This window comes from Pinus tabuliformis, chromosome 9 (assembly GCF_031772625.1).
Source record: "Pinus tabuliformis cultivar Carrire ecotype Pingquan chromosome 9, CPIR1, whole genome shotgun sequence".
NCBI classification, from domain to species: domain Eukaryota; kingdom Viridiplantae; phylum Streptophyta; class Pinopsida; order Pinales; family Pinaceae; genus Pinus; species Pinus tabuliformis.
The window spans coordinates 1,954,185,400-1,954,257,488 of record NC_142307.1 but is presented as its reverse complement, the minus strand read 5'-3'; the positions used below and the strand labels follow the sequence as shown (position 1 = coordinate 1,954,257,488).

The following is a 72,089-nucleotide window of genomic DNA, read 5'->3' as shown; positions in this document are numbered from 1 at the left end:
CGATTACAGCAGATCAATGAGCTGGACGAAATCAGGCTCTCTGCACTTCAAAACACTGCCCTGATCCAACAGCAGCGAGCTAAATGGCATGATGCTCTCATTAAAAATAAAGTCTTCCACGAGGGAGACTGGGCTCTTTTGTATGACTCCAGGGTTCAGGACTTCCCCGGGAAACTCCAGACTTGTTGGTTGGGACCATACGAAATCCAGAAGGTACATGACAATGGGACCCTTACTCTAATCACTATTGACGGTTCTGGATATGCCTTCAAGGCAAATGGCCGCCGAGTTCGTCTCTATCGCAAACCACTCACTCGGGAGTCCTTGTGCCAGCAGCTATGCCGAGACTCGGATATGGAGATTTTGGGGGAGGAAGAGAAGTCTTCCTCACCTGTAATTCATTAAGGAATTCATTTCTTTTTACAGTTTGTACATAAATTCTTTTCTTGAATCATTTTTGTATATATTTTTGAAATAATGTTTTGCTGTCATTTTTTGTTGTTCCTTTTTCAAAAGAACAACATTTTCTTCTAGTTGTTCCCTTTTCAAAAGAGCAAATCCCTTTGGATCAGCCGTCACCTCGTTGTAATTTGGATCTTTTTCTTTATTTTTGCGTGTTTTGCTGTTCCTTTTCCAAAGGAACAACATTTTCGATTTTCGCCGTTCCTTTTCCAAAGGAATGGCATTTGTGTGTTTTTGTTGTTCATTTTCCAAAGGAACAACATTCTTGAGTTTTGCTGTTCATTTTCCAAAGGAACGACATTTGCTTGTTTTGTTGTTCCTTTTCTAAAGGAACAACATTTCTATTTCTATTGTTCCCTTTTCAAAGGAACGACATATCTGCGTGCTTTGCTGTTCCTTTGGAAAAGGAACAACATTTTCGATTTCTGTTGTTCCTTTTCCAAAGGAACGACATTTTTGCATGTTTTTTTGTTCCTTTTCCAAAGGAACACCATTTTTTTATTTCTGTTGTTCCTTTTCCAAAGGAACGACATTTCCGTGTGTTTGCTATTCGTTTTCCAAAGGAACAACATTTTTTTATTTTTGTTGTTCCTTTTTCAAAGAAACAGCATTGGAATGTTTTGCAGTTCATTTTCCAAAGGAACAACATCTGTGTGTTATGCTATCCCTTTTCAAAGGAATGGCATTTGCATTTTCTGCTATTTGAGGTCTCTCATTGGCCCTTTTTCCAAAAGAAACACTTCTTGCATGCTTTTGCTCTCCCTGCGAAACAGCTTGTTCCTTTTGGTGATCTAAATTGAGGATGCTTATTGCTCCTGTTCTTTCAAGTCTTTTAGAATACAGCTATGCACTTATGCAATGGATACAAAATCACAACATACTGAAATCAGCCAATCATAAAGCACTATCTTTATAAGGCTCTACATTGGTAAGAGGAAAAAAGGAAGGACACACTTATTTATCATATTTTGTTGTCATTGTTCTACTAATTCTGCTATGATTGTTCATCTTTATCATGACGACCCCTTTTTAATCCTCTTTGATTATTATTTAGGAATAGGAGCAAAGGGTTTATATCTTCCTATTGAGATGTTAAGACTTCTTCCACCATTCCTACTCTTAAGGAGTGTTGAACCACCCCTTGTGTATAAATAAGGGAAAGTAGTTTATGAAAAAGAAAGAAAAAAGTAAACATGACTTATAAGTTGTCAAATGCAGGATAGGGGGTCTCATCAAGAGCCAGCCTACCATGATCATGAAGATGAAAGCAAAGTGGCATTCCCACTATGGCCACCACACCAGGGATATGGTCCAAAAGGTATATCAAATAAACAACCTTTGGAACAGGAGGTCTCATCACGAGTCGGCCTGCCCACTTTTCGCTCCTTCCTCATGAATGGCATTATGGTCAATTGGTCACCAAGCCAGCATAATGGCCTACATTTTGACATCACACAACATTCCCTAAGTATACACAAAGGATCATGGTTCCATGGGTGAAATAAACAACTATGCCAAGGTTATGGACACCTATCAGCAGCAGAGCACTGTTAATGGTATTGAAGTCACATTATTTACACCAATAGGTAAGCTACTAATACCCTTCTGTTTCTTATACCTTAGTAATTAATCATATATCATTTCCCGAATTATATAGCGCATGTAAATTTATTATCACCAATCATGGCAGAGTAATTGAAAATGACCGCATGAGATTTGGAAAGTACGACAGATGTCCTATCCTCCCAGCCTCGCAACATATCACATTAGCCTCTTACGTAATAAGCGATCTAACTCTACGCCTCAATTTCAGTAATTCATTGTTTTTGTAAACATGGCATATTTCCATACGATGTTCCTTTATGACTCTGTTTCTGAGTGGGCGTTGCTCCTTTATTTGACGGCTGGGACAGCCTATCACATTGTGGGGGGGAGGTTAACCTCATTATTCTGTGGATTACATGTCAGCTCACTATTCAGGAAAGTTGTGTACTAGGGTATGGCACGGCTCAACGGCATACTATTTTAATTTTTATTTTTTGCACGAATTACTGTTCATAAACTATTTCTATTGTATATTCTGTTTTTCGAACAAGTTTTGCGTCTATTAGCCTCTTTGTGTTTCAACAACACGAACAACTACTGTTCCATTGAGATCTTACAGTGAAACCATGGGAGGAAGATCGATTCAGAGGGAACCGCAGGCGTTGACAGTCGTCGCTGCTGCCCAGGAAATCCTGGCAAGAGCAGGGTGACTGACTTATCTCAACCTCTTGCAGGAGTCTAACGAGACGGTGGCAATTGAATTCCTGCAGAATTTGCAAGAGGATTACTCCACAGTGAGGGGGAGACATATAACAGTCACTGATGACATAATTGCAGAAGTCTCGGGACTACCAGCCACCGGACCTGTATGGACGTTAAAAAATGAGAGATTGCAGAAGATTATAGAAATCTTCCGGGACGAAGGCTAGAGCCTGGCAATTAGAGGAAAGGGAGTTGTGACAGCAACGCTAAGAGAGCCCTGGGCAGAATTGGCAAGGACCGTTCAAAGCTACATCACCTGTGAAGGCAGAAAAGACGTGGTAAGACCATGACATCTTAAACTCTTAGCTATACTAAGGCAGAAATGCTCTGTAAGTTTACCTGTATTTTTGAATTCGTTACTTCATGACGTTGCACGGAGCATAAAAAAGGCACGGCATGTAGAATCAGTTTTTAGTCATCATGGGTTGATTCGGTTAATTGTTATTCATAGCCTCACCCAGCAGCAGAGCAGCTGGGAAGAGCTAATTTCCATGATAAATGGGGGGTTGACAGCACCATCCCCAAAACGTAAGCATGCCACCAGTACAACAGAGCGTCCAGAAAAACACAGGGAATTATCAAAACAGAAACATGCCACCAGTACATCCGAGCGTCCAAAAAAACGCAAGGAATTGGCAAAGCGTAAACATACCACCGATACACCCGAATGGCCAGAAAAACGCAGGAAATCGGTCCAGCTAGAACGGATACGAGGGAGGCTGGAGAAGATATAGGAAAACACCAGTCGGCCGGTAGAAATTGAAGATGAGCAACCCTCACGGCCAGAAGGGGAGTCCGAGCAATTTGAAGAAGAAGAAAAAGAAGAGGCCAAGCAATCTGAAGAAGAAGAAGAAGAAGAGGCTAAGCAATCTGAAGAAGAAGAAGAAGAAGAGGCTGAGCAATCTGAAGAAGAAAAAGAAAATGAAGAAGGAGTCGAGCATTCTAAAGAAGAAGCCGAGCAATCTCAGCAGGAGGAGGAAATGGAACAGCAGGAATGTAGCCCATTGCAGGACCCAGTGGGAGAAGATGAATTGGCCGAAGTCTTGGCCAATATGGGCGAATATGGCCAACCTTCCAGTCCATCAGACCTCCATGACGAAAAGAAACCCCAGGAGGAAAATGCACCTGAAGAATCACATGCAAAGGAGGCAGAAGAAGAGAATATGCCCGTTCATGATAAAGAGACGATAGGAGATACTGAACAGGAACAATCCATTCCTAACCAGAAGACGCCAGAAGAAATTTCGGATGAAGCAGGGGCAGAAAGAGAAGTCGCCCAAGAAATGACAGAACCAGTTAGAGTTCCTTCCCCAGAACAACCAGAGTAGAACAATGACGAAACACCCTAGAAGGAAGATCAGGGAACTAGTCAGAGTTCAGGCCGCAGTGAACAAACTGTTGTTCCTTCTAAGGAAATTTTGGAGGTTAAAGAATTGTGAAAGGAACAACAGAGATTATTGAATATAATAGTCCAGCTCCACCAGCAGATTAGGATCTTGAAAGAAAGGCAAAGGGTAAAAAGGACTTCAGGAGGGAAAAAGGTGACCACTCCAGAAAAACCCGCAAGGCAAAGGGGCAGAGGACCAGAATTCATCCTGCTATTCAAAACCCTGTTGAGAACCAGGCTGCTATTCCAAATGATGCTGAGGAACAGATTGTTGTTCCAATTGAAAAGGAACAGCAACAGACTGATATTCACGTTAAAATAGAAATGGATGAAATGATGACCTGTGATAAGGAAATTCAGACAGAGGCACCACTTTCAGGAGTGATAAGGGTTCTGAACTCAAAGCAACGCAATAGGAAAGTTCAGGTAAAACTCCCGGCCTCCACCGCTGCATGGAGAAGAGATCCAAAAACAATAACCCTGCGAAAGGGGTTGAAGCAAGCTCAACAAGAAGCAGAAAAGCTTAGAGAGAAAACAGTCCCTTGCGAAAAGTATGAAGAGCTACAACAGCAGCTTAGGAATGTCAATCAATCCGAAAGCCAGGCTTTTGAAGGTTGGCGGAAGGAACAAGAGAAAGTCGCAAAGGTAACTCGTAGGCTAGATATCGTTATCAAGCAGATGGATACCTTGTGTTCTTTATACAGTGACATCTTAGCATGTAGAGCCCCTGCCAAGAATTATGCCCTGTTTCTACTAGAACGATATTTGCAATTAAAAATAAAAGCTGTTAAAGCAGGTGCTCCCATACAAATTAGCACTGTCAATGATTTTATAGACTACTGTAAGCACTACGGAATAAAAGTCCATAGACTGCTGTGTGAGTTCTATTTACATAACCTTGTATTAGACCAGGAGACCGAGCTGAACCCTAGCCCTTTTGTTGGACATCCAATTGCAGGCGTTCATCTCATTTGGGGTTAATCAAATTAAATGGCTTAAAGCCTATAATACTTTACAGAGGTAAGAAAACGGCTTAGATTTGTGGGTAAGGGCTGAGCCTAGGAACCCAGTACAGTTGTGGAAAGCACATAGAAACCTCATGAAGACTCCGGGTGTAATTGAAACATTAGGACTCATGCATGAGGCACTCATTCGACAGGGATTAGAATACTTTCTTTCTATCAAAGAGCTTGCCATTGATGTAGCTAAATTTCGGTATCAAATCTCTAATCTGAATATCCAGCTCAGGGAACCATTTAAGTATGAGAATTTTAAATTAGCTACCAACCGCTTGCACCTCTATGGAGAAATCGTTTTGAGGGCAGGGCCATCCTGGTTAGGATATAGGTTCCGGAGTCCAATTATTTGGCACCCTGCACCCGGATACCAAGCCATGTATGTGATGCACGAGGGTCAGATAGGCCATTTCTTTGACTACCTAGTTACTCATCATGGTTGTAGGCCTCCACACGAGATTCCATCTCCAGCCTATTCTCTCACTGCCTTGCATGTCAACTACAATGTTTTCATGAGGGCATGAAACAGGGTAAGCAGGGGGGTGTGTGGAGTACTAAAAAAGGTATGTTTTTGATGATTATTTTAGTATCTTTCATTAGAACTTGCAAACATTTTTGCATCATGAACTCGGAAAATAATAAAGAATTATAATAAAACATGTGAGATTAATATGCAAGACTAAAACGCTAACAATTGTCACTTCCTTATGCAGGGAGGAGTGAAAACGAGAAGTTGTCGTTCCAAAGGAAAGGACAAGGACATGTTAACCGTTGTCCCTTTGACAGGAGACCGAATGCAAACAAGGCAAATCAAATCAAAGTGAATCAGCCCAGAAAAGGAGGTGGAGATATCAGCTCGGCGTAGGAGAGAAAAGAAATGACTGAGGACTAACGGTTTGGTGAATCCCTCAGGATCCTTGATCCTGAGGGATCGTTGTTTTATCTATTTTTGCACTTAGACATCTCCGCCGTCACCCTTATAAAAGGGACAACACTGTTAGCTCGGAAGGGAGTTAGACATGGTTATGCTTTTATGTAATTTCTTTTAAGATCAAAACTTTGATCGTCGAGTCTCGCTAAGAACTGGTTTATTGTAATTTTGCTTTATGCATTAATACAAACTTGGTGATTACTTCATCTCGGAGTCTAGATTAACTTCAAGCGGTGTACCCCTGGAGGCTAAGGGCCCGGCCCTGGAGGACACTTGCTCCTGTATCATTACGTTGGTTTATGCATGGTTTGCCTGTCGTTGTTATTTGGTAATCTGATGTGTTTTATAAGTTTACATCACATGCTCTGTTATGTTTAATTCATTAAGGTTTCCACAGACAGAACTATTGTATTGACTCTGCATCATATTACTGTTCTTTTAAGAGTTAATCTAATATTGATAAGTTTTAACAGAATTTTGTTACTCTTCCATTACAGAGCTTTTGTGCGGTGCACCTGTTCATTCACATCTTTGGAGTTATGTTCTTTACGATTGTTGGATTTATGAACAATGCCATTCTATTTTGAAACACAATCGTATTCCTTTTAACTGAGATTGATACATGGATCAGATTACTATTTAAGTGTGTTGTGTGTGTATATGGTTTTCAAACGTTGTTCCATAGTTTATCAGTAATTGGTGCTGTTCCATTGGTGTGTGTTGTTCGATTCACCCTTAAGAGTGAAAGGTTGTCGTTTGATTACGATTAATGCATTTGATTTGATAGATTAATATTGTTACTGCTTGTCAGAGTTAGCTGCTGTTCCATTTCGAATTTGCGGTTCCATTACAGACTTGTTGTTCGATTTCTTAATTGTTGTTCCATTTCTTATATGTCGTTCCATTTCCTGTCATTTTTTATTTTTGCGTGAGGAACGATCTAAGGCTGTAGTGAGCATTGGCATTTACTGTCTGGCTCCCAGATCCATGATCTGTTCTCTGATTTCCTTTTCCATCAGTTTCCAAAGGGATAGGTTATTGCTACTGAACCCTTGACTGATAAGTTGCTTAGTCTTTGTGTGATTTACTCTTTTGAAGAAGTTAAGTTGTAGACAAGCATCCATTTACTCTTGCATTTCTGAACACTGTACTACTAGCATTACTCTGGAAAATGATAGCCCTAGACTGAGACACTCTTTGAAATAACAAAACGCTCCCGGATTGACATATTAATGTGAGGTAATTAGAGGTGAAAGATACCCTTTTTATAGCTCTACACTTGGATGATGATTGTAGAATGTGGAGGCTTCCCCAGGTGCTTCAAATGTAAAGTCCTTCTTCGAATGGAGGTAGGGTTTTTGAGTTTTTCTTCTTCCAATAGTTTCTTCCTTCAAGATGATGTGTAGAATATATCATCTCCTTGAGCTTGGTCCTTGTGTATCCTTCTTGAATTGGATGATCTTCAAGCTGCCTTTTCTTGTTGTTGTTGTCACCTTAGCTCTAATTCCATGTTGAGAAATCTAGGGTCAGTTAGATTAGGTGATTTCTACTACTTTGATAAATGCTTGTGATGTATTTTTACTTAAACTTGATTAGCTTCTTTTCTATCATCAAACAACTACCAAAAAATGAAGATAAATGTGACAAGGAGACACAAAATGTAGGTTATCAGCCAAGGCCAAAACCTGTCCTCTTGAGAGGAAAACCCACAAGAACTATTCTATTCCTATGGAACTTCAAATGATGAATTCCAAGACCTAAAACCCTTGTCAAAGACCCCTCCAAGACCAAATCAAACCTTCCTTTGATGAGCTTCTCTTTCCATCAATTTCGACCCCAACAAATTCTCTAGCAACTTCTCCAACAACTTCGACTTGGCCAACAACTTTCTAGAATCTTCCACTTGCCCAACAACTTTATAGCAACTTCGACTTGCTCAACAAATTTCTAGGAACTTCAACCTTCCAACAATTTTGACTTTCCATCAACAAAACTTGCCCAACAACATTCTAGAAACTTGACTTTGTTGTAGTAAGGTTTTCCTAATATTTGCACATGAGGAGAAGATATCCCAAAAACAACATTCAAAGATTTCGTTCCTTTAGTCCTCCTCTTCTTTGCTCTCTTCTTCCTTGATCGAATTTTGTGTGTGGAGTAAGTTCTCTTCAAGTGAGTTCAATGTCTCTTATATATAGACTTCTTTTAAGGTCAAATTGTTTTTGATGAGGCCAACTTGATCCTTCTTGTAGGCCGACTTGTTTAACAAGGCCTTCGAGGGTCTTTATGACATTTTTGACTTTACAAAAAAATTCTTTACAAGATACAATATGCCCAAAGGGGTCTTACTTGTATGATCATGACTCTCTTGACTTCATAATTCTATGACAAACCTAGAAGCACTCAATGGGTGCTTGACCTACAAATAAATTTACCTTGAGCATGAAACCCATGCATCAAGAATGAGAATAATAAATTTATTTTTCTTATTTACATCTAATACATAAAATCATGATTACATATGTCATTACGCAAACCAAACCTAGTTACATATTTCAACACCTTTGATCAGGAATATATATTCCAAATGCTTTAGAATTTTCACAATATCCAACAAACATACCTTTTCTTCTCGTGGCTTCTAGCTTGTTTCTTTTCTCTAGAACACGGAAATATACAGGGCAACCAAAGATATGAATATGGCCAACATCGGGCTTGACAGTCGTGAACACTTCTTCGGGGGTCTTGTTGTCCAATGCTTGATGAGACACCCTGTTTTGAACATATACGACAACATTCATTGCTTCTTCCCAAACGAACTTCAACAACTTTTGATAATAGAGCATGGCACGAGCTCCTTCTACAATAGACATGTTCTTTTTTTAGCTACTCTATTTTGTTCGGGATTATAAGGCGCAATTGTCTCTTTCTTGATACCTTCCTTCTTGCAAAAATCAATGATCTCATTCAAAATGTATTATCCACCATTGTTGGACCTGAACATTTTAATTTTCTTCCGTGTAATATTTTCAACCAAAGCTTTGAACTCCTTGAACATTTCAAAGGCTTCATCCTTGTGCTTCAAGTAATATATCCATGTATTCCTTGAGAAATCTTTAATGAAGGTGATGTAGTAGAGATGGCCACCAATAGATGTACATGCATTAGACCACATATATCAGAACGAATGAGATGGAGAATGTCATTTGAGTTATTCTCACTAGAGGGGATAGTCCCCTTGTCTTCTTTCATCTGGCACAACCTGGACATACTCCCTCATGTTGGGCTTAAACATCGAGAATACCAGAGACCAATTTCTTCAATTTGGAAGAGCATCATAATGTATATGAGCCAATCTTCGATAGCATAGTTCACTTATATGATTAGTATGATCAACCAATGCTAGAAGAGGTCTTCTACTGACTCTATAGAGTCCTTCAAATATTGATCCCAATGTAAATGCATCTCTCAGAAGTTCCAACAGGCCAAGTAAGAACCTTTCCCTTGATGAAGGAAACCCTCATCCCTTTGTCTTCCAAAGCTAATATTGATACCAAATTATTTTTCAATCCCGACACATACATCACATCGTGGAGCAAAACAAATTCCATGAAGTCCAAATGAAATTTGATGGACCCAAAGCCTTTAACAGGATGAGTGGAGTTGCCTCCAAGAATAACTTTCAAATTTGACTCCTTCTCTACCAAATTAGAGAGAACTTCCTTATACCTAGAGAAATGATTAGTGGCCCAACTATAAACCAGCAAACTATCCCACGAATCCAGAGAGGAACTAGTGAGAGCAAATAAAAGAATATATTTAGATTGATTGGCAACATTACTTTCATACCTGGAGTATCTTGACTTCTTTTGAGGACGATGATCTCTTCATGATCACTTTGAGCATCTCTTCTTCTTCTTTCATCTCTTTCATTACGATCATTCCTTTGGTAACCTTTTCTTCTTTGATCATTAAACCTGGTATTGTTGCTTCTAGTGTTGTAGTGTGGACCATTGTTCTTCTCAGTGAAATCTCGGGCATAATAACCTTTCTTGTGACAATTGTAACATTCAATGTGTGATGATTCTCTATTATTCGTTTTCTTTGGATTTGGAGGAGGAGGCTTCCTTGCATTTGATGGACCTACATTTCCTTTCTTCTTCTTGTTTTGAGTGATGAATGTAGTGGGTTCTCCTTCTTCATGCTTTTGAATCATACCCCTTGAAATCATCCTCGATTCTTGTTGAGTGAGATTTCCAACAATCTCATGAAATGACAAAAAAATGTTGTTATTAATTATAGTAGTTATGAAGGTTTCGCCAATGGGAGGGAGGCCCCTAAGAGTTACAATCACCAATTCCATGTCAGACATAGTTTCCCCAACTCTTTGCAATTTATCTTTAAGACGAGATATCCTCATAATGAAGGATTGCACAAAATCCTTTTTGAGTGAGCTTTCCAATAATCTCATCAAATGACATAAATTGTTGTGATTAATTATAGTAGGTATGAAGGTTTCCCCAATGGGAGGGAGGCCCCTAAGAGTTACAATCACCAATTCCTGTCAGACATAGTTTCCCTAGCTCCATGCAATTTATCTTTAAGACGAGATATCCTCATAATGTAGGATTGCATAGATTCTCCTTTATTCATCTTCATATCTTTGAGTTGGTCTTTCAAGGAGAGGATTTCATTCAAATTTTTGACTTCATACATGCCAACTATCTTATCATACATGTCCTTAGACTTCTTCAAATTTCCAACATATGCAAGTAAATTATCTTGTAAACCATCTACTCTAATTTTCTTAGCCTTCAAATCATATTTCTTGTGCTTGTTCTTGGAAGTAGTGGAAGCGTTCTAAGGAGGCTCAAGTACCTTTCCTTGAATGAATTCCAAAACATCATTGTTACAAGCTATTATCTCCAACCTAATCTTCCAAGCGGAAAAATTAGATGAGTCACACAACTTCTCATGATCCTTGAAGAATGACTTGATTAGATAGGCTCCTTCAACTTTCCAAACATGATTGCAATTCTTGTCTCCTTTTGGGCTTGTCCTTCACCTTAGCTCTAATACCATGTTAAATTTCACACTGCTCTTTGTTGTTTCAATTACTTTATCCCAATTCAATTCTTCAATTAGAAATATTTTAATAAAAATAAAAAATAATTCAAGATAGAACAATAAATGCAATGACAAAAGAGACAATCAAAACATCAACAAGAAACCAAATTTTCAGTCAATGACCAAGGAAAAACCCACTATGGGGAAAACCCTTTGAAATTCTTCTTTTATTAGATTGTCATAAAATCTTCAACAAAGAGTGTAGAAATTTTGAATAATTTAACACATATTCAACATAGATTATCCTGATCATGTACTATTGCAAAATACATACACAATACATAAGCTCCTCTACGTTGATAATCAATATAGCAGCATCAATAACAATAAAACATCAAGAGCATTCACACATTAACACAGTATGTAACCCGGGGAAAGCATCTCGCTAAAAACCCCACACTATCTGTATATTAATGATTGAGACCATGTAACATTACAAAGTACAATGCTTATCACAAGCAATCCAGTACCAGCTCCACCTGTTACACACAATACAACTAAGATCTGATCTCCAAATCTATTCCATTGCTTGCCTGCCTCCACTGCTCAATACCTGCTCAAGAATGAATGAGAATGGTCTACCAAACTCGTATTTCACCTCCAAAGAATCACTCACAATGTGTAAAATGTGATCAGAAGCTACAAACTGGGAAAATACATGATCAAACTCATTGGCATACTCAATCCCTTGATTGTGCAAGATCTGATGCACAACTATAGTCACAACTGATAGCAATCTGATTCTCTAACGCGTGTCCCTGCTGAACTGAACATGCACTGACATGCAACTGAGTTAACTGATGTATTCTATAGTTGTATTATGAGTTAATAATTAGTTTAACAACTCATCATTAGTCTATTTGCAGTTAGACTAACTACAACTAGTTTAACCAAGTCAAACTGAACACAACTCCATCAACTCCACAATCAACTCCACCAAACTCAACTGATTGAGTTCTAACTTAAGTCATGCATGCAACAACTCAACTGACTCATAAGAAAAGCGTACTTCCTTCTGACAGCTGCATGGGCCACATCTGTAGCTCAAACTGAAGTGCCCCAAGAGAATAAGATCAAGTTTATAGTCCAAATATTATTATGAGACAATAATATTTGACTTTTCTATTTTTTTACAACTAGTCTAAAAATAGACTTTGATCACCCACACTGTGATCACTCACACTGTGGTCACCCACACTGTGGTCACCCACACTGTGATCACTCACACTGTGATCACCCACACTGTGATCAAAAATAGAACTTGTGCCATAATTTGCCTGCGGGCCCACTTAGTGAAGGCGACTCTTTTCACTAAGCTCCATCATATTATTGCAATCTCAACACTCCCTCTCGACAAGATATGGATTATCAGCAACCCCTATCCTGCCTCGGTGGTACTCGAATTTTCTCCTGGTGAGAGCCTTCGTCAGAATATCAGCATCCTGATCCTCTGTTGGAATGTATGAAAGAAACATGATCCTCCGCTGCACACAATCTCTGATATAATGGTACCTGATGTCAATATGCTTAGATCTATCATGAAATACAGGATTAGCCGAGAGTTTAATGCAACTCTGGTTATCACAGTAAATCATAGTAGGATCCAAATCAGAACCGAACAAACCAACCAGGATCTTCCTCATCCATATAGCCTCGCATGCAGCCAAACTTGCTGCCATATACTCGGACTCCGCTAAACTGAGTGCCACGGATCTCTGCTTCCTGTTGTACCAAGAAACTGTTGTCGATCCAATACTGAAGACCCCTCCTGATGTGCTCTTTCTGTCCGTTGGTCTCCCTGCCCAATCTGCATCCGTGAAGCCACATAGCTTCACCTCATCCTCCTGTCTGTACCACAAACCATATCCCGATGTGCCTCTCAAGTAGCGCAATACATGCTTGCCCGCCTTCCAAAAGAGCTTGGTAGGCTTAACCATAGCTTGTGAAAGCTGGTTAACTGCATAGCATATATCAGGTCGTGTATTGACCAAATACATCAGCAACCCCACCAACTGTCCATAAACAGTGGCATCCACTTCTTCTCCCGAAGTGGCATCCTCCTTCCTCCAACCTCCAGGAAGAGGAGTATCAATAGGCTTGCAGCCATGCATGTTGAACTTCTCCAGTATCTCCCGAGCATACTTGCCCTAAGAAACAAACAGTCCACCACTGCGCTGCCATATTTCCAATCCTAGGAAATAGTGGAGGCCCAAGTCCTTCATCTCAAACTCTGTAGCAAGATCCTTCTTGCATGACAGTATCAACAGCTCATCACCCGTTAGAATCAAATCATCAACATACAGTACAATGATAAGCAACTTACCCTCCACCACAATCTGGTATAGGTTAGGATCCGCCTCGCTCTTGGAGAATCCAAGTCCTGTGAAATAACTGTCTATCCGTGTGTACCAAGCACATGGTGCTTGCTTCAACCCATACAGCGCTCTCTTGAGCCTGCACACATGCGACTCGCTGCTGAAGATCTCAAAGCCTTCGGGCTGCTCAATGTACACCTACTCCTCAATGACTCCGTTGAGGAACGCAGTCTTCACATCCATCTGATGAATGTGCCATCCCATCTGCACTGAGAGAGCAAGAATCGTCTGTATGGAAGAATACCTTGCGACAGGTGCAAAGGTCTCCTCATAATCGATCCCCTCTATCTGTGAAAAGCCTCGGGCAACAAATCTTGCCTTGTACTTCTCCACACTACCGTCAGTTGCCTTATTGACCTTGTAGATCCATCTCGAACCCACCACTGATTTCCCTTCCAGTCTAGGAACAATCTCCCATGCACTATTTCTGACAATAGAATCATACTCTTCCACCATGGCGTCTACCCATGCGGGATCCTCCACAGCTTCCTCGAAAGTGGATGGCTCAGTCACAACACACTTGCTCATCAGAGCCATGTATCTAGTGTACCAATCAGGTGACTGTCTCTGCCTGCGTTGGGCTGTAGGTGGTCCTACAACTTTCTCTGCATCTTGAGCCAGTCGCTCAGCTTCTGTCAAGCGCTTTCACCCTCTGATGGTTGGTGCTGCATGAGTGGTCTCTTCCACTCCATGAACCTCGTCCTGTGGCCGATCCACGTCCTGAAGCTCATCCTTAGGAACTAATAGCTCCTCATCTGCATGCAAGTGTATCTCCCTCTCAAGAAAACACTTCATGGCTTTCTCCTCCTGAAATTTTATATCCCGTCGCACAACAGTTTTACCACTGTCTGGCAAATACACACGATAGTTGTGGGGCGTATCAGTGTACCCCACAAATATCCCAACCTCTGCAGTCGGCTCCAACTTATTCCTGGCATCCTTCGTCACATGCATGTAAACGTTAGCACCAAAAATCCTCAAATGAGAAAGATCAGGCTTCTTACTAGAATAAGTCTCCTCAGGTGTACTCATGCCAAGTATCCTATGAGGACAACGGTTCTGCACATAAACTGATGTATTGCATGCTTCCACCCACAAGTGAAGGGGTAGGCCCTGATCATGCAACATTGCCCATGTAGCACCCACAATCGTTCTGTTCTTCCGCTCAGCTACCCCGTTCTGTTGTGGGTTATGGGGAGCTATGAGCTCTCTACGAATCCCTTCTGCCTTGCAGAAATCCTTGAACTCGTCCGAGATGTATTCACCACCATTATCGCTCCTAAGAGCCTTCACCTTCTTCCCTGACTCCTTCTCGACCAGTGCTTTGAATTCACAGAACTTTGAATATGTCTCGCTCTTCTTCTGCATGAAGAAGATCCAGCACTTACGAGAGAAATCATCAACAAAAATCACATAATACCTATGTTTTGCTGTCGAAGCAGCTGAGAAAAGTCCACACACGTCTGTGTGAATTCTCTCAAGGATAGTCGTGGCGCGACTATCCTTCTCGTGAAAGGTGGCTTTCACAAACTTCCCCAAAGTACACCCCTTGCACTGATCTGACTGCGCAAGTGTGCCTTTAGGAAGCCCTGTAGTGATCTGATGCAGTATCTTCAAGGCTCCATGGTGAAGGTGACCCAATCTCCTGTGCCACAACTCGCCATCATCCCGGCTCACCAATCCTTCTGCCTTGCCCGCCATTGCTGCGCATCCATCTACATGCAATTGATAAAGGTTCACTCTATCTTCCGGGTCTCACCAGTTGTCTTGCTGCGCAGGAAAGCCTTTCCCTCGCTGAAAACAACATCATACCCCTTGTCTTCTAACATTGCCACTGAGATGAGATTCTTCGTCAATCCTGGAACATGCATGACTTCCTTCAATACGAAGGGTTTACCAGACTCCCTCTCAAAGGAAATGGTACCGATACCGGTCGCACTGTATCTACCATCATCGCCCATCTCGATGTGCACTCCAAGATCTTTGTCCTCCAGGTCAGAGAACAAATCTCTATCTCCCGTCATGTGAAAAGACGCACCATTGTCCAAGAACCACACTGATCCCATCACACTTGAAACCAAGCATGCGATCAATGAAAAATCAAGCTCAAACTGTGAGGCTAGAGCCTCTCCTGCTGAAGATCCAGCAGCCTGCTTGTTCTTCTTCTTCTGCGGACAATTAGTGGCATAGTGTCCGTGCTGGTGACAGTGAAAACACTTCACCTTGGACATATCCTGCTTCTTTCCTTTCGCACCAGACTGAGAAGCTTTCTTGCTCTTCCCTTTCTTTGCTTTGGTAGCCAAAGCACAATTCTCGTCATCAGCTCCCTTTGATGAAGATCTGTCCCTGGTACTCCGCCTGATCTCCTCCTGCACAAGATCTGACCATAGTCTTTCCCATCCTGGCAATTTCTCCCGACCATTGACAGAGTCCTGATAGGAATGCCAACTCTTCAGAAGACCAAGGAGAGCCAAGCTCACCAAGTCCTCATCATCGACAGTAACCCCCACACTTCCCAGCTCATCTCGACACTGAGTGAACTTCGTGAGATACTTGGGAATACTGTCACCCTTCTCGCATTTGATGTTTCTGAGTTTATCTTTGAGCACCAGCTTCCTCTGATCGCTCTTGCTTTGGAATAATTCTGTTAATGATTTCCACATCAAATATGGAGTAGCCTTTCCATGGAGGCTGGACACAATGTGATCCTTCACGCCCTCCAACAGAATCCTTCGACATTTTGCGGTCTTCTTTTGCCAAACTTTCGCCTCAGCAGCATCAGTAGGCTTTGGGATATCTATATCTATGAACTCCTTCAGCCCGTTATCATCCAATACTGCCTCCATCTTGTCCTTCCATGCAATATAGTTTGAGCTGCCCTCAAGAGCATACTCCAATCGCAATCCGTTGAAAGACATTGCTGCATTGTCACCAAGAAAACACTGCTGCAAATTCGAATTCCACCAGCAACCAACTCAACCGCCTCGGATCTAAGATTCGTGAGAACACAATATTTCTTGTACAAAGATTGATTGTATGGGAATTCACCGGATATCTCACCTTCCAAAGGAAGGATGAATCCAGAGGCTACCTGGCCCGATTATAGACTCTGCCTGAAGAAATAGAATGTAAACACTTTCTGAATAGTAGATCTGATGATCAACACCTCTGATACCATGTAGAATTTTGAATAATTTAACACATATTCAACATAGATTATCCTGATCATGTACTATTGCGGAATACATACACAATACATAAGCTCCTCTACATTGATCATCAATATAGCAGCATCAATAACAATAAAACATCAAGAGCATTCACACATTAACACAGTATGTAACCCGGGGAAAACATCTCGCTAAAAACCCCACACTATCTGTATATTAATGATTGAAACCATGTAACATTACAAAGTACAATGCTTATCACAAGCAATCTAGTACCAGCTCCACCTGTTACACACAATACAGCTAAGATCTGATCTCCAAATCTATTCCACTGCTTGCCTGCCTCCACTGCTCAATACCTGCTCAAGAATGAATGAGAATGGTCTACCAAACTCGTATTTCACCTCCAAAGAATCACTCACAATGTGTAAGACGTGACCAGAAGCTACAAACTGGGAAAATACATGAGTAAACTCATTGGCATACTCAATCCCTTGATTGTGCAAGATTTGATGCACAACTATAGTCACAACTGATAGCAATCTGATTCTCTAACACCTGTCCCTGCTGAACTGAACATGCACTGACATGGAACTGAGTTAACTGATGTATTCTATAGTTTTATTATGAGTTAATAATTAGTTTAACAACTCATCATTAGTATATTTGCAGTTAGACTAACTACAACTAGTTTAACCAAGTCAAACTGAACACAACTCCATCAACTCCACAATCAACTCCACCAAACTCAACTGATTGAGTTCTAACTGAAGTCATGCATGCAACAACTCAACTGACTCATAAGGAAAGCGTACTTCCTTCTGACAACTGCATGGGCCACATCTGTAGCTCAAACTGAAGTGCTCCAAGAGAATAAGATCAAGTTTATAGTCCAAATATTATTATGAGACAATAATATTTGACTTTTCTATTTTTGACAACCAGTCTAAAAATAGACTTTGATCACCCACACTGTGATCACTCACACTATGGTCACCCACACTGTGGTCACCCACACTGTGGTCACCCACACTGTGATCACTCACACTGTGATCGCCCACACTGTGATAAAAAATAGAACTTGCGCCATAATTTGCCTACGGGCCCACTTAGTGAAGGCGACTCTTTTCACTAAGCTCCATCATCTTGTTGTAATCTCAACAAAGAGTACAATGAGCCAATACAAAACAATACAACAAAATTAACCCAACAACATTCACAAATATGTTCCCAGCATCAATATTGATCAGAGTCAACTTGTCTTGTATGCGGTCAATTGCGATCAAATGTCAAATTGCAACCCTAGAGCCCAACCGCATGGAGGTAGAGGTATACGTGCATTTGAGAGCTTCCAACTACACTAATGAGCCTGCATGCCTGCAGTTATAGCCGAAAATTTCCTGTGTCAAGCCTGTGGTTGGAAACGAAAACCCTAACACATGTGAGCTTCGGACACTGCAATCTCAAACCAATACAAACCAATCTTCATGACCCAACCTCAGACATTTGCAAACCAATCAATGAAGAAGAGAAGAAGAAGATTCTTGGTGATATCCAAATGAGCTTGAAGTCACTTGAATTTATAGGCTTCCAAGGGTGTCCAATTTTCTTTAGGGTTGACCTAATCAAATGTGCATATGTGGATTTTTCTTCATAAATACACTTTCCCTTCTCCAAATTGAGTGCTTCAATAGTCAAAATTGGTCCTCTAGAAAGGAGAAATCTTGTCCCATGGTTGGAATTTGTCACTTAGTTTCCAAATTAACATGGAAAAAAGAGAAAATGTCCTACCCACCTTTAGGAAAAGGCCTAATCAATCAATTTAAGTGGAAACTGTAGGAACCCCAATTAAAAAACCAATTAGGGTGAGTAGAGATGGACAATCGATTATTGGTCAACACTTCACATTTTGGAAAAGAGAAAATTCCCTACCTAACGATAGGAAAAGGTGCAATCAATCAATTCAAGAAGATCATGTAGGAAGCCTAGTTAAAGAACCAATAAGGTCGGATAACCTCAAGAAATATTTCACATGAATTAATCCAAAGCTACGGAACTTTGATGACGATACAGTCCTTATTACAATCAACTATTTGACATAACACTTGCCGAAAGTATTTTCAAGATATGAAGAAAAAAAGCAAAGAACCAAAAACCCCAAGGACTAACCTAGAGCTTACAAGTTAGAAGCAATTTCCACCATGGGAGAAAGGGAAAAGGAAGTTTAAGAGGAATGGGACATTAGCCTCAAACAAAATACAAGGCAATCAAGAAGGAAGATCTAAAGGACATCAAGTGCCTGGCAAGAGAAGATGGGAAAAGAGGTTTGCAATCATGAGGCATCAAGAGTCTAAATGTTAATGCCTCCAAGACTCATACCCAAATCTTATGACTCCCAGCAAGAAGCATTGAAGGGAGAAGGTGAGTAGGATTCAAACCCAACTAAGCAAAGACCCTCATTGAATAAGGGGAATGAACCCATGGTGTGATTAGGCTCTCATGCAACAATATTAATTCCAAAAATCATGGAAAGTATAATGAATAAGGTGGAGCAACTTAAAAATGACCGTTAATCATTGAAACCTTATTAACTGAAAATGGTGGTCAACTCCCTAGCATATAGAACATCTCAAGAAGCTTCATCTAATGCCTTCATACGAAACTGTACCTTTGGAACTTACATCCTCAAGTCCTGGGAAAGGCACACTAACAAACAAAGGAAGACACCCCAGGAAAAGATTTACAAAAGGAATACACAGGTGGACCTGACTTCCCCTAAACAATGCTCTGAGCCCTCCTCTAACAAACGCACAAACCAATCATAGCTCCCTCACTAGATCAAAGAGCAATAGAGGAAGGTAAACCCTTTGAATCATTGAAAGAGGAATAGGAGCAACCCTAGACTAGAAAGAAAGAAAGAAACCACTTGCAAGGAATTCTTATACAATAGTGGTGATAGCAAATATAGACAAGGAAGTAGAGGAAATGAGACATATGAGCACTGACATGGTTCTTATATCAAATCTAAACCCATGCATACTCCCCAATGATCCTACACAAAATTAATAATAGGAGTTTGGGCATCACCTAAAAGCTACATTTCCTCAAAAGTCTATTGACCATTCACAAGTCTTCAATTATTTTTATGCAAGAAACCTTTACTGAGGCATCTTTACACTAAGGAAGCACTTCCTCGACTAGTAATCTGAGGTCTCATGCTCAAGGACACTCGAGAAATTGGTTAAATGGTTGGAAGCAAGATTTTCATAAGGTATGTGTTCTAAAATATGACCATGTACTATTAGTTTCAATGTTCTTTAGGGAACCAAACTAGGACCTAGATCTGTTAAATATATATGGATCTTTAAAGCAGAGGGATTTTTGGAGAATATAAGGGAGAGGCGTCTGCAATCTGCTTGATTATAGGGGTAGACCTCATTATAACCTTGAGTAATAAAGAGAGACGGGAGACCAAGGCCAAAAGTAACCTCCTATCAAAATTATTTCATGATTGAATGGAAGATCCAAGGTTTAATAATAGTTAACAAACAAAATGTCAAGAAAAGTATTTTCTTTGAAACCATATTGCACACAAAACCAATTGATAACTAAATAAGAGAAAACTTTCCAAATGATCTTGTGAAGATCAAAACCACTTTCTAAATGATTACTAAACTAGATCAAACACGATCCAACATGATTTCTTCCTTCATCCAATTCTCTTTGTTTGTCAAAACCATCATAAAGAAACATGGGCCATTCTCTCAATTCTTAAAATGCCAAGGTGTTTGCAAGCATGTATAATGCATTGTTGATGACATCATGAAAACAATCCCCCTCTTAATGGGAAAAAATAAAAAGTGCACTCTTGCCAAACAAGTTCCTCCATGTAGCTGATCTTGGAAGTAAGAGCACAATAACTCACAAAATAAGCACCGTCAAACCATACCACATTTTTTGTGCCACCATATTTTGCTTTTTTGTTTACTTGAGAACTCACATCTTGAACACAGTATGAGAAATCAGTGATCAAGTCACCAAATCACAATAGTCTCAAGCTCATCCCCTAAGACTTTGCAATAATTAGAGTTCTTTTGGCATCCTCTTTCACTTTCTTTTCATAGTTCTAGTCGACCTCTCTACTTAAACTTCCATTTCATTGTAATAACATCAAAGTTCCAGAGATTTGTGCCATGGTATTTGAACCATTTGGAATGTAAAATAAGTAAGATTTTGACTTGAGATCCTTATGTAATTAGTTGAATGGTATAGTTATTTAAGTTCCTAACAATTTTGCACCAAGTTTTGGGGACTATTGTCGAAGAGATGCACAAACAAGGTTGGTAGAAGCACACACATGGATGTGTTTGGTAGAAACACACACTCATATCTTTGTGAGAGATATATAGAAGTGGAGATCTTTAAATAACATGTCTAAAATACATTACCACTAATGCAATGAAATCACGCTCCTAAAAAAATCGTGGATATAAAGTAGATGAACTTGCCAAATATAGGAGTCAAAACCAATGTTACTAATATTGAGCCAGTGACCAAACCTAAGTCACCTAACACAGAGACACGAAACACATAGGACACGTAAATTTGAGTGTCTGACACAGGCATGGAGACCCCTCGAAACAGGACATGTTATATATATATATATATATATATATATATATATATATATATATATATATATATATATATATATATATATAGATATATATTAAAAATTAATACTAAATAGATATTTCTTACGCAAATTCCCATTCATGATACAAATTCAGACATAGATCTAGATTCTACATTGTAAATTTAAAATTTGTAAGTTGTATAATGTAACATTATGCATACAAATACAATTGTGACAAATTCATCATGATCCAATAGGAGAAAGATAGGAAACTATAATTTTATCATTAAGTCATCAAAATCAAAATGTGTTACATAAGTAGTAACAATGCCAATGGCAAATATAAATAGCAAATACAAAACAACTACAAGGTAGTAGGTAGCTCATCAATCATCATCACTGTCATGGTCACCACTGCTCTCCTCTATTGCATCCTCCTCCTTTGTATCCAATGTAATTTTGCATCTGTTAGTGTGGAGGATGACCCCTCAAGAGTAACACCATCATCAAAAGTGACAGGCTCTAACACTGGATCATTAAGATCCAAGTTGGTTAATGCCAACTCAACATTTTTGTCCCAACCCATATCATCAGGAAAGACATCCCACATCTTTGTCTTTATGTTCAACCACTCATCCCTCTACTTGTAAATAAGACAAAGGTTGGTGTGCACATACACCATTGTCTCTACCCTAGACTGCTCAAGCCTTCTCTTCTTGACACTATACAAATTCCCATATGTGCTCCAATTCCTCTCGCAACAAGAGGATGAAGTGAGGAGCCTCATGGCTAACTGTTGTAGAGGAGGGTTTGTTGCCCCATGATTTGCTCACCAAGAATAGAGCTTCTTACCCCCTTGTCTCTAATCACATCATAGCCTGGAAATCGCTTAGTGCCAATGGAAAACTCTGCAAAGGCATCCTCAACCTCATCAAGGGATTCTCTATCCTAAAATATCTACCTCAATGCATTCTTCCTCCCCTATGAAATTTCACCATCCATGTGAGGAGGGCATCTACAGGTCCACCATTCAACCATTCATGGTTGTAGTATTTTGGGTTCAATGAGTGAGCCAAAAAATGCAAAAGTGTGCATTTCTTGTCCCATTTGCTGACAAGAATATCCTATATGGTGGTGAAGAAGGTATTTGATGATGTCTCATACTAAGGGCACTCACTTTGTAAAATAATTGTCCTCACAAACTCAATCATGGAATCCCATTCCTCATAAACATCTCGTAGGATGGGTTTGTCTGTATCTGCAAATCGTAGCAAAGCAATGATAGGGTCCATGATCTTAATAGTGAAATCTTCCCTCTCCCACCAAGCATCATCTAACATTGTGTCCTTGACTCTTTTTTAGGCTGCTTGATCTGTCTTTCTCCAAAAAAACCAAAACTCTGGAATAACAATGGCCCCAAGAGTGGTCTTGACCTCCCTCAATCTCTTCAACGTGATGAATGAAGAGGTAAACCATGTATCTACAATATTCAACAATTATAGATGGGTGTACTTCTTGTATATTGTGAGAACATTTGTATGATTTCGTACAAAGCTACGAATATGTCGTGCATCCTCAATAATACTTACAATCCAAGGCACGTCATAAAAAATAGATTTAAGTGCTAAATTCAAGGAATGGACAATGCAAGGTGTCCAAAATACTTGTGGATATTTAGCTTCCAAAATCATGCCAACAGCCTTGCAAACAATTGCATTGTCTGTAATTATTTGCACACAATAACCAACACCTACATCTTTAGTAACTTTAACGAATGACTCACCAATATATTGTGCATCCTTGTATTGTTCAAGTGCATCCACTGATTTCAAGAAAACTAGTCCATTTAAGGAAGACACCATGAAGTTGATGAGTGGGTGGCATGTTGGATCTGTCCATCCATAAAAAACAATACTAACCCTAAATGTTGGCCTTGCTGATTTAATAGGCTCAAGCATTTGTCCACCTCTTTATTTTCCTTAATCAACAATGTGGTTCTAAGCTTCTCTAACCCAAGAGAAACATACCCCGATGGAACCCATTGAGTTAGAGATCAACACATCTCAAGAAGTTAATGTTGAGTGTGCAACATTAAAGTATATGAAGTTCTAATAGAAAAAGAATGCAATGGTGAGATCAAGCTCTTCTTGTATCTCTTTTTAAAAAATCTTGTCCATTGGACCAAATGCCATTGTCTTTCTTTTTGCTGCTTGACTCACACCCCCACCAAAACTCTCAAATGGAAATTTGTTGTTGTTTTCCCTCAAGAATGGAAGGGGGTCATCATTCTTGTTTTTTTAGATGATGCAACCACCCTTGCCACACCAACATTGGCCTCTTTTTCCATTTCTTTCCTCTTAGCTAAAGACACTTGTGTACATGCTCCAATTCCGCAACCTGGTAAGGCCAACAAATGAGCTTTCACAGGGTAATAAGTGCTCTTGAAATGATTTTGAATTTCCAAGCAACATAGCCTCCTCCCTTCAACTTGTTGCCTGGCACTTGATCTCTTGTGGCATACTTCCACAAGGAATATTTGTTTTCTTGAGCCTGTTGTCTTTCTAAATCCATTTTTCCCTCAACATTTGAAGTTGTTGTTGTAGCCAAACTACTATAGCAAAAATGCAAAAAAAATAGAAGCAAAATGCACTTGTTGCTTAAATCACCTCCAAAATGCTCCCAAACCCTTCGCTAATTGCTCCCACACACCCACAACAAGAGAGAGACTCAAGAATGAGTGAGAACTCTGCCCAAATTGGGCTTTAAAGGCCACGCAACACACTTTTCAGAGGGACACGTGTCCCTAATTCGGGATTCACGCGCCCTTGGAATCTGACCCATGTGCCCATTGAATGCCACGTGTTAGGGCATGTTGGACACAAGAATCGGACGTGTCCTAGAGAATCATGTCTGATTCGTGGGATTCGGGACACGAGGGGGGAGGACAAATCCGGTTTCTTAGAACCAGACCAATCAACCCTCAAAACCAAAAGCAAATCCCCTAAGGTTTTGCTAGGGATGAAATATAAACCATACAAATTCAAACCATAGGAGACAAATTATGCAATGTTGACACATAAAAGTAGCAATTTTTAAATAATAATTTCAATAGACATTGTCTTTGGTGAAATTAAATTGTCATAACCCACGTAAAAAATGTAGATATAGAGTACACTATCCTACTAAACACGGGAATCAAAAACAATGTTATCATGTCAAACCAATGACTGAATCAGCCAAACCCAAAACAGGAACTGAACTGCCTATTGTTTTCCTTTGGAAAAAGAAAAATTGATGCAAATCCAAACCATTAGACACAAAATATACAACAACAACAAAAAGCATATATAAACATGTAAAGATGAATATAGCAAAATTGCATCCATTGAAATCCACATCTAAACCAAAATAGATAAACATAGACGCTGTAAAGGATCTCTATAGTCCAAAAACAAGCATACTATAATTCTCCAATCTAACCATGCTACAAAATAATTCTAATACCATACATCCTTTGCATGTTTAGACTCTGGATCATAAATCCATGACCTTGAAGGAACAAAATCAATACCAATTCCTATTCCTATTGTGGTGGAAATCGCTGCAAATAATCCAGGATAAGTCCATCAATAGAGCAGGGCATCATTTAATAGACAATTGACAGGTTTTAGCAGTTAGGGTAGTCGTAGGGTTTTCATATTTTGCGTTTTTTTGGTTTTTTAAGGGATGCAGATGCATTGGCGCAAAACCAATCAAATTGCCTAGTTTTGTCTTGAACTGGTTGGTCCTCATTGGTTCAAGACAGAACTAGTGCAAACCAGTTTGGATTGCCAGTTCTGACCAGAAACCTCCCAAACCCAGTCCAATCATCTGGCTTTGCCGATTCTTTCTCTAATAACATTGATCAAGACTGTTGTTGCAATCATCCACCATCATAAAAACATACCACATAGTATTTTCGCACGTGCTGTGTAAATAATAGCTTCATGGTCTAAAAGTTTGAACCAATGCATGGATATTTTTCTTGCAGAAGTGATGCCACATGGACGTTAATTTGGATAGAGGGCATCCAAATGTACTCAAAAACATCGAGGGTCATCTCCATACCTCTCTGTTTTCTGCAGTAGCATCTAGGGGACATCGTGAAGCCACCCACAAACTTAGGGACATGCCCTTCCAAACAAGCACTTCCGCTCACAGTACCCAAGTCCTCAGGGATGGTAGATGTAAGGGACGGTTCCCATGCAACATTAGTTGCTACTTATCACAGCATATCTATCAATGTATCATAAACTCAACTGTGGAGATTTCTAAAGTCTACATTGCCCCAAAATAAGAAATTTGTTAATAAACACAAGAAAGCTCCTAGCCTTTAGTTAATAAAATTTCATATCAGAAAGAATCATTCTGGTTCTCTTAGTCTAAAGCACAACAACAAATCTGATTGAAGAACATAATAGAAACAATAAATCTCATTGAAGAACATGATAAAAAACTATCTGCTGTGGCACATGTAAAAGAAACAACTCTCCCTGTTCCTTGAACAACCAAGGGAAGAATTCTTGAGAAAGAATGAGGGCTGTTCTCTAGAATTGGACCAGATACAAATTTCCGTTTTCCATGCTAACCATGTATCTCTACACACTTCTATCATACATTTAAGAAATAGTACTTTCATGGAAGTGTGCCATGCAAAAGCCATTGACCCTTGTCTGTGAAGAAACAGTTACAAATCACACTAGATTGTGGCACACTGGATTTTGGTGGGCGGATGGTAGTAATTGGATTAGCATAACAATTTCAATTTCTAGAATGATTGAAAGAAAAATAAGATCTAGCCCATTCCAGAAAGTTTTATACATGAACGACTTTGAGTTATGAAAATTGAAACCTTCCAATATGACATAAAACTCATTTTTAATGTATCCAAAATAGAGTCTACAGCCTAGACACTGCAAATGCTAAACACAGTGTTCAACAAATAATAAACCTGTAGAAAAGAATAATTTTATAATCACGTTAGTTCTCATGCATCAATCCGTATTTAAGCAAGTTATCTTATAAGTTATCCACTATGGCATCGTGGTCTAAAAATAGAAATGCTCTCAACTTGCATGGAGCAGAGTCTAATCAGGGATTCTGATACAAAACATCCACTAGTGGAAGTCATAAATATGAATAATAATGCAACACTCTGCACAGGATCAACTGTAAGAGAGTACTTTTGTTGTCTTACAAGCATAGATAAGAATGAGCTCCAAATCCTGGTTGAGATCCTAATTATCTGCTATCTGATACAGTCTGCATGTAAAGCGCAATTAATCAAACAAAACAGATTCAAGATCTGCACAGCAGTTTTAGATTCTAGACACAAGACTTTGTCAGGATGAGAGAAAAAATCATGGTCAAGCACATTAGGAACATGATGTGCAGGAAAACCTATAATTGTAATAATCAATTCAGTGCATGGAACAGTGAAGTTGACAAAAGCCACGTTCAAAATGTCCTTTGCCCTAAAATAAATAAACTTTCTTACAATTTATCCATATTTCTGACCTAAAAATAAATTCTTCCCTCGATTCACTTTGATTAAATAGTTATAGCTAGACAAACGCACCAAACACATTTCCAAAACATGGGTCGGATGTCTAATCTGCATTTTCACTTTTTTCAATATCCTGATGAAAATTCCAACATGAATTACTTGGTAACGTTCACCATGCAACCATTGCAAGGACATCAGTTGCATGATTGTCCACTTTCACCTGAGAGACATTTGCAAGGTTTCATTCAACATAACAGAAATTTTTTTCATACTAATTATTACGAAATCTAGAATGTTATAAAATAATTGCCACCACTGCACCACATAGATCATGATTTTATGCAAAGGTAAGCAACACCAACAGCAAACATATACTAAGTTCTAAAATGAAACAATATACCAAAAAAGTCAGGCTTTCTTTTCTGAAGATTGACCACTTTCAACAAGAAGTTCTCCATGGTGGACTGCTTGTCTATCAATTCCACAATAAGAAGCCTCAGACATGGCCTTAGGCAGGGGTCGATTGCCAAAGTCCTCGGGAAAGCAATCAAATTCTGGTCCAAAATTAAACTGCACTGTACAGTTAGGTTGATTTGGAAGGGTGTAAAAGGAAGCTGCAGGGTAATATCTGCCACCATTTATATCCTTGGAAGCAACACCTTGACATATCCCATTTATAAAGAATGATATCTCGCTTCCTGCACACATTTTAAAGAGGTGAGGTTAACGACTACAAGAGTTTAAGAAAATGTTATAACCAAGCTTGTAACATAGGCAAGGCTGAGAAACAAATTCAATAAAATGCAGCCAGTAAAAAGATTAACACAAACTAAAACCCTGTTATTTTCCCTGTTGTAACATCTTTTTGGCAAAAATAAAAAACTAAAATATTTAAGATTTTTAATTTTTTGCGTTTATGTAATGTTTTGATATTATATTGTTTTTTTCATTTAAAACCTAAGTTATGCGAAACGGGGAAACATGTACGAGTTTCCAAAAAGGGCATTTAAGAAATGTTATGTGCGATCATAAAGTATACATGATACATTATAATTTATTACATTTAAAGTTTAAACATTATGATTAAATTTATATCACATTTACTCATGAATGATCACATAATAAAAATAGCAATATCGGAATATCCAAAATCAACCTTTAATATATATCCAAATCTCAAAATCAGCCTTTATTATATATATGAGGCTACAAGTACAATAAAGACTATGAGGCTGCAAGAACTATAAAGACAAAAGACTAATCCTCATCAAAAATAAAAGTAGAAGCATGCTCAACAGTGGATGGTGGTGCTGAATAAGATGATGGGCCAATTCTACTTCCAGGCTGCACCTCAATATTTAGGGCAACAAGAGAGAGATCCAAAGCAGGGCTTTCTGCATTCACATACCATTCTTTAGAAGGACCATTGTTTTCTTCTGGACCCCTACGAGATGCAAGGCGAAGGTTGGAGTGCACATAAACAAGATCCTCTGCCTTTTTTGAGTCAAACCTATTGCGCTTCAAAGAATGAATAAAACCATAGGTGCTCCAATTCCTTTCTGCTGATGAAAAGCTTGCCACTTGTGAAAGAACATGAATGGCAAGGTTTTGCAAATGTAAATCATTTTCTCCATGACAAATCCAACACTTAACTGGATTCATGGTGCTTCTCTCCTCCAAAATTGATATATCTGCATAATCATCTAATCCTGCTGCAAAACTGGCAAATTCTTCCTTTACCTCCTTGTATAGATGAGATGGAAATATTCTGATAAGGGTTTTTTCACCCCATTAGCCACCTCTCTATCCTTTTGGGGTGCCTTCCTTTTCCCATTGCTTTGAGCAATAAGCATCTCATCATAAAATTTTGGGTTCAAGGCATGTGCTAAAGTGTGCAATGGAGTGTTGAAATTGTTCCACCTATCAACAATGATTTTCTTGACTAAATCAGCAAAATGATCATCAACAAACAAAAGTTGTGGAGACTCTTGTGAAATGATTTCCATAGTTTTCTCAACCATGGAATCCATTCCACCATATACCTCTCCTAAGAAAGGTTGGTCAGTGTCAGCATTCCGAAGAAGTTCAAATGTAGGGGTTGTGAACTTTAGCAATAAATCTATCTTTCTCCACCAATCATCACCAAGGCACAATCTACGCACCACATATCCTTGCTCTGGATCTGCTTGTCTCCACTCAACCCAAAGTTGACTCACCACCATAGAAACTAATGCATGCTTAACCTCAACAAGGAGGCGCAACATCAGGAAGTTTGAGGCATATCCTATCTCAACAACTTTTAACCACTCCAATTTGGAGTACTCTCGAAATATTGCCTGAGATTGGTGGTGGTTGGTGATGAATTTAACAATCTCCTTTGCTTCCCCTGTGATTTCCTTTATCCATGGAACTTTGTTTTCGATCTCCTCTAAGATTAGATTCAGATTATGGACAATGCAAGGTGTCCAAAAGATGTGGTCAAACCTCCCCTCAATAATTAAACCTGCAGCTTTGCAAACTGGTGCATTATCCGTGATAACTTGCACCATCCTGTTAGGTCCTATTTGTTCAATAGATTTTATAATAACATCAACAATGAACTGTACATCTTTTACCTCTCCTGAGCAGTCTTTCGCCTTTATAAACATTGTTCCTTTGGGGGAAGTGGCAATGATATTTATCAATGGTTTGTGCCTTGTATCTGTCCATCCATCTGAGACTATGGTAACCCTAGAGCTACTCCAAGAAGAATGAATTGGCGATAAGATATCCTCCACAAGCTCCTTCTCATTTTTGAGAAGCTGAGTTCTGACTTTCTCATAGTTGGGCCCCTTGTACCCTTGAGGAGCTTTGTTAATTGCCCTTATCATATCTTGCCAATAAAGAGAGCGAACAACATTGAATGGGATACCACATGCATAAATGCACCTAGCCACTCTAGAACCAATTTCTTCTCTTGCTTCCACATTCACCAATTTAGCAATTCTGCTATCCTGTATTGAGGGGGATGCCCCTTTGGTATTTTTGGATGCTTGTTGTTCATGTTGTTGAGTGGCACTGGCTCTCCTCTTCCTTGCTTCAACTACAATCCTTGGCTCAATGTTAGATGGAGCTTGAGGAGTAGCTTGACTAAGCTCATCATGCCTTCTCTTAATTCCATCTGCCTCATCTTGCTCTCTTTGATATGCCCTCCTTGCCAATGGGTCTATTGTTTTTGTGCAACCTACAATCCCCTGTCCTCCTCCATGCAAAAGATGTGCCTTCACTCTTGGGTAGGAGCCCTTGTACGAATTATTGCAAAGATTACATTGCCATTCCCATAAGCCACCACCTCCACATTTTTTAAGCTTCTGAACATGCCTCCAAAGAGGATAATATTCAATTCTTGGGTTGGACCTAGGGCTTGAACATGCAACTGCACTTTGGTTGGAAGCCATTTCTACAAAAGGCAAATTTAAATTAAAAAAATAAATAAATAAAAAATAAAATAAAGTTTTGTAAAGAAAAAACGTTTTTCATATTTTTGGCAACATAAACCCTTGAAAAATTGAAGAAATAGTAGGAAAAAAAACTAAGAAAATGAATGCTTCTTATCCAAATTAATTTTTTGTAGTTGAAGCTACCAAAAATGCCAGAAAAGACAAGAGAAATATGGTTGTAGCTTAGCCAAAAGCCAAGAATGTCGTAGGCAGAAACTCTGCACTCCAAATCTGTTGCTAAAATCTCCTTTGCTCACTGTTGAAAACACCCTAGCTGAAACCATTGCTCTCTTCCTCTCTTCTCCTTTGCTAAAATCGTCTGTCTCCAAGAAAAACAACTTGCTTAATTGTGTGATGAGAGTATGAGGCGAGAGTCTTTTTTATAACTTGAGAGAGGCATCTAGAAGATATTTTAGTCGCCCAAAAAAAATTAGAAGCGAAGAAAAAAAAAACAAAACACACAAAACAAAACAAAGAAACATTCAAAAACAAAACAATACGAAACAAAACAAAAACAAAAACAAAAAAACAAAACAAAACAAAAAACAAAAAAACAAAACAAAAAACAAAACAAAAAAAACAGAAAACAAAAACAAAAACAAAATAAAAAACAAAAACAAAACAAAACAAAACAAAAAAGGTCAAGTTTTAAGTGGAAACTCTGTCGTACTAGCCACGTTTCCTCAGCGTGAAACGTGCCAGTACGGCCTAAAAATAGTTTCGAGGCTGTATGCTATGAGTTTCCTCGTTTCTGTTTCGTTGCGGGCTGGAAACGGACCCCTGGGCAACATTTCCTGCAACTTAGTTTAAAACACTATTATAAATCATTTTGAAATATAGTGCTATTATAAAGTTTCTTGATTAAAGGTTGAATGAAGTGCTTTGATCATTCAGAGTTTAATGGGGGGGTCTGCAATTCATGGTTTTCCTGAAACAACTCTTGAGGTACGTGGCATTCACTTTTAAATAGCGGACCGTCCCCCCGCCCCCTGCTATTCCATCATGGTTTAAGGTCAAATCAACTTGGGTCAGGCTCAATGGAGAGACCTGTTACCGCTCAAACTAGCAAGGGTCCTAGGAGGGGATCTTATAGAGAAACTACTAGGTCAAGTAGCAACAATGGAACAATAGCCCACTGTCACTTTAGCTGAAGCTCCCTGCTCTTTACAACCCTTCACCGATGGGAGGATACCCGGTATGAAAGGAATCACAAGGATGGATAGATCAATGATGGGATGAGGAGAGATTCCTAAAGCCTATTCACAAGAGAGGCTCAGATAATTGGTTTACTTTCTTTCTAAGCAATGTAATTGGCTCTCTAGGAAGGGCTGAGGGGAAACCTAAGGCTAGGTTTTGAGAATATCTCTTAACAAGAGGTATCCTAGACTTAAGGATCCCAAAGGAGAAATGACTTCTATGTAATCTTTGTGGAATTTGAGCCACAAAGTTGTGGGACCACAAAGAAACCAAGTGGACCCAAACTAGGTCAAGGGTATGAAGTTGATCAACAATAGATGGACTTGACCAGGTTACGGAGAAGAATAGGATCAAAGGAGAGATTTTCTCTTGAAATTTAGGTACATTGATCCAAATGAAGACACTAACCCAAGGGGACCTAAGGAGAATGTTAATTTTAAATAATAATGGTACTATGTTCTATGCTTAGCACAATTTACTTCAATGTTCCTTAGTAGCCCAATAACAATTTCCAATTTCCAATAGCAATCACAATAATGACATTGACAGTAAAAGCAGATAGAACATGAAACAAAATGCAGAAGACAAGAGGACACCAGATTTGGCGGATGTCAGGGAAAAACCCTAATGTGGCGAAAACCCTTTGATCAATTCTTCTTATTATTAAATCAAAAGTTTAGCACAGAGAGAGAGAGAGTACAAAAGTCAAATTGAATTGCCCAATACAAAGTCAAAACAACCCTATAAATTTATGCAGTCAACTGCAATCAAACTTCAGCCCTAACCAAAAAGTCAACATTGGTCAAAACAACAACAAATCTTCCTCAAAGCAACTTGGTCTTCCTTGGTGAAACTTGTCCTGATTAGGAGGTCAATTTCAGCCCAAAACCACTCAGTCAAAGGAGAGAGAAAATTGCTGTAATTTTTCTGTGGTCAAACAACAATCAACCCTTAGGTCTGAAATTTGGCTTGCAATTTCTGCTCAGAAAATCTGTCCTCCTCGCCACATGTGTGAGAGAGACACGCTGCCCAATTTTGTACAAACCAATCAGATCAAGAAAGAGAGGAATGGGTTGAGTGATGAATGTGCCAAATGAGGAGTGAGGTCTCTTGTATTTATACAATTCGTTGTGGGTGAAGAGACAACCATTGGGCTTCTTGAGCCTACATGATGATGAGACGGACCTGAACAATTTTGACGTGGGTGGGCATAAATTCAAAATCACACTTTTGCATGTCTAAATGAGATGATGTGTATATCAATCTTGGACCTCTCGAAAATAGGAATCCAATGCAATCATCATATCCATCAAGTGAGTTGTCCCAAGGTCGAATTTGGCCCTAGTTATCAATTTTAACAAAGGAGAATGGTCTTCAAGCTAGGGCGTGCAATATCTTGGGATTTCACATTCAGATTGAGCTCAAAATTGGAGGACCCCTTGAGAAGACCCGAACTCAATTCTAGATTGATTTTCAAGGACTTTGGATGGCTACAAAATATTTCGCTTGATGCCCTAGGATACCTTCTAGGGCTAGGCCTAGAATTGGAAGAGATGAAGAAAAGAGAGGTTATTTTGACCACCAAAGTGATGCCAGGATCAGTGCCTTGCTTCTTGGGCTTAATGGAGTCAAGATACACCAAGATAAAAGATTTTCTTATGCTAAGGAGCCCTAATTGACCTTCACTAGCCTTTCTAAGTGCAGCAACTAGGTTATTAGGGATTTATACTTTAAAATTGAAAAGGAGATGAAGTTTCGAGGTCTTTTAACCTATGAGGTTCCTCTAGAAATATTCACCCACTCCCTCAAAGAGAAACACATGCATTAAATCACTTATTCCAGTTTTGAAGAGGAATTTCGCATTATTTATGCCCATACAAGAACAATGATAATAATACCATGCATTAGACAAATAAGACAACAAGAATAACATTAAATTTTACTTACAAGAGAGAGATATTATATCCATTCATCAACTTCGCATTAGAAAGAAGCTCCAAAGACAATAGTGAAAATCCAAACATCATAGTGCATCAAGAATCTCCAAAAAATTCGTCCAAGAAAGCAGTGTGAAAATTTCTCAAGAGATACTAATCCAATCCAAGTGATGATGAGATGAATGAATGAGCCTCTCATCTATTTATACAATCCATAAGGGGGTTCGAATAGTCATAATGGACTAATTAGGCCCCAAATGATAAAATAATGTGCAATAATAACATGACTTGGTGACTTGTTGACCCTGCCACTGTCAACACTACATACGTACTACAACTCCCTTTGAATTTATGCATCCACGTTGCTGCTGGCACTGCCACTACACTGTAAACTGTTGTTGTTACTCCACCAACAACAGAAAAACATCCCAAATTACTGAACTAACTGTGTTCAGTATGATACCATGTGAATGTTGGAACTTGACTATTGCTAGTCTCTGTGTTGACCCTCTGAATCTTCTGCACTCATGCTGACCTCTACACTGTTGCCAACTCTACTCTGTGTTATTCAGTCTCTGGTGCTCCTAGCCACTGCAACTGTCTCTCTAACACTCCTCAACACCATCTAACACTAGTCTATCTTACTACTTATGATCTAGGCTCCCGTAGCAAGGTATTCATCCAAGAGGTGGGCTCCTCAAGGATCTTGCCCATCTGTAGCTCCTTCAAACTACAACTCCAAATCAGCCCACCTCCCTCTTGGAGGTATCTCGACTATCATGGCGAACTCCTCATCCTCGATCTTCACAAGCGCAGCCTTCAGATCATGCTTCTCTTCTTTCATCTTTGTCCTTCTTCCTGAGAGGACATTGAGTTGCATAGTGACCCATCTCACCACACCTGAAACATTTTATCTTCGAGACATCCTTCTTACATCTTTGTTGTTCGTGTTGTTCCTTCGATGCAAGGGTTGCATTATCCTCCTCCTCCTTGGGCTTCGACCCACTACTGTTGCTTCTGTCAAGCTTACACTTGGCCAAGTCTCTCCTCAGCTCCTCTTACTTGAGAGCTTCCCACATCTCATCCCAATTCGACAAAGTCGCCCTGCCTAGGATACTCTGGACAAAGACTTGCCACTCATCTGACACAGAATTGAGGGCCAGTCTAACCAACTTTAAGTCTTGAGGTATAGACCCCACAGCAGATAACTCATCACCGGTCTCCTAAAGCTTCGTGAGGAATGGATCCACACACTCCCCCTTCTGCATCTGAACAAATATCAGTTTTTGCTCAAGGTACATCTTCCACTGCTCGGAAGATCCCTGATACAGCATAGCCAATGCATCCCACATCTCCTTAGTAGTCCCTCTACTAGCGATGTGACAGACGACATGATCCTTCACTCCGTCGAGGATCATTCGCTTTGCCTTCGCCATTTCAACCTTGTATTTCTTCAACGGATCTGCATCTACAGGCACAACCACCACACTTTCGACATATGTCTTGAGGGCATGCTCATCTAGAATGAATGACATCCTTGCCTTCCAGATGACATAGTTGGATGCTTTGTCCAACCTATCCTAATCCCTCAATCCACTGGTTGCCATCTCTGCCACAAATGTCAAAAATCTCCTCTCTGGTTCTTACTACTGCTGCTCAGCCAATAAGAAAACAGACTTCTTGGTGGGAAGTCTTACTGAGGAAAAGTTCCCTCAATCGTGCTCCTTCCTTCTCTTTTGATGTTTTTCTACCTAGCAAAATCGTCTGCAAAAACACTGCATCCTACCAGCGCCTCACGCTGAGGCTTCAGCGTTGCTCCCTCTGCCACGACAAGGTTTCGATAGGGAAACCCTTCTCTCTGTCACCTCACTCAAAGAGAGACTGTCTCGAAATTCAACCCTCTGACTAGAACTGCACAAACCCTTTGGGGTTTTGAACTGTTGTCTCCTGTAGTTTTTTCGATCTCCCTCTTCTGCTCAGCGTTGGGTTCTCTGGCACTGTTCTTATTTCTTTACCTGCACTAGCTCCGATACCATGTGAAAATTAGAGAATCCCACTCAAATCAACTACTGCGGCAACTGATAAAACTTCTCCTATTTGTTAATTCTGAAACAAAGTATTTACTGCTTCCTACAGAAAATATCGAAGCCGATACAACTGCAACCTTCACTTAATTAATTAATTTGCCCAAAACAAGAAAAAACAATAGAGAAAAATCCACACAAGTGACAGTATTTTTGGACAAAAGCCCCCGAAAAAACCCAATGCCGGAAAAATACATACAAGCTATGTCAAAGAAAATCCTTGCAAAATCACTTCGTAAGATAAACTATGGAATTCAAAGAACCAATGAGAGTTCCTTGGAGAATGTGTCAAGAGTGGGTCGGTCTCTCCAAAGACTTCCCTCGCGCTTGATATTTGATCCAACAAAATTATCCCTACAAAATTTCAATCAAACATTAGTCCCATATAGATCTAACAAATAAGCAATGATAAGAAAACTCTAGAAATTTATTGGAAAATAGCTAGAGATTTCTACACCTAGAGCATACTCCTAAATCAATTGTAAATGTAAGATAGCTTTACATTAACAAATCTATAAGAGTACATGAAAATAACATAAATCAAAGCATGAGCAGAAGGAATTATACCAATAGTTAGTCAATCATCATACTCCAATGGAACAACAACTCATGAATGAACACTAGAGTCTTTTATTGCAATTGAGAACAAGTGTACATAAGAACAGAGATTTCCTAAGCACAACAACTCGTAACAATGGATGCATGGTGAGAGCTCATAGCTCTATTATTTAGAAGTTTTGGAGTCAATTTCAAGACAAATAAGTGACAATCCCAAGGTTCTTTCATGCAAATTCGAATTTCCCAAGTGGCAACTCGATTTCTCTCTTAGAGGTCCACACAATCCCTGATGAGGGAAATCGAATTAGATGAGAGGACATGTGGGAGATTGAAGTGGAGTGGTAGGATACCACTCTCCACCTCACTCAAGTAAACTCTAATCCAATCTCAAGTCAACTCATGATATCTCCTTGAAGCTCGAGTTAACTTCAAATTCTGGATCTTGTCACTATAACTCATAGTCTTCTCCACAAAAAAATTGATTTGTTTGATTTGTGGCTTATGTTGAGTCTACATCAATTGGTAACTCAACTTTGACCCTTAGATTAATTTTCACCTCATTTCTACATCATTTGAGCATGTGTGGATATTTATTTTTCTCCATTTATTTAATTGTTTGGCTAATTTATTGCCACATTTTTCATAAAACTTAGGAAAAGTGGATTTTGAGGGTCTAGAACTTATTTTTTACCCTTCAAAGTGTGTCGTAGTAGAAACTTGAGGGTGACAGGTGTAATTTTGAGCACACATACCCCATACAACTTCTCTAGACATCACTTATTACATATTACATTCATATTTTATTCAAATTTCCCCCCTTTTGAGCACACATACCCCATACAACTTCTCTAGACATCACTTATTACATATTAAATTCAGATTCCTTCACTTTTTGACTTGATTCCTTTCTTGGGAAATTTCCCATCCTTTTTTAAATATTTTACATGGGTAGAATTTTATTTTTCTCTCATTTTAATTTTCTGGCTAATTTCCACTTATTTAATTATCAATTTTTGCCCAGAAATGCAAAAAAAAAAAGATACAATTTGAGAGGTATAGACACATTTTTTGACCCCTAAAGTGTGTTTAGATAGAAAGTTGAGGTGTAGAGGTCTAATTTTGAGTACTCATACTCCCGAAAACTCCTAGTTGATTTTGGGTAGCATCGGATGTGCTCTATCCTTGAAATTTGGTGGAGAAGCTAAGGCACATGAGGTCTCCAAGACCCAGAAATCATTTGGATAAATTCCACCTGGATGAGGAGTTATTAAAATAATTAATATTTTTAATGGGTTCCTAAGTCTAAACTTAGGAAAATAAAAATATTAATGGGTATTAATAAAGATAAGGATGAGAAGCTTCTAAGAGACGAGGATCAAGTCTGTTTTAACCTTAGTTGTTGATTAAAGACTTAATCTCGGTCATTGATTCATCAACAGGAAAAGTATAAGAGAAGACTTGAGGATCATTTGGAGACACACCGGCAGATACTCAGTAGCCCAAGGAAAATCGATTCTCAAAGAGAAGGAGATCGATTTCAGAGGGAGAGTTGCAGGGTGGAGGAAAAGGGTGGCATCAACAACAATCAGTGATTGAGGAGGAGGTGACATAAGGGCATTGAGAGACAACGCAAAGGGAGACACAATCCAGGGGATACACAACCCTCATGGAGGCTGACGCAGAACCGCACAGAGTGATGTAGAAGTGACACATAAGTGGGAGAAGGGTCTCCAGGGTGTCAAAATGTTTCTAGGGGAAAGTCTCAAGTGTTTTCTCTCAGTTTCTATGTAAAATCATTCCTTGTAAAGCGATTGTTGTTGAAGATTAATAAAACCCTCATCTACTACACCGGTTTTCCCACATTGGGTTTTTCTAGGGACAATTGTCCAAAAACAACTGTGTTGATGTGATTGGTTCTTGTGCATGTATATCGTTGTTATTTTCTCTGTGTAATTATGTGATAACTGCAGTAGAATTTATTTTAATGTTTGCTGAGGGATTTCGTTAATAACTTATTATGAAGAATAAGTAGGTGAAATAAATCAGTTGTTGCAGTGGAATTTCGGGTTAGAAATTTTCACACTCATATAGACAACACTTTTTATATCTACATCAAATAGTTATTATAAATATCGACCAGTGAGAAATTTTTAATAATTAAAAATTGACGCTTTAACACAACCAACTTCTGTGAAACTTTAGACATGATCTAGTATGATATTTTACATCAACTCTATACATTAAGCCTCACCTAAGACTTTACCATCAAATATCACTCTAGCTTTCAAGGATATGTGGGAGAAAAACTTAACCAATTATTTAGTGGTGAGAAACACAAATAATTAGCTAAGGAAAAATAACTCCCTAGAGTGAAAACTCTTTAGAAAACTCCTAAGCTACCTATATGTGTTATATGGATTTATTTTCATCACATTAGATTCATTTTTTACAATGACCTCACATGGCTACAGAATTTGGAATACAAAATGATGACAAGAAGTTGCAAGATGATGTTGATGATGTCTGAAATTATAGAGTTCTGACTTTTGGATTGCTCTGAATTATACTATGATCATGGAGTGGTTGACCAATATTCAAATGTACATTTGAGTGGTCAACAAGACCAATCATGAATATTCAACAATCAAGTTCAGAGTCAGAGAAAACAGAGTTTCGAGTAGTTAAAAGACCAAGAGTAGAGGAAGTGGAAGTTTGAGTTTCATGTGTTTTCAAAAGAAGTTGTTTCAACAAAAGAAATGGTCACATTAAGTGAACCTATCTTCACCTTGGAACATCTATCATCAGCGCCTAGTCAAGATATCTTTTCTCAACTTATGGAAATAAAAAAGAAGAATGCTAGTCTTAAAACCATTACTTATAGTGAGTTATGGAAATAAGGATCTTTTACAAAGAATAGACTACTATCAGCCTTGGATCCTGAAAAATAAATGTTCCAATTGGCATTCTTACAGCCAAAAGTCCAAAATGCTAAAACTACAAAAAATTACAAAACTTCCATGTTTTTTTTATTATCTAAAGCAAGTTCACACTATTGATCAAATTGATCTTCATAGACAAACATGGGAAATGATATATAATACCCTAACCAATTCAACTAACAATGTGGCAAATCTGCAAAAATTTGTACAAAAACTTACCAATGAGCTCAAGAGAGAGAATGTCTTCCATTGTTTCATTGCTTTTAAAGACATTCTCAAGATAAGATTAGCACGACTTGCTAGATTCTCATCTCTCTAGCTTCAACAATGTGACCAAGAATAAAGGAAGCATTATTTGTGTTGGAACCAAAGTTCCATTGGGACATGCTTAAATGCATACTTAATAGTTTGAAAGCTCATTAGAATTCAATATAGGAATTTAGAAATGGATCAATGAGAGAGTTAGTAACAACCAATAACAAGAAAAAAGGAAAGAGTTAGTAAGAATCAACAACAAGAAAAAACATCCTAACAAAAATAGAACTTTAGATAACCCCTAAAATAAGTGAGCAGCCTATGAGAAATCAAATAATAAATTGAAAGCATACTATATATATATATATGTGTGTGTGTGTGTGTGTGTGTGTGTGTGTGTGTGTGTGTGGGTGGGGAGAGAGAGAGAGAGGAAACAATGTGGGCTCTCTTTTATTTCTCATTGTCAATGAGTCCTATTGGGTTGGTCAATGAGGGGTTGTTAAAGCCCCACCAATATTCAACTCTCATCTAAGGCGAGGGTTGTTTGGGAGTGGGAGCAGGTAGTAAGAGCGGAAGCAGGAGCAAGGAGCAACATTTTCAAAAGCTCTAGGGCTAGGAGAGTTTTTTTATATGATATATATTTTTATATATTTTGATGCATATATGTCAACAAAAGCATTTAGAATGATGAATTAGATATAAAAAGCATAAAAACAAGGATTAAACCATATAACATCAATCATCTAGAAGTTATAATCTTCATCAACCACATGTCCACAATTTACATGTTATAACATATCAAGTCGCATAATTCATCAATCTTAAAGTTTCAGGCTTTCAAAATTTACTATGTAACTTTTGTCATCACTAAAGTTGTACTTGTAACCATTACCATTACCAAACCATAACAAAGAATATCAAACATGAAACGAAATGTTTCAACTTTCACGAAGCATCATATTCATAATTTATTACCAATGAGTTATATAAACTTCAAACTTAAATTGTCATATATTGTTTACAAAAAATATCATAATAAATATAAAAGAGTCAACATTTATAAAAACTACTAGAAACTGGGAAAGGCAATAAATATATTATCTATTGATTCCTTGTTATTTTTTTTAGCATCAGATGTGTTCTAGCCACAAAATTTTGTAGAAAGGCTAGAATACATGAGATCTCTAAAACCCAAAAATCGTTTCTGGAAATTTCGCCTAGAAGTGTCTCAATTAGATTATTAACCGATTTTAAAATATTTCCTAGGTCTAAACTTAGGGAATATGGTTAATTAATCAATATTAATTGAGATAAGACATGAATCATCTAGAAACTCACACGAATCGACCTAAAAATGATCCTAGCCATTGATTAAGTTTTAATCTTGGTTGTTGGTGCTCCAATAGTGGGTTATAAAAGAAATTCAATGTGGTGATGGAAATCACACAGTGCAGATACTGAGTTGCCAAGGCAATTTGACTTTTCCAGTAGCAGTAGCTCAACAGAGAAGATAGAGCCAAAGGGTGAGTAGCAGGAGGAAGAGGAGAGAAATGACATTCTGAGAAGAAGTTTTTCAGTTCTCGGAAGAGTCAAAGGAAGGAATGCCGAAATCTTCAGAGGACCAACGTAGGCTCTACACAGAGGGCGATGAAGGCAGCCCAGTGCAGAGGCTGGGGAAGTTATTTCAGAGGCAAAAAAATAACTATGGGGTGAGAGAAAATTCTCACAATATTTTTACCAGTATTTTCTTCAGATTAGATTGCCAGTTGGGCATCTAAATTATTGTACTTAGAATTGCTACTGAATATTAATAATAAAAACCCTCATCTACTGCACTGGCTTTCCCATGTTGGATTTTTCCGGGAAAATTGGTCCAAAAATAACCCCAAGAATATGAAGGGTGTTTACGTTATCCCATGCTCTTGTGGGACTCCCTACATTGGTGAGACTGGTCGCTCGATTAATCAAAGGATTCGTGAGCGTGCTGCTGACATCAAGCATGGCAGGACCTACTCCTCTGCTTTGGTAGAGCATGGAGATAAATCTAAGCACACATCTGCATTGAGGAAGCCCAAGTCGTTGCTAGGGTTAGTCATTTCCATCATCGTAAATTGAGGGAGGCCTCAGAAATTAAAAGAAGACCCAATAATTTGAATAGAGATGATGGTTGGAATATTAGTAGAAGTTGAGTCCTTGTCCTGTCCTCCTAGTTTTTTAGGCTTCTTTTTGCGATTTATTTTGTTTGTTTGTTTGTCTATGTAGGTATTGGTGTCCTTTTTATAGTATTTGTTGTTGATTTATTCTTCATTAGAGTTTATTTTCTTGATCCTTCGTGTCTTTTATGTATTTTATCATCCTTTTCGTTCTTAACTCCTTTTAGTGTTTTTGTTATTTGTTTAATGGACCTCAGCCCCATATTTTATTGTTGACCCCGTTTTATTTATTGATTACTTTTCTTTGGATATATATATATATATATATATATATATATATATATATATATATATATATATATATATATATATATATATATATATATATATATATATATTCATTTGACTTGTGTATATTTTGTTTTATTTTATTTTATTTCCATTAATTATTTATCAAATGATCTTGTCAGTCTTCACTTGCTTTTATAATTTTTTGACTCCTCTCCTTTAAAGTTTGATTTTTTTTTTTTAATTTAAATATTATTTCCCAAAAACTAGTTGTTTAATATAGTGATTACTTATTATTTATTTGTTTTTGATAAAGTAATAAACTAATATCACAATTTATTATTTATTTGTTTTTGATAAAGTAATAAACTAATAAACTAATATCACAATTTAAATATTATTTTTCAAAAACAATCCGTTACATATTAATATTTTTAATAAATTAATAAACTAATATCATTATTTAAATATTATTTTTCGAAAACTAGTAATATTTGATTTTAATAAATTAATTAATTTTTTTTTCAAAAACTAGCTGTTTAATATAGCAGTTACCTATTAATATTTTTAATAAATTAATGAAATAATATCATTATTTAAATATTTTTTCAAAAACTAGCCATTTAATATAGCCGTTAGTGAATAATATTTGTTTTTAATATATTAATTTTATTAATATCATAATTTAAATATTATTGTTCAAATATAGTTGTTACTTGAAATTATGTCTCTACATTGCTCTCTATTTAAGCCTTTGCTATGGTATGCCTCTTCATCTAGTCCTGATGATGAACCACACTTGTTGGTTCGAAACACGTCTGCCAAAAATTTCTCTTATGTGATTTCTACCAAAAGATTTTGCTTAACAAAAATAATTGTGTCAAATTTATTACGTGTGCTAGAATTTCTCAGTTTCCAGTATTTTTTTCCACACTATTTTTATGGTGAAAGTTGCAGGTGTGATTTTATTCGTTATTAAACTGCATAATTAATATTTGAGTTAGAAGAATAATTTCCTATAGATGCAATAGATAAAATTTCACATTCTTCTCTCTCTTGCCACAAGAAATTTTTAATTTCTTTTCTCGTAGTCTATTGGGAGTCTCCTCCAACATAGTGGAACGACCATGTCCAAAACCAGAAGGCACATGATTTGAAGCATCCTTGGAGCAGGTCTTGTAGGCCTCTTTTGATGTATATTTGAAACTTATTTTGGAGACACCTTGCAGAAGTTTTGAAGTCTATATGGAAAAGGTTGGAGCCTAGGAGGATTGGAGTCCTTATTTTGACCAAGTTGGTGCTTAGATTTGTTGAGAGGAATGGAGTCTTCATTTTGACCATGTTGGCGCTTGGATTTGATCAAGGTTGGAGCATTGAAGGAGTCGGAGATTTGGTTGTACAAGTTGGAGCTTGTGATTTGTTTTAGAGGATTGGAATCCTCACTATATTCATCAATAATAATAAAAAATTGTTCACTTTCTTGTGCTCTGGTTTAACTTGTTATAAAAATCTTAACTAGCATAATAAAACAATTGAAAAAAATATTCATTCACCCCCTCTCAGTATTTCCAACAAAATTGTACAATCTCATTTCCTATGGTCTCTCAAACCCAAAAACAGATGATTGAAAAAATTCTCTCTTTTGCCACTGCTGCTTTTAAATTATTCTTTCAGTATTTGGGCTTTGGGCTTCCACATTGAGACTAATGATTCAAGAATAGTAGATTGGAAGTGATTGACAGAGAATATAGAGAAAGATCTCTTTATGAAGTCATGCGTGGTTGTCCTTGGGAGGTTGACTGGTATTAGTGTTTTTGAGGGTAACCTCGTGTAGTGGATGCCATAACCCCTCAACCAAAAAATGATCACTGGAGAACTCACATTCAGATGCCTTTGGTCTAGCAACACCGAATTTCCAGGAATCCCCATAACCCCTCAACCAAAAAATGATCACTGGAGAACTCACATTCAGATGCCTTTGGTCTAGCAACACTGAATTTTCAGGAATTCTAGTAGTTTAGTGGGAAAAAATCTTCAATCCCAAGTTTGTGGGTGAGTAGGGTTTGAAAACTTCCGTTTTCATCTCATGGGCTCTAACTGCAAAAAGGGTTTGGAGAATCATCACTGATCAACGCCTTTCAAAACATACACTATTTGGGAAGTATATTCATCCTCTTAAGTTGATCAATAGGATATCCTGCCAGAAGAAAACGAGTTACATGATGTGGAAAACTTTAGTGGATCATTTGATATAGTTGAAAATAGTGTTGTAAATATTTCAATTTTATCATAAAAGATTATGAGATCACTATCTTAGACAGATGGTCTGTGCGTAAGCAAAGTGGGAAGAATTATAGCTTGATGGACCACTACTACAGGAATGGAACTTTCACAAAGAGCATCGTATCTTCTTCGCCACACAGAGCACCGTATCTTCTTCGTCACCGTCAGCAACTGCAGCGGCGTCCAACAACCGAAGCAATTCACCAGCGTCCGCATCGCCATGAATACTTAGCACACAGTGAATTTTGATATGATCATTGGCATCAAGCCCCTAGAGGAAACTGTGGCTCTAAGATGGGTAAAATAACGGGGTATTGTTGTGTTTTGTTTTTTTGGCCTAATATTTAGCTATCTAGCAGTGTGAGCATAGTAGAGTGAGCAGTGTGAGAGCATGAAGCTTTTACGCAGCAAAAGCAACGAGCCAGGAGCAATGAGAGCATGAAGCTTTTATGCAGCAAAAGCAAGCAACAGAACAAGTTGCAGTGCGAACCACTCTTAACATTTTGATTTTATAGACCTACATATTTCTCGAAACAAGTTGGATGACAAATGTATTCAAACATGACAAAGAAATAAGAAATTTCAAGAGCGAGAGAATTAACAGCAGTTAAAAACACTGAAACAAAGGGCGTTCTATATTTTCGCCCTCAATTCTAAAGTTTTCCTACGGAGGGTGGGAAGACAAAATTAAAGCAAATATATGCATATATATTGAAAATTAACAGTTATTGTAAAAAATAGAAGCGTGGTTTTGGAAGTGTGCGCAATTCAAAAAAATGACCGTCTACGTCTATATATTTAGTGCATGAACTGTGAAACAGAGTGCATACATAAAAAAATAAGTATTTTTCTGGAAGTGTGTCTATATTTACTGCATGGACACTCCAGGTTGGAAGTCACAAATTTAAAGCATTCAAGAAAATAAGTCAAAGATATGGGAACTGGAACATACCAGGCACCACCTGTGGTGCTTCGTCTACTGCATTGCTGTGATGATCAAACTCACTGCCATTGGGCAAATTAATATAAAACCCAATAACGTCACCCTTCACGTAAGGTCCATCCCCATAGGGCTCTCTGATAGCCTTATGAACTTTAGTGCCATCAACATCTCTGTAGGCATAGCTATTCCCATCATAACCCAGAGGAGTGTCAACATCTCCTTTCTCTGTAGACCATCCCAATCTGGTATGCCCAGTTTGACCGAGGTAAACAACCGTGATCTCAAAATACCATGCCCCCTCCACCACACCCCTAGTAGCCCTCACCATTCTGTATCCTTTAGAACTCCCTGCAATCAGTCTATCTTTACTCAGCTTAACCTTTTCTGCCTTGTGGATCTTTGACAGACAAATCCTCATGTTTGGGTTGTCATCCTCATCATCAAGCAGCTTGGTGGCGGGAGTTATGAGAGTAGTATCTTTTGCTGCGGGATTGACATTAACCCTGTTCTTCTTACCCGACCTCCTGGATGCTGATGCTGATCTGGTCCGGGCATTAGTGTTTCTCCTTTTGGGCTTTTTAATAACAGTATCTGCCCCCCCCATTGGAGCCCGTAATTTCCTCTTCTGTGCCGCCCTGCTTGATGTTCTGTGCCGCCCTGCCTGATGATCAAATGCCCGTGACTCTGAGGCGTTCTCCTTATGCCCACTTTCGTCGCTCTGCTGTTGTTGGGAAAAGTATCCAATACGTAATGACCCTATCCCACTCTAAGGGTGATAGTACCTCAGCAACAACCGAAGCAAAGCTATCTAAGATTTCTTCTTTATGAAAGTAAAATAGGGGAGAAAGGGATCCACTAACCGATGTCTTTCGCTAATGATTGATCCAATCTTCTCTCCTTGCTGCTTGCTCCCAGCTCCTTGCTCTTTCACTGGCCCAGCTACACCAAGATCCTGCAAAATGGCAAGAAGGGGAAACTACAAGAAGCATACATTCATAATTGATTCAAGGATTAGAATAAATCAAATACACAAGTATAACAATACACCATTGAGACACATGCATATAGAAGAACCTCAAATGCTTTATTAATGGAAGAAGTAAAGTTTAGGAAGTGATACAACCATGAGAGGCCCAATCCAGCATCACCTCCCAGCAGAAAGAAATCTCCTCTTCACCTCCTTCAAAGAAAATCACCCAATAGCTCTAAACTCAAACCAACAACACTTCCTTACATTCACAAGATTCCAGTCCCCTTAGACCTCATGAGAGAGCTCTATATATAGGAGTTTTGGAGAAAGGATGAGTCAGCTTGAGAGCTGACTAGTGTCCTCTCCCACTTCAGTTATTCTTCAGTTCTTGAGTCCACTTGGAGGTTCTTGCTTCCACTTGGAGATCTAGACCCTCTTACTCATCACCAGTCGAATTCCTTGATCCAAGTGTCATTTTGGAAGCTTCCTGGGCGCTGACACCTTGAGGAATGACTGTGCCACTTGTCCAAGTACGCTCAGCGCAGGTGCTCTTCTTTGCAGTTGACATTCAGCGCAGGTACAGAGTGGAGCACTTGACATTCAGCGCAGATGCTCAGTGGAGCAGTTGACATGATCCAGAAATTGCTTGTTTTTGAGTGTTTTCAGGTGGAGAACTGATATTCAGTGCTGTGGTTTGCTGACCTTGTTCCTCTAGGGGTAGGAACAACATGTTTAGGGACTTTGGATCCCTTAGATTATGGACATTTCATGCTTCATGCTGTAAGGCACAAAAATGTCTATAACAGTTGCCCCCTAAAGTATGAGGTCGTTTATCGGGTGAAATGCTTTATCAGGAGGATCCGAAGTTCATTCAATCGCTGAGAGGTGACCTGTAATAAAATACAATACCATACATTATTTTTCATTCTTCTTTCATGATCTATCTGAGGTGGGCATTCCCATGCTCAGCTTTATAAATTCATTTTGGTACATAGAACAGACGATCGTCTGATGGTAGACTGATAATTCTCTGCTGAAATTATCATCCTTTGAGTAGGATGATCATCTGCTGCAATGATGTACGTGTCAAATGTCTTTATATTTCCTGAATATATATCGCAGCCCGGATGGATGAAACTAGATCCGGGGTCTTCAAACTCGTTCGATCTTCACTCTAAGTACAAGTCGATCCATGTGAGAATTGCGCTGAAGTCGAACATGGAAAGACATCGCTTGATTATCGGTCAATGATGTAAACCGTTAACAAGCGCGAGAGGAATCACCGATAATTATAATGACCCTCAAGGTACTGCAGTACAATTCACGTGGTGTGAATATAGGACTTGGTGTCGAACACCACGCAAAGTCTTCTGGTCGAAGGTCATTGATGTATACCTGTCGCCGGAAGTGAGAAACTTGCCATTGAGGCATGCAAGCTTCAAAGTACTGAGGGGGGTGTTCCTAGATCAACTTCTTGGATAATGAGCTGAAGTCGACAAGAAGCGATCCTGTCAAAGGAGGGCCTTAATGAATCCCACATCAGTGACACGGAACGGAGCTAATGATTTTAGTGGAGGTGAAAACAATCTGTGACATATGATTCAGGGTGGCGGTCATGAATGGATGAAGGATAATGTATGGCAGTGGATGGGACACGGTTGACTCTTTCTGAACGACATCTCTTGAACATATAACGACACTGATGCGATGGATCGGTAGAATTACCCCAAATGTCGATGGTTTGGCGAGACCATGGTGATGAGACCGGTGAATGAAACAACCCAACCCGATGTGATACGGAGGAAAAGTGTCATGTTCAAGAGCGACTTGCTACCATTAAAACTTTGAGGTTCTCCCAATTTTTCCCCAGTCATTTCTGACCAGTACCTCTTTATTTTTGTCAAGCTTGAGGAGGATAACATATGCTTGTTCTATAACCTGCCCTTCGGGCAAGCCCATCGCTATGTTTTAACGAGCCTAGTGATAGGGAAACTCATTCTCGTCTAAAGACAAGTTTGTCGCTATTTAATCATTTTAACGAGTCTAACGACAAGGAAAACTCGGTCCTTTTCATTTTTAGAGAGTCTGAAAAGGTACAGAAAGTTAACTCCAAAATTCCTTTTTCGTCATCTAATCCCTTAAGTCCGAAAAAGTATAAAACAATACAGAAGGGATGAGTTTTCGATAGTTTTAACGAGCCGAACAAAACAAGCGCTCGATCTTTTTGTGCAATAATCCCTCAGGTCCAAAAAGATTAAAATCTAGAGGAGGGATAGCTCTTCCGGTCACTTTAACGAGCTGGAAGGCCAAAACTCGGCAAACTTTTCATATTTTACGAGTCAGATGAAAAGAGCTTAAAGAAGACTCGTCTTTTGAGGAACGAGTGATAAACAGGGATAGCAACTGATTCCAGGTACAGGTTGGAATTTTCCAATCACGGCAGTGTCACAAGGATGGCTAGGTGAAATCACTCTTCTCAACTGTTCCTCAAAATGGGTAAACAATCATATGGAGGTGAACGATCGGCCAAATGAACGGTGGAGGTGACGGTGCACAAACACGACCAAGGCTTTTTATGGTTGATCGGGTTACATACTCAAAGGTTATTTACCGGTATGGGTTCATTTTTTAACGAGCTTGAATGCGCCAAAACACTGCTCAATCTTATGTTTATTTTTTAACGAGCATGAACTATGTGCTAAAACTGCTCGGATCTTGCGTTTATTTTTTAACGAGCATGAACTTTATGCTAAAACTGCTCGTTATTATTTGCATGCCCCCAACATAATAACACAAATCGAGGTGCATGCATATTGGTCACTATTTAAGCATAGTAACGCTTGAGGTACAACCCGTTGCGGGGTTGCGCCAGTGGTATTCCGTCATAATCCATTAACTCGTAGGCTCCTTTTGCTAACACTCGTTTAACAATGTAGGGACCCATCCATAAAGAATTAAATTTTCCTGCTCCCAATTTGTCGGACTCTTGGTCGTAAAGCAAGACCAAGTCACCTTCAGAGAAGACACGGGGTTTGACATTCTTGTCGAACTGTGCCTTGACTCACTTCTTATGGGCTTCATTATCCAAAGCGGCGTCACGACGGGTTTCATCCAACTGGATTAATTCCAAGAAATGGGCCTCTTCTTCTGAAGTTCCGGGGAGGAGGTCAATTGCGAGTTTAAGAGACGAAATTTCACACTGGATTGGTAAGACTACCTCCAGGCCATACACCAGTTGAAACGGTGTGAACCCAGTGGCATTTTTTACTGATGTTCGGTAAGCCCACAAGGCTGAGTATAGGATTAGGTGCCACCTTCTTTTGTGAACCCCGATCATCCTTTGCAACATACGCTTCAGGACCTTGTTGATTGCCTCAACTTGTCCGTTGGCTTGCGGATAATATGGGGTAGAGCTGTCGTGAGATAGCCCTAGCTTGGCAGCTAATTCAACCATCATGTGATTGCGAAAATGCGATCCATGATCTGTAACTATAGCCTGTGGTACGCCGAACCTGGCGACTACATGATTGAAAAAGAAAAGGGAAGTTGTTTCACCAGTGTTATCCAATGTAGGCATCGCCTCGGCCCATTTGGTAAAATAGTCAACGGCGACTATAATATACCCATGCCCCCCGGTCGAGGTGGGGTTACATTGCATGAAATCGATGCCCCATTTGGCGAAAGGCCCAACAACAACTATTGGCTGTAAAGGTGCGGGTGGTCTTCTGGTTTTGCTATCAAAAATCTGACATGCATGGCAACTTCTGACTGCGATTATGCAATCTTTGAACATGGTTGGCCAGAAGTATCCTGCTCGTAAGATTCTTTGTGTTGTTGCATATCCAGATTGATGCCCCCCACACGCGCCTGAATGACAATTATTCAGGGCTTTTCGGCCTCCTCATGGGTAAGGCACCTCCTCAGAACTGTATTGATACCACGACGGTAAAGCGTATCACCGACGATCATGTAGTATTTAGATTGGTATCGTATACGTTTCTGTTCAGAGTGTGAGGTGTCAGGCCTGAATTTTTGGGTTTGGAGATAAACTATGATATCTCCATACCACTCATCGCTTGTAGATATCAGAAACAAATTTTCATCCACGATTGACTCTTCCGATGTTTCATCGTTGGACGATGATGGGAGATCGCACAATAATTCCGCGAAAACTAGAGCTTTCTTTGATTTGGATTTTACAAATTCCAGATCAAACTCTTGAAGGATCGCTATCCATTTTGAATATTTGCCCCCAGCAACTGTCGCGACAGTATATACGTCATGGGGTTGCAATCTGATAAAATGGTAGTTTTCCGAAAGAGGACATAATGTCGAAACCTTTGAATCGCTTGAACAGCTGCAAGCGCTAGTTTTTCAACATAGGAATATTTGCTTTCTGTATCATTTAAGTTTTTACTTAAATAATAAATAGGATGTTCAATTCCATCGACTTCTTGCACTAAAACCATCGCAATGGTCGTATCTGCTGCAGCTAGATACAGGTTAAAATCTCTTTGATAGTCTGGGGCGTACATTAATGACGCTCTTACTAGAGAATCTTTCAGAGCATCAAAGGAAGTTTGCGCGACCTGGTCCCAGACAAAAGGTACATCCTTTTTCAAAAGATGAGTGTAACCTTTAGCAAGTTCTGCGTAATTTGGAATGAACCTCCTCAGAAAGTTTGCTTTCCCTTGGAGTTTCTGAATCTGAAGCACATTTGAAGGTGGAGGCAAATTAATGATTGCCTGAACCTTGCAAGGGTCGAGACGAATCCCATCCTTAGAGACTACAAAGCCAAGTAAACGACCAGAACCGACGCAAAACACACACTTGTGCGGATTGAGTCTTATCTTGTAGTGTCGACAACGTAGAAATATCACTCTCAAATGCTGCGGATGATCAGTCCGCTTTCGCGAATGAGCCGGAAGGTCGTCGAGATATGGTTGAACGATGTTCTTGATGTCATGGAAGGCATAATTCATTGCCCTCTGAAACGTCGCCCCTGCGTTCTTTAAACCAAAGGGTAATTTTCGATAAGCGAATGTGCCCCACGGACAAATAAATGCAGTCTTAGACTGGTCCTGTGGGCGGATATTTATTTGATTATACCCGGAAAATCCATCCATAAAGGAAAAGATTTCACATCCGGCGCATTCATCAATGATCTGGTCGATGAAGGGTGTAGGGTAGTTATCCTTTGGACAAGCTTGGTTTACATCCCTATAGTCGACACACACTCTTATTGTCCCTTGTTTTTTCATGACAGGGACAATATTCGATACCCAATCGGTTAGAGGAACCAGGTAGATGAATCCAGCATGGAGAATTTTTTCAACTTCTGCCTTAATGGCAGCGGCTTTCTTTGGGTGCACCTGTCGAAGCCGTTGTCTTACTGGTTTGACATCAGGATACATTTTAATTTCATGTTCAACAATACTCGAGTCAATGCCTGGCATTTCATCATATGACCACGCAAAGACATCTCTAAACTCGCGAAAAAGAGCGTCATATATTTCTAGTTCTGAAGGGGAACAACTTTTGCCGACATAAATATTCTCTACAACATCTGTTTTAGTCGAGATATTTATGGCTATAGTTTCTTCAATATTGGATAAGTTTCGCTCGGAATCCACCGTATTTACAGTATTTGTTAGGAATTCAAAAACTGAAGGGTGGTAAAGGTCGTGTTGAGTATCTTCTTCACATTCCGGAAGAAGGGAACGATGGTGGTGATCATTCCATGGTGCCCCCTCAATCAACATTGATTGTAAGATTCCTTCGTCAGTCCCATGCACTTTCGACCAAGGATCTAATGGGGTACCATATTCTTCAGACCTATCTACCCAAACGCTTGACGAGCGTTGACTTGGGTTCGCCTCCCATGCCCGAAACATTGATTGCTACAATATTTCTATAGGGCTTGGTGGCAAAACCATCGGATGATCCATGACGACTTTGTCTTCTGCGACTTTCAAGGAAGATATCATGTTGCATGTTGCTACAAACGGGATATTTCCTATATGGATAGGAGGTGGCAACGCGAAAGCTCCCATCATCGTGGGGTCTTTCAATAGGCCTACTCCGATATCTTGAATTGAATGGTCGCTCCCATGGATCATGGGAATGCTTCCTGTAACTTGTGAACCATTAGGGAGGAAGTTCTGTTGGTCGACGATCATAATCCCTCCTTCAAACGAGAATGCGATCTTCCTAAAATAAGTCGAAACTACAGCTGCCATTGCATATATCCATGGTCTTCCCAGTAGGATGTTATAGTCAAGATTGCCATCGATGACTTCAACATCTATTTCCACTGTTTTTCCTCCTAGTTCAACCTTCAAGTTATTTAAGATGCCGTACGGGGTGTACGTCCTTCCGTCGAATGCTTTTAATGTCGTCGAAGATCGCGACAAGGTTGGAGATCCGAGAGTTTTCCAGCAATTCATCGACATGATACATGTCGATGCCCCCTCATCAATAATTGTTCTGTGAACAGTTTTGTTGAGTGCTTTCACTTGAATAAGGAAAGCTAGTTGAGCTGGTAACTGAGGATCGTATCCTTTGTGATCAAAGGATACAAGATTGGAATCCTTAGGATCCACTCCACCAATAGCTGATAACAACGCCTGCCTTTGGGATGGGCAATTTTGCAGTACCTCAAGAGTCGACATAGCGGATGGCGATTGGGCCAAATCTTCCACTATGTTATAATGCTGCGCCGCCCTGGCGCGAGGATTAAATGTCGACTTGTGTACTACTCCCTTTGGCGGTTTTATTGTTAACTCATGTGTGATGGGGGGTACAACTTCTGCCAAAGTTGTTGTCGAACTACTAGGTTGATCTTTACCTTTGTCGTTCGACACTTGTGGATTCCCGTAATCTTTACTCCTTGTTGAAATCAAAGCATCATTTTGTTGCTTAGATATCGACAACATTAGCACTTGCGACGGGGAAGCATTTCCACTATCAACCATATTTTGACTTGGGTTGGGAAATGGATCAGTTAACACAGCTGAGGTTTGGGAACTTTTAAAGAACCTCTTTAACTCAGCTTTGAATGGGCAATTCTTTGTGTAATGATCCTCTTCATCACATATCTGACATGGATAAATTTGTTTCCCTTGCCCAGGAGGGTTTGAAGAAGTTTTTTGAGGGGATGACTCACCCTGTTTCTTCTTCTTCCCTTTGTTTTGCTTCTTCTTGCTTCCTGGTTGATTGGAATTTTTGCCTTTATCTGCAGATATGGCGTTTATTTCCGAAGCAAGAATTTCTTGATTTGCCTTTTGATTCGAAGTCTTACGGGCTTTCTTATTCGAATCCCTTGTCGACTTTGCGTTTGCAGTGCCAATCACACCGTCGCCGGCATGAGAGTCACTATTTGATCCAGGAGGAGGAGGAATTGAAAATTCCGGTCTGGGGGCATCAGGTATCTTGTCATAGAGCGTGCCAGACTGAGTATATACTAAGTCTAAATACTGGGCACGAGCAATAACCTGCTCCTCTGTTACGACCCCTCCCTTGGCCACATCTTCTGTTATAGCAGGAAGAAGCGACTTTATAAACCACTCAGCTAATAGCTGATCTGGAACATAAGTCTTCACCATTCTGCGACAACGACGCCACTCATGTATATGATCGGATATATGTGTGGCCGTTGTCTGCTTGAAATTGGTTAAGATCTCTGTTCTAGTTTCGTACCTTATAGGTAACTGAAAGTGGGTTAAGAAAGTCGTGGCTAGGGAACTGAAATTGTCGAAAGAGGCTCTAGGTAACTCAATATACCATTTAGCCGCCGGACCTGTCAATGTCCTCTGAAAAAGGCGAAGCCTTATCGAATCATCATTCAAGGTGTTCGACGAACACCACAGATGAAAAGTCATCACATGATTCGACGGGTCTTCGCCAGGATTTCCATTGAATTTAGGAATGTCCGATGGAAGCTTGTGAGGAATCGCTGGCCACCAATGGGCATAGGCAATTGGATCGTTCGTCAATCGATGTAAATCTGGTAATTCTAAAGTTGCCACGAATGGTAACTGTTGATTCAGGTTTGGCGAGGCGTACCCAGGATACGATGGAATCGCCTGAGCAGTAGGCCTTTGCATACCAGCATAATGCAATTGATGCTGGTATGACTGATACGGCTGGTGGACTTGACCACTGTAAAGTGGTTGATTTAACCCGTTTTGAATATAGGGTTGTCCACTATTCGCAAAGATCTGTTGCTCAGATCCTTGGTACACCTGCTGGAACTGTGGTTGTTGGTACTGCACCATCCATGGTTGTGAAGCCATGTTTTGCTGTGCTATACTAACCGACGGACCAAGATGCGGGGTAATAGTACCCGTTTGGACCTGTGTCGTCCCGGCAGTTGGCGATTTTGGTTGTGTTGCAGGGTCAAGGGGCTGTTGCATTACAACTTGGGGTTGACATACAACAGGCATCGTTTGAACTTGCGACACGGTTACAATAGCTGGCGTCGTCGGGATGCTAGACATAGGTACACATTGTTGCATAGAATATACAACTCTTGGCTGTTGGGGTAACATAGGTACCCAACCACTTGTCGTAACTTCAGCCAATCCTGAATATTGTTGAGAACTGCCGTATGGGTATCCTCCCGGAGGGGGTAATGAAAGGGCATATTGCCCCCCATACGGTAGCAATCCGGAGCTCAAGGGTATGGATTGCCTTTGAGGACTGGATGGCCCAAATTGACCTCCATAGGGATCAATTTGTCTAGTTTCAACATAAGAATTACCGGGTATTATACCGGAAGAACAAACTGGAACAGACCACACTGTCGAAATATTCCCTGGGTGGACTCCTTCTAGCTGTTGAGAGCTAGTTGGGACAGCTGGTACGCCGGCGAACATCGTCGAAGTGGCGGCAGGGAGTTCTGTCGTCGCTGTGTCATTCGACACAGTCCTAGATGTCGACGGTTGCTCTGACATTTTAAGTCTATCCATTAAACTGCCTAGCGATTCTACAGGAACCTCCACTGGTGATGGACAAAGTTCTGATGCAGAAGGAAAAAGAGTGACACCTACTCCAAGATGAGTTGGAGTATTTGCTTGCGGGTCCTCTACGATTTCCTCTATTGCAATCAAACCAGGTGGAAGAGGAAGACCGTCAGGTCCGTAAAAGATTTCTGGTGCCGAAGAAGGGGTTGTTTCGACAGCGACAGTTGTTTGAGGAACAATACTCTCTGGACCGGTTACAGATGGAACTGGTTCAGTTATGCAAGTATTTGTTCTCTGACCAGGATCAGTGCTACTGTCCCTCTGTGGCGGTTGAACTTCTTCAATAGAGGCAGGGGTTCCAGAAATGCTTGGAGTGACCGGGATCTCAGATGTTGTTGGAACTGTTGTTCTAACTTTGATAGGAGATTTTGACCCAGTTAAGCGAGTTCGCTTTGTCCGTACTACTTTCGATTCCGGAGACAAAGACGGTTGACTCGCGAGCCTCCGCGAACGACGGGGTTTCAATTGACTTTCTTCCACGGTTGCGGATTACTCGATCAACTAAAATACAAAAGGGGAATTGAATGAATTTTATTAGACGCTTTTAGACACAACTTGCTTTTTCAGTTTTAAAGAGTCGAGAAAAAGCTAAAGATGACTCTAGTCTCCTTCGATGTTTTAACGAGCCCGAAGTGACAAATGCTCGATTGGACTTTTTCTGTTATAGAGTCTAAAAAAGGCCAAAAGAAACTGCTCTGGAGATCTAGGCAGAGGGTGTGCCAAACCTTTCGTGAAACCACAGAATACGTTTTACGGTACGGGTGGTCGATCTTCGTGAATGCTGTGTTCACTGCATCGCGATCAGTAGGGCAGCCGACACGGCTTCCTAAGGATAAAGGATAAATTCCTATAGGGGTCTCCCAATATATACGCGACGGTACGTGGGAGCACAAGTCCGTATTAGTGCTATCGTCTCTCAGGAGGAATCACCCACCTTCGTAGAGATCGACAGTCACTACGTTTAACGACGCCGGAACACGTCTCTACCTAGACCTCTACTGTGAGCGTTATGTTGCAAAGCGTTGTTAGGTTCATTCAATATATTTTAAGTTGATCTTTTTAAAGTTTGTCTTTCAGGATCACCACAAGATGTATTGGTACAAATTCCTAAATGCAGTCTAAGATGATAAGAAAGCTTTATAATCTTTTAACTTTGAAAATCCTAACTACTGAGGGAAAAGAAAGACATCATCTCTTCACACAGATCATAAAGCACACGCTAATGCACTTTCTCCTAAATCAACATGCAAACTTATCAAAAATGCAAATGCAAAATGCAGGTATTTCTTTTCTCTTTCTTAATGTTGATGTATTACAAAAAGAAAGCTGTTGTATAATTTTGAATTCAATTTCAAGTGAAAGCAAACAAGCTTTGTCCAAAATCAGAAGACACCTTAAGATTTACTTGTTTCAACACTAGAAATACATAAATTCAAACCATATGACGAAAGCAAAAGCTCAATCAGCTATGAACAGCAAACAAACTAACTCTTAAGATCACTACGACACTTATCACAGGTCTAGATCTAAGAGGCCACAGCAAGACTAGTTCACTTTCGTTATGGGAAACTGCAAATGATGTAAGAAATACACAAAGAACAAATACAATTTCTTTATACAACCGAGGCGGAATAGTGGCAAGGAAAGTTGGTTTCAGATAGGTACATTGACTGACAACAGGCTGCAAAAACAAGGATGAAAACAGGGCAATAAACAGCAGGGAACCCCAGTAGCACAAGGAAAAACTGGTTCAGCGCAGGTAGTACACTGTCAGTTTGACATTCAGCGCAGGTAGCCCCTTCGGGACCTGCAATGAAATGCAGACTGCCTTCACAATGCCTGCAATGAAGAGAGAAACTCTCGTTTCTCTTGGTTTCCGGGTCACAGATTGCTAAAAAATTCACAGTTTTTGGCCAAATCAGAAGCTATCAATCAAGTACACACTAAAGGGTAATTAGGAGGATGAAAAGCTATCACTAAGAGCTGTTCAGAGTCCTTGTGGATCAGCTCTTCAAATCATAAACATGCCCAGAAACTGAGCTAGAGTAGCTGCCCTCTACTTTGCATTTGAAAGATCCAAATGCAATTCGATTCGGTACTCCCTGTGTTTAGGAAATGAATAGCAAAAACACAAACAACCAACAAGATACGTTCCCCAGCGGAGTCGCCAATTTGTTGTTGGGAAAAGTATCCAATACGTAATGACCCTATCCCACTCTAAGGGTGATAGTACCTCAGCAACAACCGAAGCAAAGCTATCTAAGGTTTCTTCTTTATGAAAGTAAAATAGGGGAGAAAGGGATCCACTAACCGATGTCTTTCGCTAATGATTGATCCAATCTTCTCTCCTTGCTGCTTGCTCCCAGCTCCTTGCTCTTTCACTGGCCCAGCTACACCAAGATCCTGCAAAATGGCAAGAAGGGGAAACTACAAGAAGCATACATTCATAATTGATTCAAGGATTAGAATAAATCAAATACACAAGTATAACAATACACCATTGAGACACATGCATATAGAAGAACCTCAAATGCTTTATTAATGGAAAAGTAAAGTTCAGGAAGTGATACAACCATGAGAGGCCCAATCCAGCATCACCTCCCAGCAGAAAGAAATCTCCTCTTCACCTCCTTCAAAGCAAATCACCCAATAGCTCTAAACTCAAACCAACAGCACTTCCTTACATTCACAAGATTCCAGCCCCCTTAGACCTCATGAGAGAGCTCTATATATAGGAGTTTTGGAGAAAGGATGAGTCAACTTGAGAGCTGACTAGTGTCCTCTCCCACTTCAGTTATTCTTCAGTTCTTGAGTCCACTTGGAGGTTCTTGCTTCCACTTGGAGATCTAGACCCTCTTACTCATCACCAGTCGAATTCCTTGATCCAAGTGTCATTTTGGAAGCTTCCTGGGCGCTGACACCTTGAGGAATGACTGTGCCACTTGTCCAAGTACGCTCAGCGCAGGTGCTCTTCTTTGCAGTTGAAATTCAGTGCAGGTACAGAGTGGAGCACTTGACATTCAGCGCAGATGCTCAGTGGAGCAGTTGACATGATCCAGAAATTGCTTGTTTTTGAGTGTTTTCAGGTGGAGAACTGATATTCATTGCTGTGGTTTGCTGACCTTATTCCTCTAGGGGTAGGAACAACATGTTTAGGGACTTTGGATCCCTTAGATTATGGACATTTCATGCTTCATGCTGTAAGGCACAAAAATGTCTATAACATCTGCTCCTCTTCTCCTTTCATGCCTTCACTTTCGTCGCTCTGCTCCTCTTCTCCTTTCATGCCTTCGTGTTCACTTGGGCCATGGTCTTCCTCATTTGGGTATTCGAATTCTTCCTCTCCTCCAACACCGAATTGGAAATTGGTCCTGTCCCCAGAAGTATCATGATCAAGGGGATGTTTCTGTTGTTCTGTAGATACATCCAACCCCTCATCATACTCCTCTTCCTCCTCGTTGTCCGAGATCTCAATTGCATTCCAGTATGAACTTCCTTCATAGTTGTGATAGGATGGACGATGAGGATCCATTGAGCCGTGAGCTGAGTATGCAATCACGTAGCAATCCAACAGGGTTTATATTTCTATTGAGCCGTGAGCTAGAGTATGCAATCACGTAGCAATCCAACAGAGTTTATATTTCTATTGCCTTTCCCTTTCTCTTTCCCTGCCTTATATCTATCCGCGGCAAAATTAATTTGGGGGGAGAAAATGGCATTGCGGACCCACTTGGCCAAGGCTGGCTGACTTGACGAATATGTGATCAAACCTGACCTTTTAAAACGGCATGTGAAGGGCATTTCCAGCACACTGCCGTTGTAGTACAGGTTTACGGGATTGCGTTCACTTGTGGAGATCAACTAATTTGCTACATTCCAGATTTAGAGGTAAACTAATTGGGCTTTTTTTTATGAGTAGGGGTAATTTTGTAAGTGTTAAACATAATTGGTTTACCATGACCAAATCAATTGTAAATTGAAAAGGTGTAAGTGATAGAATAGAATCTAACTTACAAATATTCTCTAAATTAAATAATAAATCAATTAATAATTATTTTATTAATTTATATAAATTAAGTTGTTCTTTTGGAAATGGTGTAAGTGATATATGTAAATTGTTAAGAGGTATAAAAATATAAATATTTTAATTTTATTAGTTTAAAATTAAAATAATTATTTTTGAAAATGGTGTAAAAATGGAGTATACCAGAAAATTGTTTTCATTTGGGTAAGAATTTACTCTATAACGATTTAAAATTTAGGAAGTGTCTATAGAGGTTGAGGAATTGCCCAGACTGTAAAAGTGTTTGGAATCCGCGTAAAAAAAATTCAACAAATTCAAAAACCTCTAGGAACCCAAAATCTTGAAGTTTGACCGCTAACCTGGATTTACAAAAATCCCTTCTCGATTTTATCAAAATCTTACCAGGAAAAAAATAGTTTCGTTAGACTATGGCCAAAAGTTACACTTATTTTGGTAGGAGTAAAAATTTGTCTCCTTATTCTAGGTAACTCAAAATGGCCTGGTTTTCCTTTTTATAACCGTGTCAATCAATCTTAGAGAATACCATTCATAAATATGTTATATTGGGTTTTACCATTTTGTTAAAAAAAACAAAACAATAATAATAATAATAATAAATTTAACAAGTTGTTGTGAAATGATTCAATTAAAGAAATAAAAAATAAAAATAAAAAAACTCATGGTATTAAGAACCTATGGTATTCATGCGGAATATAGCCCATTTAAAGGTTCGCATCTCAAGAGATTTGACCCCTCACGGTGTTTGGTAGATCAGAGTGAAGATGAACCTAGGTTGGTGTAATGTAATGTCCTGGGAACATTTACCTCGGTCAAAATAAAATAAAAACAATTCTATGTTAAAATAAAAATTCTACCTTATCATTTTTATTAATTTATGTTGGGTAGTTAAGATAAACTTGATTTGGTGAGTTACTAGTGGGTTGGGTTTATGAGAACCCATGGTATTGATCCATGGTAATCACTTGGAATATATCATATTTAAAGGGCTGAATGAAACCAGCCTAGATATTATCATTTTTATTAATTTATGTTGGGTAGTTAAGGTAAATTTGATTTGGTGAGTTACTAGTGGTTTGGGTTTATGAGAACCCATGATATTGATCCATGGTAATCACATGGAATATATCATATTTAAAGGGCTGAATGAAACCAACCTAGATATTATCATTTTTATTAATTTATGTTGGGTAGTTAAGGTAAACTTGATTTGGTCCACTTACTAGTGGTTTTCGAGCTTTGGGTTTATGAGAACCCATGGTATTGATGGTATTGATCCATGGTAATCATGTGGAATATATCATATTTAAAGGGCGGAATTAAACCAGACTAGATCCATCTAACTTCGAATCTACAAAGTGCCAAGAGGAACCAATTCTCTTTCTCAATAAATTTGATCCCTCTTGGGACTTGGTATCTTAATTATATAAATTATACAAAAATACGTGATTTCTTTTATTTATAATTATTTTAATTAAAGTATTTTACTTAGGCATTGTGTGTAAAGCCAACATGACTAAAGCATTATGTGTAAGAGAGTGGGAAACGAGTCTCGTAAATTTCTAATAGATGATTGTTTAGTTGGGGGGTGGGGAGGGCCTCTTCAAAATGGAACTGGTGTAAGGGAGTGGAGTAACGAGTCTCAAAAATTTCTAATAGATCATTTTTTGGGAGGGGCTCTTCAAAATGGAACTGGATGAAGCATACTATGAGGTGGACAGTTTGTGCGGCAATGGATTTTTATGTACCATAGAAGACCTAGTTCATGGACGTTCTAAGACGTTTGATCCTTTGTGATTTGTGTCGATCCCGGAGCACAACATATCACATTCACTAGTTTTTATATGAGGGAAAAGGAGAGGGTGGAGGAAGGTTCTAAATTCACGTAGAGCTTCAGTTGTGGGGTAGGGAACAATGTTGGGGTAGTTGAGGTCCTGAATCTCTTATAGAATGGTTTGATTGGGAGGTTTGTAGCAAAAGTATCCAGTTTGGCATCTTTCAGGAGATGGATGGAGAATTATTGGGTTCTTGTTTTAGGTTATTCACCGGTTTTCTATATTCTCACTCGGGGAGGGTTCTACGTGATATTACGTTCAGAGGAAGAGTTATTGAACATCCTTAATCAGGACTAGATATGGGAGAAGTTTGGCCCTATTATGCAAAGGTGGTGCCTAGAATTTGATTTGCTTCGTGAACCATTGTCGACACAGATTTTGGGTTATCTTGCCCCGATTTCCCATGATGTTTTAGTTAGCGAACGTGCCATAAGCCATCAAGAATAGGTTGAGTCTTTTTGTTGGTCTTGAGGAGGATTGTCTTATGAAGATTGATTGACATTGCACATGGATAAATTTTGAGGTTGACCTCTGGGAAGTGTGAGTGGAGGAGCTCAAGCTTATGTGTCAGGGTCGAGAGTGGAGGAAAATCATAGACTATTGTCCAATTCCTTTCCAATATTATGCATGCAAGTGGGTTGGTTGTTTGATTGTTTGGGTGATGGGGGGGGGGGGTAGCTCATCAAAATGGAACTGGTGTAAGGGAGTGGAGCAATGAGTCTTGAAAATTTCTAATAGATGATTGTTTGGGGGGCAGGGGGCTCTTCAAAATGGGACTGGATGAAGCATATTAAGGGGTGGACAGTTTGTGCGCCAATGGATTTTTATGTACCTAGTTCATGGACGTTCTAAGTCATTTGATCCTTTGTGATTTGTGTCGATCCCGAAGCACAACATATCACATTTAATGGTTTTTATATGAGGGAAAAGGAGAGGGTGGTGGAAGGTTCTAAAGTCACATAGAGCTTCACCTATGGTGGTAGGGAACAATATTGGGGTAGTTGAGGTCTTGACTCTCTTATAGAATGTTTGATTGGGAGGTTTGTAGCAAAAGTATTCAGTTTGGCATCTTTCAGGAGATGGATGGAGAATTATTGGGTTCTTGTTTTAGGTTATTCACCATTATTTTATATTCTCACTCGAGGAGAGTTCTACGTGGTATTACGTTCGGGGGAAGAGTTATTGAATATCCTTAATCGGGACTAGATATGGCGGAATTTTGGCCCTATTATGCAAAGGTGGCGCCTAGAATTTGATTTGCTTCGTGAACCATTGTCGACACATAGAGTTTGGGTTATCTTGGCCCGATTTCCCATGATGTTTTGGTCAACGAACATGCTAGAAGCCATCAAGAATAGGTTGAGTCTTTTTGTTGGTATTGAGGAAGATTGTCTTACGAAGATTGATTGACATTGCACATGGATAAATATAGAGGTTGACCTTTAGGAAGGGTCAGTGGAGGAGCTCAATCTTATGTGTCAAGGTCGAGAGTGGAGGAAAATCATAAACTATTGTCCAATTCCTTTCCAATATTGTGTGTGCAAGTGGGTTGGTTGTTGGATTGTTTGGTTGGGAGGTGGGCTCATCAAAATGGAACTGGTGTAAGGGAGTGGAGCAACGAGTCTCACAAATAGATGATTGTTTGGGGGGGGGGGGGGGGGGGGGTGGCGCCTCTTCAAAATGGAATTGGATGAAGCATAATATGAGGTGGAAAGTTTGTGCGACAATGGATTTTTATGTACCATATAAGACATAGTTCATGGATATTCTAAGACGTTTGATCATTTGTGATTTGTGTCGATCCCGGAGCACAACAAATCACATTCAATGGTTTTTATATGAGGGAAAAGGAGAGGGTGGAGGAAGGTTCTAAATTCATGTAGAGCTTCAATTACGGTGGTAGGGAACAATGTTGGGGTAGTTGAGGTCCTGACTATCTTATAGAATGGTTTGATTGGGAGGTTTGTAGAAAAAGTATTCAGTTTGGCATCTTTCAAGAGATGGATGGAGAATTATTGGGTTCTTGTTTTAGCTTATTCAATGGTTTTCTATATTCTCACTCGGGGAGGGTTCTACGTGATATTACATTTGGAGGAAGAGTTATTGAATATCCTTAATCGAGACTAGATATGGGAGAAGTTTGGCCCTATTATGCAAGGTGGTGCCTAGAATTTGATTTGCTTCGTGAATTTCCAATAGATGATTGGGGGGGGGGGCGCCTCTTCAAAATGGAATTGGATGAAGCATAATATGAGGTGGACAGTTTGTGCGGCAATGGATTTTTATGTACCATAGAAGAACTAGTTCATGGATGTTCTAAGACGTTTGATCCTTTGTGATATGTGTCGATCCCGGAGCACAACATATCACATTCACTGGTTTTTATATGAGGGAAAAGGAGAGGGTGGAGGAAGGTTCTAAATTCATGTAGAGCTTCAACTGCGGTGGTAGGGAACAATGTTGGGGTAGTTGAGGTCCTGACTCTCTTATAGAATGGTTTGATTGGGAGGTTTGTAGCAAAAGTATTCAGTTTGGCATCTTTCAAGATATGGATGAAGAATTATTGGGTTCTTGTTTTAGCTTATTCAATGGTTTTCTATATTCTCACTCGGGGAGGTTTCTACGTGATATTACATTCAGAGGAAGAGTTAATGAATATCCTTAATCGGGACTAGTTATGGGAGAAGTTTGGCCCTATTATGCAAAGGTGGTGCCTATAATTTGATTTGCTTCGTGAACCATTGTCGACACATAGATTTTGGGTTATCTTGCCCCGATTTCCCATGATGTTTTCTTCAGCGAACATGCCAGAAGCCATCAAGAATATGTTGAGTCTTTTTATTGGTCTTGAGGAGGATTGTCTTACGAAGATTGATTGACATTGCACATGGATAAATATTGAGGTTGACCTTTGGGAAGCATTAGTGGAGGAGCTCAAGCTTATGTGTCAGGGTCGAGAGTGGAGGAAAATCATAGACTATTGTCCAATTCCTTTCCAATATTATGCGTGCAATGGGTTGGTTGTTTGATTGTTTGGGTGCTGGGGGGGGGTAGCTCATCATAATGGAACTGGTGTAAGGGAGTGGAGCAATGAGTCTCACAAATTTCTAAAAGATGATTGTTTGGGGGGTAGGGGGCTCTTCAAAATGGTACTAGATGAAGCATATTAAGAGGTGGACAGTTTGTGTGCCAATGGATTTTTATGTACCTAGTTCATGGGCATTCTAAGTCGTTTGATCCTTTGTGATTTGTGTCGATCCCAGAGCAAAACATATCACATTTAATGGTTTTTATATGAGGGAAAAGGAGAGGGTGGTGGAAGGTTCTAAAGTCACATAGAGCTTCAACTATGGTGGTAGGGAACAATGTGTGGGTAGTTGAGGTCCTCACTCTCTTATAGAATGTTTGATTGGGAGGTTTGTAACAAAAGTATTCAGTTTGGCATCTTTCAGGAGATGGATGGAGAATTATTGGGTTCTTGTTTTAGGTTATTCACCATTATTCTATATTCTCACTCGAGGAGATTTCTACGTGGTATTACGTTCGGAGGAAGAGTTATTGAATATCCTTAATCGAGACTAGATATGGCGGAATTTTGGCCCTATTATGCAAAGGTGGAGCCTAGAATTTGATTTGCTTCGTTAATCATTGTCGACACATAGAGTTTGGGTTATCTTGCCCCGATTTCCCATGATGTTTTGGTCAACGAACGTGCTAGAAGCCATCAAGAATAGGTTGAGTCTTTTTGTTGGTATTGAGGAAGATTGTCTTACGAAGATTGATTGACATTGCACATGGATAAATATAGAGGTTGACCTTTAGGAAGGGTCAGTGGAGGAGCTCAATCTTATGTGTCAAGGTCGAGAGTGGAGGAAAATCATAAACTATTGTCCAATTCCTTTCCAATATTATGTGTGCAAGTGGGTTGGTTGTTGGATTGTTTGGTTGGGAGGTGGGCTCATCAAAATGGAACTGGTGTAAGGGAGTGGAGCAACGAGTCTCAAAAATTTCTAATAGATGATTGTTTGGGGGCGGGGGTCTCTTCAAAATGGCACTGGATGAAGCATATTATGAGGTGGATAGTTTGTGAGCTAATGGATTTTTATGTACCATAAAAGACCTAGTTGATAGACGTTCTAAGACGTTTGATCCTTTGTGATTTGTGTTGATCTCGGAGCACACCATATCACATTTATTGGTTTTTATATGAGGGAAAAGGAGAGGGTGGTGGAAGGTTCTAAAGTCACGTAGAGCTTCAGCTATGGTGGTAGGGAACAATATTGGGGTAGTTGAGGTCTTGACTCTCTTATAGCATGGTTTGATTGGGAGGTTTGTAGCAAAAGTATTTAGTTTGGCATCTTTCAAGAGATGGATGGAGAATTATTGGGTTCTTGTTTTAGGTTATTCACCAATTTTCTATATTCTCACTCAGGGAGGGTTCTACGTGGTATTACATTTGGAGGAAGAGTTATTGAATATCCTTAATCAGGACTAGATATGGGAGAATTTTGGCCCTATTATGCAAAGGTGGAGCCTAGAATTTGATTTGCTTTGTGAACCATTGTCAACAAATAGAGTTTGGGTTATCTTGCCCTGATTTCCCATGATGTTTTAGTGAGCGAATGTGCTAGAAGCCATCAAGAATAGGTTGATTCTTTTTGTTGGTCTTGAGGAAGATTGTCTTACCAATATTGGTTGACATTGCACATGGATAAATATAGAGGTTGACCTCTAGGAAGGGTCAGTGGAGGAGCTCAATCTTATGTGTCAGGGCGCGCCTCTTCAAAATGGAATTGGATGAAGCATACTATGAGGTGGAAAGTTTGTGCAGCAATGGATTTTTATGTACCATAGAAGACCTAGTTCATGGATGTTCTAAGACGTTTGATCCTTTGTGATTTGTGTCGATCCTAGAGCACAACATATCACATTCACTGGTTTTTATATGAGGGAAAAGGAGAGGTTGGAGGAAGGTTCTAAATTCATGTAGAGCTTCAACTGCGGAGGTAGGGAACAATGTTGGGGTAGTTGAGGTCGTGACTCTCTTATAGAATGGTTTGATTGGGAGGTTTGTAGCAAAAGTATTCAGTTTGGCATCTTTCAAAAGATGGATGGAGAATTATTGGGTTCTTGTTTTAGCTTATTCAATGGTTTTCTATATTCTCACTCGAGGAGGGTTCTACGTGATATTACGTTCGGAGGAAGAGTTATTGAATATCCTTAATCGAAACTAGATATGGGAGAAGTTTGGCACTATTATGCAAAGGTGGTGCCTAGAATTTGATTTGCTTCATGAACCATTGTCGACACATAGATTTTGGGTTAGCTTGCCCCGATTTCCCATGATGTTTTGGTCAGCGAACATGCCAGAAGCCATCAAGAATATGTTGAGTCTTTTTGTTGGTCTTGAGGAGGATTGTCTTACGAAGATTGATTGACATTGCACACGGATAAATATTGAGGTTGACCTTTGGGAAGGGTGAGTGGAGGAGCTCAAGCTTATGTGTCAGGGTCGAGAGTGGAGGAAAATCATAGACTGTTGTCCCATTCCTTTCCAATATTATGCGTGCAATGGGTTGGTTGTTTGATTGTTTGGGTGCTGCGGGGGGGGGGGGGGGGGGGTAGCTCATCAAAATGGAACTGGTGTAAGGGAGTGGAGCAATGAGTCTCGCAAATTTCTAATAGATGATTTTTTGGGGGGCAGGGGGCTCTTCAAAATGGAACTGGATGAAGCATATTAAGAGGTGGACAGTTTGTGCGCCAATGGATTTTTATGTACCTAGTTCATGGACGTTCTAAGTCATTTGATTCTTTCTGATTTGTGTCGATCCCAGAGCACAACATTTCACATTTAATGGTTTTTATATGAGGGAAAAGGAGAGGGTGGTGGAAGGTTCTAAAGTCACATAGAGCTTCAGCTATGGTGGTAGGGAACAATGTGTGGGTAGTTGAGGTCCTCACTCTCTTATAGAATGTTTGAATGGGAGGTTTGTAACAAAAGTATTCAGTTTGGCATCTTTCAGGAGATGGATGGAGAATTATTGGGTTCTTGTTTTAGGTTATTCACCATTATTCTATATTCTCACTCGAGGAGAGTTCTACGTGGTATTACGTTCGGAGGAAGAGTTATTGAATATCCTTAATCGGGACTAGATATGGCGGAATTTTGGCCCTATTATGCAAAGATGGCGCCTAGAATTTGATTTGCTTCGTGAACCATTGTCGACACATAGAGTTTGGGTTATATTGCCCCGATTTCCCATGATGTTGTGGTCAACGAACGTGCTAGAAGCCATCAAGAATAGGTTGAGTCTTTTTGTTGGTATTGAGGAAGATTGTCTTACGAAGATTGATTGACATTGCACATGGATAAATATAGAGGCTGGCCTTTAGGAAGGGTCAGTGGAGGAGCTCAATCTTATGTGTCAAGGTCGAGAGTGGAGGAAAATCATAAACTATTGTCCAATTCCTTTCCAATATTATGTGTGCAAGTGGGTTGGTTGTTGGATTGTTTGGTTGGGAGGTGGGCTCATCAAAATGGAACTGGTGTAAGGGAGTGGAGAAACGAGTCTCACAAATTTCTAATAGATGATTGTTTGGGGACGGGGGGGCTCTTCAAAATGGCACTGGATGAAGCATATTATGAGGTGGACAGTTTGTGAGCTAATGGATTTTTATGTACCATAGAAGACCTAGTTGATGGATGTTCTAAGACGTTTGATCCTTTGTGATTCGTGTTGATACCAGAGCACACCATATCACATTTATTGGTTTTTATATGAGGGAAAAGGAGAGGGTGGTGGAAGGTTCTAAAGTCACATAGAGCTTCAGCTATGGTGGTAGGGAACAATATTGGGGTAGTTGAGGTCTTGACTCTCTTATAGCATGGTTTGATTGGGAGGTTTGTAGCAAAAGTATTTAGTTTGGCATCTTTCAAGAGATGGATGGAGAATTAGTGGGTTCTTGTTTTAGGTTATTCACCAATTTTCTATATTCTCACTCAGGGAGGGTTCTACGTGGTATTACATTTGGAGGAATAGTTATTGAATATCCTTAATCAGGACTAGATATGGAAGAATTTTGGCCCTATTAAGCAAAGGTGGAGCCTAGAATTTGATTTGCTTTGTGAACCATTGTCAACACATAGAGTTTGGGTTATCTTGCCCCGATTTCCCATGATGTTTTGGTCAACGAATGTGCTAGAAGCCATCAAGAATAGGTTGATTCTTTTTGTTGGTCTTGAGGAAGATTGTCTTACCAAGATTGATTGACATTGCACATGGATAAATATAGAGGTTTACCTCTAGGAAGGGTCAGTGGAGGAGCTGAATCTTATGTGTCAGGGTCGTGAGTGGAGGAAAATCATAGACTATTGTCCAATTTCTTTCCAATATTATGCGTGCAAGTGGGTTGGTTGTTTGATTGAAAAGTGCAACTATAATTCTCAGGGTCTCAAAGCCACAAAAATATTTGGGTATGGAAATCTCTAGCTCTAGTGGTCATAGGTTTCTCATGAGGAGTCGAGTTTGGTCTTGAATCCATCAAACAATGTGGATGCAAGCACCTCTCCATTAGCAACGTCAAATAAGGGCATGAAGCTTGGAATCTTGTCAGGCTCTAAGATTGTCCTAATTTTTTCCACCTAACCCTATTTCATCCTCTGTTTTACAAGCCAAAAAAAGACCTTCGTGTACATAATTTGGGTTTTTATTGTTGTATTAATAAGGATATGGATATGGAATTGCGTATCTTTAAAAAAAGGTTAGTAGATTGATATTTTATGATTAAATGTTGCATTTGATGTTATCTTGTGGTCTTTTCATCTTTCATAAGCCTTTAATTTATTATGAAGTGCATGTACTAAAATAGGAGACATGTATTCTGGTCATGGGATTACTGCACTAGGATTTGCAGCATGGACTATTGAGTAAAGAGTTAGATGGCAGTGAAGTGAGTTGTCAAGAGATTTTCATGGATTTTGAGAAAGACAAAGCGTGCTCATCTCTCTTGGCCTTCAGCAATGAAATCTCAAATTACAACCTCTTTTCCAAAAGAACCCAGCTCGATTTGGAAATGAATCACACTGATCAGTAGCAATTGTTCTAAGATCTATTGTTAGGAGGATTGTTAGACTAGTTTTCTATTTTTTTCTCTGTTGTACAGGCTTGACTACAACCATGATAATAATTGAGAATGTATATATATTTTAGGCTATGGGATGTAATAGGTTAGCGATATTGTTATCTAGTATATTGTTAAATTCAATCACTTTGTATCGCCCAGATCTATTTGGAGCCAACTGACTGAACTCGTAATGTATTGAGACTCTTAAGGTTTTATTAATACAAAGAGCATCAATGTCAAGTTCCTTTTCTATTTTGATTCGATCTTGTTAATTATTTGTGCAACTCTGTAGTTTAGCTTCTCTTCCACAAGGGCACGAGTGGGTTGGTCAGGGCCCGACCAATCTTTCTCGTTGACCCTTCGATAGTTAGCAATGTGTGGTTTGCCTTTTATTTTGATATGATATCGTGGTGTGCAAGCATATAGATCTTGTGGAGTGTCTTTTGGAAGACTGTTATGGTATCTGTGTGTCACTTAAAAAAAAAAACTTACTTTTCCTCAATTTATTAAGAATGCGTGGTTTGAAGTATAGTTAACCCAGATTTGGTAAAAATACTATGTTTTCTAAATAATTCTCCAGCAATGCAGACATTTGAATTCCATTGCACATAAATTTCTTATTTTCTAACTCTTGATTTATAATCTAAAGACCTAGTTATATCCTCTCTCTTTTTAGAACGTTGAGGCTTGGAGGTCTATACAAACTAGGGTTTGATTTTGGATCTAAAGAACTTTGATACCTAAACCCGTGTTTTATTTATATACCCATATGTATTTTACGCTATGAGAATCGAACTTTGAAGCAGCTCTTACATGTTTTGAATGCTCTGATAAATTGAAGTAAATTGGTTCTTTGGGGTTTTGATTAAAAGCTTGAACGATTGGATATGAGTGTTTGGGTAGGGTTACTCTCTTAAAACTTCTTTGTTTGTCTTGAATATTTAACAAAGGGCAACTCGATCTAATGTTGTGCTACAAAGAAAACAACATTGAAGCCATCAAATATCAGGGTTTTGTGTTGATGCGAGATATGTCAAACTTCACTATGTGTTAGTGCAGGAATAGGTCTTTGGTATCTTCTTTGCTTGAAGAATTGTTTACTGATATTGTGTTGCATTGTTTTGAAACAAAACAGAGTCATGATACAGGTGAATGTTTGAATGTCCCCATCACTAAAGATTAAAGAGTGTGATTCCACCTTTTATTTGGTATGATTAGAGGAACATGGCATGTTTTATATTGAGACTTGTTTAATTGATGCATGAGTGAAATTTTGTGTCATGGTATGAGTTGGTGTTAAAGGTCTTGGTTGAAGAAACAATATTTAGTTCATGATTATCTTTTTTCAAGAATTTGGTTTCCATTTCGATTAAATTGGTTTCTTTCATAGATATTGTTTTAAGCATAAGTTATGACTCTTTGATTTGGGTTATCCTTTTGGTTTGTGAAGGTGAAGCAGAGTGATGTTATCTACCATGTGTGCTTCCTAAAACACATCAAGGTTGTTATATTTATGAATACACAGTGCATGAAGGAGAAGTGTGAAAAGATTGGTAAGAACTGAGTGAAAATTCAGACAATATAGGAATCAGAACGAAGAAAGAGCGAAACTTTAGGTAGTGCAGGAATGCTTTTGTAATCCTGTATGAATCTTTTCAACCACTCATTTGATTTATTAAGTTAAGGCTTATGTTCTTTTGGATTCTTCTTGTTCATTTTGCAATCTTAGTTGTTTGAGGATCTTGTGAGTGAAGTAAGTGGTATTCAGATTGACTAAGGTGTTTTCAATAAGGTTGCCATTGAAAGTAGTGTATGAATAACAAAATTTAATTCTTATTTGTTTTCTTCAAGTGTTAGAATATTGGTGATTTGGTTTGGAGGTAGGATTGGTTTTCTTTCAGGTTTGGTCAGAGTCTCTTGGCATTAATTGTGTTGTGCCTTGAAGTGTACGACCCTTGGTTTGACAAGTAAGTGTTGAGGCTTGTAGGAAACAATATTAACACCCAACATTTTGGCATTGTTGTCAAGGAGGCGCTTGGAGAGGTTCTAGTAAATTCTTGTTGAATTTCTTTTCATCAATAAAGGTGAGTTCTACATTGTTTTTGCTAGTAGGTGCGTGCTCTTGTTGCTAAGTACTCAAGGAAGGGTAATTCCTTTTGGATTGTTATAGGTACATTTTTTGAGATAGTTGCAGAATTGAAATTGGGCTTGACTTCTTTTGCTAACAAGTATTTTTACAATTTTGAAATTTTGTGATTTTATTTTTCTTTTAAAAAAACATGAATGGCTAGAAGGGTTAGAGGTCCAAAACCCAAGAATGGTAGAGGAAATATTGATAATATGGAAAATGTTTCTTCTCACGGTGGGCCTTCTGTTGTAGGTAAAAACTCCAGGCATACGTAGACCAATGAGGCTGGTACTTTACACCTAGACTTTGGTGACAATAGTTCAAGGGTATCACAACCAGTGGCAGGGAAGAAGGTTAATTTTGCAACTGAAAGGTTAGATTTAAAACACATTCAACCTTCACATTTTATGAGGGATAGTTTGCGTGGAGGAAAGAGGATGGAAAATCGTGAGGATGTCAATGGTAAAGGAGTTGGTAAAAACCAGCCACAGGAAGGACAATCCACCCTTGGATTTCCAATTGTGGACCCTGATACAATGATGCAAATGAAGAATATCCCACCATCAGTTCTTCCTCATTTTCATGGTAAGGTACATGAAGACCCCAACGCTTTTCTCTTTGAATTTGACATATTATGTAGGAGTTATGCCTATTCATTAGATGTCCAAAAATTGAAGCTTTTCCCTGCTACCCTTAAAGACTCAACTCTACACTGGTTTATGGGGTTAGGGGGTGTTGCACCTATTTTGTCACAAGTCCAAGGAAGCAGTGGTACAATTTTTTTTCAAAGTTCAAGATCATCAGCCAACCATTTCTTATATCATTGTAAGCCCAATTTCTGCAAGTTGTTATGTAAATCACGCTAGTATGATTGTTTAATTATGTAACAACCTTGGTA

The 72,089-nt window shown here is 39.3% G+C and overlaps 1 protein-coding gene across 1 annotated transcript; it reads right to left on the bottom strand.

Moving 5' to 3' along the window:
* Nucleotides 1–27,185: 27,185 nt before the first annotated feature.
* On the bottom strand, nucleotides 27,186–58,662 carry LOC149156795 (protein TRAUCO-like). Its single transcript, XM_089445246.1, has 4 exons — nucleotides 58,332–58,662; nucleotide 58,017; nucleotides 45,079–45,790; nucleotides 27,186–27,651 (listed from the first exon to the last, which is right to left on the bottom strand). The coding sequence occupies exons 1-4, from the start codon at nucleotides 58,592–58,594 to the stop codon at nucleotides 27,362–27,364; spliced, it is 1,266 nt and encodes a 421-aa protein (XP_089301372.1). The 5' UTR covers nucleotides 58,595–58,662; the 3' UTR covers nucleotides 27,186–27,361.
* Nucleotides 58,663–72,089: the final 13,427 nt, after the last annotated feature.

Excerpts from the sequence above, each read along its gene's own strand:
- LOC149156795 (XM_089445246.1), bottom strand. The coding sequence starts at position 58,594 with ATGGATCCTCATCGTCCATCCTATCACAACTATGAAGGAAGTTCATAC. Across the intron at positions 27,652-45,078 it reads AGCACCACAGGTGGTGCCTG|GAAGCGAGATATCATTCTTT; the intron begins GTATGTTCCAGT and ends AAATGTGTGCAG.